At 49.3% G+C, this 50,839-nt stretch overlaps 1 protein-coding gene and 1 pseudogene across 2 annotated transcripts; both read left to right on the top strand.

Annotated features, from left to right (window-relative positions):
• The first annotated feature begins 8,632 nt into the window (after positions 1-8,632).
• On the top strand, positions 8,633-10,681 carry LOC128783196 (olfactory receptor 14J1-like; annotated as a pseudogene).
• A 16,784-nt stretch (positions 10,682-27,465) lies between these two features.
• LOC128783202 (maestro heat-like repeat family member 5) lies at positions 27,466-33,059 on the top strand. Of its 2 annotated transcripts, XM_053933834.1 has the most exons (14): positions 27,466-28,022; positions 28,360-28,424; positions 28,869-29,017; positions 29,340-29,487; positions 29,733-29,920; positions 30,008-30,145; positions 30,421-30,535; positions 30,709-30,849; positions 31,044-31,220; positions 31,354-31,509; positions 31,669-31,770; positions 32,018-32,120; positions 32,393-32,449; positions 32,739-33,059. In XM_053933834.1, exons 1-14 carry the CDS (start codon positions 27,902-27,904, stop codon positions 32,936-32,938), a joined length of 1,860 nt encoding a protein of 619 aa, XP_053789809.1. In that variant the 5' UTR covers positions 27,466-27,901; the 3' UTR covers positions 32,939-33,059. The 2 variants fall into 2 exon arrangements, with proteins under 2 accessions (XP_053789809.1, XP_053789808.1); XM_053933833.1 differs by having other exon boundaries at positions 31,354-31,770.
• The last annotated feature ends 17,780 nt before the right edge of the window (positions 33,060-50,839 follow it).

Genomic DNA, 50,839 nt, shown 5'->3' with positions numbered 1-50,839 from the left:
CCATAGGATGCTTCCACACTCCAGAGACCACAGGGCAGGCGGATTATCAGAAGCAATCGGAACAGCTGTAAGTGAAGCCACATTTGATGCAGTTGAAGGCTCTGTTGCAAAGGACACTCTCCCAAAGTGAGTTATTCCACAATTCAGTCCATCTTTCCCCTGAGGGCTCATCAAAGAAGAGCAGAGGAAGGAAGAAAAGAGACTTGCTGTTAATCAATGTGCACACTGTAAGAAAGAGAGGCGTTTGAAAAGGGACTGTCCGCAGGTACAACACGAAACTCCCCTCTCGTGGCCATCACCGATGGTCACTGCGGGGGACCAGAGGATTCTTTCCCAGCAGAACATCCGGTCACAGCTAAGCTGGGACAATGAGGAGTTAGGATTTTTAGTGGCTACAGGAGCTGGTTGCTCTGTGCTAAATACAGTAAAAGGAAACTTGAGTAATGATTCTATAACAATCATTGGTGCAACAGGGAATCATGAAACTCAGCCATTTTTCCAGCCCATTGATTTTAAATTAGGAAAACAATGGGTGACTCCCCAGTTTTTGTATCTACTCCATTTACTTAAGCCTCTCCTTGGACAATTTATTGGAAAACCTGAATGCTAAAATCAAGATTAAAATGGCAAAATGCAGGTTATTACTCCAAAATCTAATTATGTGGAAGCCTCTGTTTTTGCACTCCAATCTTCAGATGTGATCCATCTGCCATCTGTATCACTTGAGGATGCAGTAAATCTGCTAGTCTGGACTGGAGAGGTGCCCCAGTGACCCAGAAAAGCAGAGCCTGTGAGAAACAAATTGAAACCCTGAGCAGGACCAGTAAGGCAGAAGCAATACCCTTTGAGAAAAGAAAGTTGTAAGGGGTTATTATCCCTTGGATAGATTTATAAAAGAAAAGAAAGATTAGATTTATAAAAGAAAAATTTATAAAATAAGGCCTGTTGAAGGAATATGAATCCAAATTTAATAGCCTTATTTTGCAGTTAAGAAGGCAAATGGAGAGGATTAGTGGCTGGTACAGGATCCTAGAGCCATACATGAGACAGTAGAAGATATACACCCGTCCGTAGCAAATCCTTGTACCTTGCTAACAAGCTAGAGTGAAAAATTAAAATGGTTGAGAGTGTAGAATTTGAAAGTGGCTTTTTCTGTATCTCTTGGAGTAGTGAAAGTCAAGAACTATTTACTTCTGAATGGGACAGTCCAAACACAGTGAGAAGAGCCCGGCTGACTTGGCCAGTTCTACCACAGGAGTTTAAAAATACCCCCATGATATATGGAAACCAAGTGGCAAAAGAACGGGAGGAATGGAAACATCAGAACCCTCTTTGGAGTCTTGTTCCAGTCTGGAGATGGCATTCATCTCTGAAACTGAAATTCAGCAGCAGTTCAGGGATCAGACTGTGGCGTTGTGGAATTTTCTGGGACTAAGTGGATACAGAGTACAAACAGTCCAGAGCACAGAACCCTACCTGGGATTCAAAATCCTCCAGGGACAAATGAGGTTGGGACAGGAAAGAAAAGAAGCAATTTGGCAAGTCCCACAGCCATGAACAATGAGAGAGTCACAGGCATTTCTTGGGGTGTGGGATGATGTCAGCTGTGCATCAGCAATTATGGGCTGCTGCTAAAGCCTCTGTGTGAGCTCAGGCAGCTCAGCAGGGCTTTATAGTCTGGACTGGTGTGGCATGGGCTGCCTTTTCACAGCTCCAGCGAGCCCTCATGCGGGCCCTGTTTTGGGACTCTCAAACCCCATGGACCCATTGGATCTGTTTTTTCCATGTGAGAGACAAAACCCAGCACGGGGAGTGCTGTCACAGTTCCTGGGGACTGGAGCAGGGCTGTGCCTACTTTTCACAGCAACCAGACAATGTCAGCCAGAGCTGCTGGGCTGTCTGAGGGCAGTAGCAGCTATTCTTCTCTTCATCCAGAAAGCTAAAGAACTGACTTTGGGACAGAGTGTTATAGTTTAAAAATTCTTTCAACGCACAGCTCAAGATGAAACCTCCTGGGGATTTAAAGAAATCTGGGCCAAATTTCCTTCATGGTTACCCAGCTGGGTTTGGTTAAAACATCTGTTTATAATGGTCACCACAATAATTGCTGTATGGATTTAGCTTGCATCACGATTCAGTGTTATAGTGCCCTACACTATAAAACAAAATAGAGATATTGAGAGACCGGTGCCCATAAGGAACTGAGTCTCAAGAAAAGGGGGGACTTGATGAGGGCAGTAGAACAGAACAGCACAACCTTGGAGAAACAGATAAAGGATGTAACTCATGCAAAGCACAAGCAGGATGCCAGCTCTGCTCTGCAAGGCTGACAAAGCAGAAGTTATGCAAAGCAATGATATTGCCCTTACTCAAAAGCAGGAGTTGAGGAACAGCCATCTAAAAAGGACACTGGATGTTGGAGACAGACCCCAAAGAACCACATAAAGCCTTCTGATAAGGGGTGCAACTATGTCAAATAATGTCAAAGGAAGTGGGGATAGCTCATGAATATGTAATCAGTGTGTCTGCAAAAAATTCTTCACTCGATGTTCACTGCACTCAAATGGATGTAGGATCAGCCAAATGACTGCCATGCTGTATGTAATGAATAATATCTACTTTCAAATCCTCAGAACTGTGTGAGAAGGTTTCTATCCAGCACATTTCAGTATCAGTGCTGTCCTTGACTCCATTATGCCCCACAGTTTCACAATGGCCCCTTGGTTCCATCAGGCCCTGCTGTATAACAATGGACCCTTGGTTCTGTACCCTTAAAATGGCCTCCTTGGTTCTGCACTGCCACAATGCTCTCCTTGGTTCCACGAGGCCTTGGTGTGTCACAGCAGCCCCTTGGTTCCATGAACTGCCATCGTGTCACCCGCTCTCTTGGATCTGCAGGATCACAATGGACAATTGGTTACAAGCAGCCCTGCTGTGTCACCATGAATATTTGGTTCCATGGGGCCCCACAGTGTCACAACGGCCCCTTGGTTCCACGAGGCCTCGCTGTATAACAAGGGCCCCTCAGTTCCATGAGGTTTTGTTCTGTCAGCAATGGTCTCCTTGGTTCTGTAGGGTGACAATGGCTGCTTGCTTCCATAAGGTTCTCAGTGTCACAGGGGTCTCCTTGGTTCCATGAGGCTCTGCAGTGTCACAATGTCCCATAGTTTCCAGGAGCTTCTGTCCTATCAACCATGTCCTTTGTTCCAATGAGGCCCCACAATGTCACAGTGGCCCCTTGGCTCCATGAGGTTCCATAGCGTAAGCCGGTTGCCTTGATTCCAAGAGATTCTACTGTGTCACAATGGTCCCTTGGTTCCATGAGGTTCCACAGCATCACCATGGTCTCCTTGGATCCGCACTATCTCTGTGGACCATTGATTCCATGCAGCCCTGCTGTGTCACATTGGTTCCTTGGTTCCACGAAGCTTCACTGCATAGAAATGGAATCCTGGTTCCACGAGGTTCCATGATGTCACAATGGTCTCCTTGGTTCTGGACGGCAACAATGGAGCCTTGGTTCCACGAGGTTCCATGATGTCACAATGGCATCCTCGGTTCTGGACGGTAACAATGGAGCCTTGGTTCCACGAGGTTCCATGATGTCACAAGGGTCTCCTTGGTTCGGGAGGGTAACAATGGAGCCTTGGTTCCACGAGGTTCCATGATGTCACAATGGTCTCCTTGGTAATGGACGGTAACAATGGAGCCTTGCTTCCAATAGGTTCCATGATGTCACAAGAATCTCCTTGCTTCTAGACAGTAACAATGGAGCCTTGGTTCCACGAGGTTCCGTGATGTCAGATTGGTCTCCTTGGTTCTGGACATGACAATGGAGCCTTGGTTCCACGAGGTTCCATGATGTCACAATGGTCTCCTTGGTTCTGGAGGGCAACAATGGAGCCTTGGTTCCACAAGGTTCCATGATGTCACAAGGGTCTCCTTGGTTCTGGACTACAACAATGCAGCCTTGGTTTAATGAGGTTCCATGATGTCAGAATGGTCTCCTTGGTTTTCGTCTCCTAACAATGGAGCCTTGGTTCCACCAGGTTCCATGATGTCACAATGCTCTCCTCGGTTCAGGACGGTAACAATGAATCCTTGGCTACACGAGGTTCCAAGATGTCATAAGGATATCCTTGGTTTTGGAGTGTAACATTGGAGCCTTGCTTCCACGAGGTTCCATGATCTCACAGTGGTCTCCTCGGTTCTGTAGCTGACAATGGAGCCTTGCTTATACGAGGTTCCATGATGTCACAAGGGTCTCCTTGGTTCTGGATGATAACAATGGAGCCTTCGTTCCATGAGGTTCCATGACGTCACAATGGCCTCCTTGGTTATGGACGGTAACAGTGAATCCTTAGTTACACAAGTTTCCAAAATGTCACAAGGATCGCCTTGGCATTGGAGTGTAACAGTGGAGCCTTGGTTCCACGAGGTTCCATGATGTCACAATGCTCTCATTGGTTCTGGATGGTAACAATTGAGCCTTGGTTCCACGAGGTTCCAAGATCTCACAGTAGTCTCCTAGGTTCTGGAGGGGAACAATGGAGTCTTGGTTCCACGGGGTTCCATGATGTCACAAGGATCTCCTTTGTTCCGGACTGTAACAATGGAGCCATGGTTCCACAAGGTTACATGATGTCACAAGGGTCTCTGCGGTTCTCAGGGAAAAAATGAAGCATTGGTTCCACGAGGTTCCACGATGTCACAATGGTCTCCTTGGTTCTGGACTGTTGACAATGGAGCCTTGGTTCCACGAGGTTCCAAGATGTCACAAGGACCTCCTTGTTTATGGGTGGTAACAATGGAACCTTGGTTCCATGAGGTTCCATGATATCACAAGGGTCTCCTCGGTTCAGGACGGTTACAATGGAGCCTTGCTTATACGAGGTTCCATGATGTCACAATGGTCTTCATGGTTCTGGACGGAAAGGATGGAGCCGTGGTTCCACCAGGTTCCATGATGTCACAATGGTCTCCTAGATTTTGGAGGGTAGCAATGGAGCCTTGGTTCAATGAGGTTCCATGATGACACAATGGCCTCCTTGGTTCTGGACGGTAACAATGGAGCCTTGGTTTCATGAGGTTCCATGATGTCACAATGTTCTCCTCCGTTCTGGATGGTAACAATGGGGGCTTGGTTCCACGAGGCTCCATGATGTCACAATGGTCTCCTCGGTTCTGGAGGGTAACAATGGAGCCTTGGTTCCACGAGTTTCCATGATGTCACAATTGTCTCCTTGGTTCCGGATGGTAGCAATGGAACCTTGGTTCCACGAGGTTCCATGATGTCACAATGGTCTCCTTTGTTCTGGAGGGTTACAATGGAGCCTTGGTTCCATGAGGTTCCATGATGTCACAATGGTCTCCTAGATTTTGGAGGGTAGCAATGGAGCCTTGGTTCCATGAGGTTCCATGATGTCACAATGGTCTCCTTGGTTCTGGACGGTAACAATGGAGCCTTGGTTCCACGAGGTTCCATGATGTCACAATGGTCTCCTTGGTTCTGAACTGTAAAAATGGAGCCTTGGTTCAATGAGGTTCCATGATGTCACAATGGCTTCCTTGGTTCTGGACGGTAACAATGGAGCCTTGGTTCCATGAGGTTCCATGATGTCACAATTTTCTCCTTGGTTCCAGATGGTAGCAATGGAACCTTGGTTCCACGAGGTTCCATGATGTCACAATGGTCTCCTTTTTTCTGGAGGGTTACAATCGAGCCTTGGTTCCACGAGGTTCTATGATGTCACAATGGTCTCCTTGGTTCTGGACGGTAGCAATGGAACCTGGTTTCACGAGTTTCCTTGACGACAAAATGATCTCCAAGGTTTTGGAAGGTGACAATGGAGCCTTGGTCCCACGAGGTTCCATGATGTCAAAATTGCCTCCTTGATTTTGGAGGGTAACAATGGTGCCTTGGTTCCATGTGGTTCCATGATGCCACAATGATCCCCTTTTTTACGGACGGTAACAATGGAGCCTTGGTTCCATGAAGTTCCATGATTTTACAATGGTCTCCTTGCTTCTGGACTGTAGCAATGGACCCTTGGTTCAATGAGGTTCCATGATGTCACAATGGCCTCCTTGGTTCTGGACGGTAACAATGGAGCCTTGATTCCATGAGCTTCCATGATGTTACAATGGTCTCCTTGGTTCTGGAGGGTAACGATGGAGCCCTGGTTCCACAAGGTTCCATGATGTCACAATGGTTTCCCCAGACCTGAACGGTAACAATGGAGCCTTGGTTCCGCGAGGTTCCATGATCTCACAATAGTCTCCTCGGTTCTGTACAGGAGAATGGAGCCTTGTTTCCATGAAGTTCCATGATTTCACAATGGTCTCCTTGGTTGTGGAGGGTAGCAATGGAGCCCGGGTTCCACGAGGTTCCATGATGTCATGAGTATCTCCTTGCTTCTGGACAGTAACAATGGAGCCTTGATTCCATGAGCTTCCATGATGTCAGAAGGGTCTCCATGGTTCTGGACTGTAAAAATGGAGCCTTAGTTCCGCGAGCTTCCATGATGTCACAATGGTCTCCTTGGTTCTGGACAGTAACAATGGAGCCTTGTTTCCACGAAGTTCCATGATGTCATAAGGATCTCCTTGGTTCCGGACGGTAACAATGGAGCTTCGGTTCCACGAGGTTCCATGATGTCAGAATGGCCCTATCGGTTCTGGACGGTAACAATGGAGCCTTGGTTCCACGAGGTTCCATGATGTCACAGTAGTCCCCTTGGTTCTGGAGCGTAACAATGGAGACTTGGTTCCATGAGGTTCCATGATGTCACAATGTCTCCATGGTTCCGGACGGAAAGAATGGAGCCTTGGTTCCGCGAGGTTCCATGATGTCGCAATACTCTGCTTGGTTTTCGAGGGTAAAAATGGAGCCTTGGTTCCACGAGGTTCCATGATGTCACAATACTCTTATCGGTTCTGGATGGTAACATTGGAGCCTTGCTTGCACGAGGTTCCATGATGTCACAATGGTCTCTTTAATTCTGGACAGTAACAATGGGGCCTTGGTTGCATGAGGTTCCAAGATGTCACAAGTGTCTTCATGGTTCCGGATGGAAAGAATGGAGCCTTGGTTCCAAGAGGCTCAATGATGTCACAATGGTCTCCTAGATTTTGGACGGTAGCAATGGAGCCTTGGTTCCATGAGGTTCCATGATGTCACAATAGTCTCCTTGGTCCTGGACTGTAAAAATGGAGCCTTGGTTTAATGAGGTTCCATGATGTCAGAATGGTCTCCTTGGTTCTGGGCGGTAACAATGGAGCCTTGGTTCCACGAGGTTCCATGATGTCACAATGGTCTCCTCGGTTCTGGATGGTAACAATGGAGCCTTGGTTCCATGAGATTCCATGATATCACAATGTTCTTAGGGTTCTGGATAGTAACAATGGAGGCTTGGTTCCACGAGGTTCCTGGATTTCACAATGGTGTCCTTTGTTTTGGACAGTAACAATGGAGCCTTGGTTCCACGACGTTCCATGATTGCCGAGCCGTGGGGGCTTGTAGCCACTCGGCACGAAGCTCAGATAGCTGGTACATCTGAGGGTCCACCAGAAGAACGGGAGGGACACTCGGGCTGCTGAAATCCTGCTCATTTATTGAAGGGTCGCAGAAGGGGCAGACAGGGAGACAACGAAGCAGAAGGGAGGCAGATTCCGAGAGCCCCGAAGGGCGGGGTGAGGATTCTTTTACTGCGTAGGGGTAGGAGGGTTTAGCATTCGAGGGTACAATCGGGAGAAGGCTAAAGGCAGGGGAAATATAACATTAACCAGTGGGGAAAAGGGAAAGGAGTGTTCTTGGTGGAAGAACCAAAGGGAAAACGTGGAACAGAGAAGATTCTAGGCTAAGGGGCAGACTTGAACTATAACTGACAGGACAGGGGGAGGGTACAATTCTCTTACAAAAGGGGGTGGAGAACTCATACAACTGCTATTTCCCATGGCAACCCTAGACTGCCTTCCCCAACCCCTCCTCCTACATCTCCCCCGTTTTTATTTATTAAATAAGCACTAAATAAAATTAGAGAAAAGGGGTAAGGATTGAGGGAAAGTGGAGGTTAGGGGATAGGAAAGGGCACAGGGGTTGATGGGGTAATTGGGTACGTAGAGTTCAGCAGGGGAAAGTATCTTCGAGTAATCATGAGACGTGTGACGATATTGGGAGGAACGGTCTTTCTTCTCTTCCTCTTCCAGGCAGTGGAAACTCCGTCCAGCGATGAGGTGTTCTCGGTGGTTTGCACCAAGGACACGTTGTCTTGCTGAGCTGGCACCTCTACGAATGGCTTGACATATTTCCCCGGAATCCATCTTGGTCCTTTATCTGTAGAAACACAGGCATACCCTCTCCCCAGGTTATTAGAGGGAAAGGGCCCTGGATAGCTTTGGATTCTGGGTCCTTTATCAAGACTGGTGGCCTCTCGGCGAGTTGCGCTCTGGTGTTATTGTGAAAATGGCGGATAATAGGAGGGTCAGGCTCCCTTTCTGAGCAGTTTAAAAAATTCAGGACATACAGGACCTTACATAACCTTTCGGCTGGGCTCACTGTAATGTCCGGGTTATGTTGTTGTTCAAGGAGCCTTTTTAGATTTCTATGGGCCCTCTCTATTATCGCCTGTCCTGTAGGATTGTGGGGAATTCCGGTGGTATGGGAAATTCCCCACTGTTGCGCAAACTCACCGAAGCGCTTTGACGCATAGCATGGGCCATTATCAGTTTTTACGTGAGATGGGACTCCCAACGTAGAGAATGCCAGGAAAAGATGTTTAATGGCATCCCTGTTTTTTTCGCCTGCATGGACGGAGGCAAACACTGCGCCGGAAAACGTGTCAATAGAGACATGTATGTATTTCATCCGACCAAACGGCTCGAAGTGTGTTACATCTGCCATATCTCTAGCGCTCCCAACCCTCGGGGATTTGTCCCCGTAATGAGGGAAGGCAGAGCGAAAGATTGGCAGCTCCGGTAGGTAGAAACAATGGCTCTTGCCTGTGCTATCGAGATCTTAAATTGTCGCACAAGAGCTGGGGCATTCTGGTGGTAAAATGCACGGCTGAGCCGCGCTTGCCGGAGTATGTCTGGTAATGTGGTTGAAGTGGTTACAGATATTTGTGTTGACATGGCTAGGAGGTCCGCTTTCCGATTACCCTCAGTGATCTCTCCGGGTAAATCGGTGTGTGCCCTTACGTGCATGATACGATAAGGTTGCTCTCTATGGGAAAGTAGCCAAATGAGATCAGAGAGTAAACTGTATAAATTTTTGTTTGAAAATTCTTTGAGGAGGGCACCTTCGGCCCTTTCTGCTACCCCAGCGACATAGGCCGAATCAGTCTTCAAAAAGGCCACTTTATTTAATCCAAGGCACGTTGGAAGTGGAATCACCCTGAAGTAGAGGAAGGTGAAATGAGCAAAGGGCATCTGTGTGGGACCAGCAGGTCTCACTGCACTGGGGCACAGGGAGCCCTGTTTTCCCTCTGGGCTCCCCAGGATTCAGGCTGAGAGCAGTGTCAAAGATGAGGCAGCAGCACAAACCTGAGCTCAGAGAAAAAAGGCTGAGCAAAGTTCAGCCAAAAAAGAGAAGTTTTTTTGAGGGGATTTCCAATAAAAAAAAGCCTAGGAATGAAATCATTCCCAGCTTGTCAATATCTTCTTTCAATAATCCATGACTCCCAGAGTGAAGAAATGTCCAACAGCAGCTCCATCAGCCACTTCCTCCTGCTGGCACTGGCAGACACGCGGCAGCTGCAGCTCCTGCACTTCTGCCTCTTGCTGGGCATCTCCCTGGCTGCCCTCCTGGGCAACGGCCTCATCATCAGCGCCGGAGCCTGCGGCCACCACCTGCACACGCCCATGTTCTTCTTCCTGCTCAACCTGGCCCTCAGTCACCTGGGCTCCATCTGCACCACTGTCCCCAAAGCCATGCACAATTCCCTCTGGGACACCAGCACCATCTCCTACTCAGCATGTGCTGCACAGGTATTTTTCTTTGCCTTTTCCATTGCATGGTGAGAGTTTGCATTTCTCACCATCATGTGCTACGACCGCTACGTGTCCATCTGCAAACCCCTGCACTACGGGACCCTCCTGGGCAGCAGAGCTTGTGCCCACATGGCAGCAGCTGCCTGGGCCAGTGCCTTTCTCAATGCTCTCATGCACACAGCCAATACATTTTCCCTGCCCCTGTGCCAGGGCAATGCCCTGGGCCAGTTCTTCTGTGAAATCCCACACATCCTCAAGCTCTCCTGTTCCAAATCCTACCTCAGGGAACATTGGGTTCTTGTGGTTACTGCCACTTTATCCTTGTGTTGTTTTGTGTTCATTGTTTTCTCCTATGTGCAGATCTTCAGGGCTGTGCTGAGGATCCCCTCTGAGCAGGGGCGGCACAAAGCCTTTTCCACCTGCCTCCCTCACATGGCCGTCGTCTCTCTGTTCCTCAGCACTGCCATGTTTGCTCACCTGAAGCCACCCTCCATCTCTAGCCTATCCCTGGATCTGGCCCTGTCAGTTCTGTACTCGGTGGTGCCTCCAGCCCTGAACCCCCTCATCTACAGCCTGAGGAACCAGGAGCTCAAGGCTGCAGTGTGGAGACTGATGACTGGATGCATTCAGGAACATTAAACTTCTGGGCAATTCGCCAAATCACTTCAAATAAAAGTAATCTTTGATTCTTCTTGTTGGTTTCGTTTTGGAGGTTTGTTTTCTTTGGGTTTTTTTTTTTCAATATTGTCCACAAAGTAATGTCTTTGTTTCTGCCATTTCTCATTTTGTTTCTCTCCACCTTCTCTGGGGCCACAGACTGTGTCAATGAGGGGCTGCGCTCTTGGTGGCTTTAAAGGAACTCAAGGATCTCCCAGCAAAGTTTTCTGCAGAGATGCCCTTTTGTTGCCTTCTCTGGGGCTGCAGCAGCAATGTCTGTGTGCAGAGCTGGGGGCAGATCAGTGCTGGCACAGCAGCTGTGCCCAGCAGCAGCAGCAGCACTTGGTGTTGCCAGTGCTGCTCCCGTGGCCCTGCCCCGCTGCCCTGGTGGCCCTGGTGTTGCTGCAGGGCCTGAGTGCTCTCGGGGCCGGGCACAGTCCTGGGGGTGGCAGTGCCAGGGCTGCAGCAGGGACAGGCCATGGGCACTGCTGGGGCAGCGCTGATGCCTCAGGCCAGGGCCTGGGGGCTCCAGGCTCCTTGCCCAGGCTCTCTCAAGAACACGGCCAGGCCAATGCTCAGCACAGAAAACCCCCGTCAGCAGCCCCAGGCTGGCCGTGGGCAGGCTGGGGGCAAACAGCACGGCTGGTGCTCTGCCAGGGCCCTGGGGGAGACGGGAAGGAGCAGCAGAGCTGGGGCTGATCCATCCCCAGTGCGCTGCACAGCCCAGGGCAGCGTCCCAGAGCGTCCTCATGGAGCTGCCAACAACATCCCCCCTCTGCAGCCCTGGCCTCTCCCCCAGCTCACACAGGTGCCCCATCCTTGCAGGCACAGACACGGCAGCACTGGCTCAGGAGCCCTTGTTTGCATTGCACACAGCAGGCGGGAGCACCCCCGTGCTGCTGCTGTGGGGACATGAACCTGAGGGAGCACAAATGCCATCAGCCCCTGGGGCCAGGAAGGGTTGGGGGACGCCAGGGAAACCACTCAGCTTTGTCCTGGCCTCTGCACTCAGCCAGAAAGTTTGTTCCCATCAGCTGGGAGTTCCCTGTCCCACTGCAGACGCTGTTGCTCAGAGCCAGGGCTGCCTGGCAGCCACCCCCAAACTGCCCTGAGCATTTCCTTGGCTTCACCTGTACTTTCTGTACTCTTCCTTCTACAAATTTCTTTCTCCTGCCCAGCCCTGTTCCCTGCCCTGCAAACAGCCCATCCCTGTTTGCCCTCTCCTCTCTGGCCCCACTCCCCATTTCAGTTCCTGACTTGGCACCATAGGAACGTCCCTTGGGGAGCAGGATCATCCCACAAGTGCTGCAGGAATTGTCTGCAGGCTCCTGCACTGCCTCGTGCTGCTCCCTTGCCAGAGGCACCCCAGGCCAGGGGGGCACATCTGGGCTGCTGTGTCTGCCTGTGGGGCTCCCTGTTCTGGGCAAGGAGGAGGGGCTGCAGAGGCTCTGCAGGACTGACAGGATGGGCTTTGGGGCTGTGAGGAGAAGCTGAGGGACCTGGGCTGCTGCAGCTTCTGAAGAGGAGGCCCAGGGCTCCTCCTGCAACTGCTCCAAGGGTGCTTGCAGAGAATCATAGAACCAGCCAGGCTACAAAAGACCTTGGAGATCATCAAGTCCAACCTGTGCCCTGACACCGCCTTGTCTCCCCTGAGCCTTCTATTCTCCAGGATAAACAACCCCAGCTCCCTCAGCTGCTCCTCACAGGACTCGTGTGGCAGAGCCCGCACCAGCCTTGTTGCCCTTCTCTGGACACGCTCCAGCCCCTCCATGTCCTTCCTAAATTGGGTGCCCAGAACTGGACACAGCACTCCAGGTGCTGCCCAACCAGTGCCCAGTACAGGGGAAGAATCACTGCCCTGCTCCTGCTGGCCACACCATTCCTGATCCAGGCCAGGAGCCATTGGCCTTCTTGGCCACCTGGGCACACTGCTGATTCATGTCCAGCCTGCTGTCCATCAGTGCCCCCAGGTCCCTTTCTGCCTGGCTGCTGTCCAGCCGCTCTGGCTCCAGCCTGTAGCTCTGCAGGGGTTTTTGTGGCCAAAGTGCAGGACCCGGCACTTGGTCTTGTTAAACCTCACCTTGTTGGACCTGGATCCAGCCTGTCCAGGCCCCTCTGCAGAGCCCTCCTACCCTCCAGCACATCCACACTCACACCCAGCTTGGTGTCATCTGCAAATTTCCTGATGGTGGATTCAGTCCCCTCATGCAGATCCTCAATGCAGACATTGAAATCCACGCTGGCTGGCTCTGATCCCTCGGCCATCCTGTGGGTGCCCTGTGATGGCACTCAGGGTGATCTGTTCCAGAACCTTGCCGGGCACCGAGGTCAGGCTGACAGGCCTGCAGTTCCCCAGATCCTCCTTCCAGCCCTTCTTGGGGATGGGCTCACACTGGCACCTCCAGTCCTCTGGGGCCTCCCTGGTGAGCCAGGACTGATGAGAAATGATGGAGAGCAGCTTGGGGAGCTCATCCACCAGCTCCCTCATCCCCCTAGGATGGATCCCATCTGGTGCCAGAGACACCTGTGAGCATCTGAGTGGCTCAGCAGGTCCCCAGCTGCTCCCTCCTGGATTCCAGGGAGCTGTTCTGCTCCCTGTCCCCATCCACCAGCTCAGGAGAACACTTGTCCTGAGCATGACCTGTCCTAATGTTGAAAACTGGGGCAAAGAAGGCGGCTCAAGTTAAGCAGCTCAGCTTTTCCTTATCTTTAGTTACTTTATTCCCCACTGCATCCAATAAAGAGTAGAAGTTCTGCTTATCCCTCCTTTTGCTATTAGTTTATTTTTAAACCACTTGTTATTCTTTTTCACAGAAGTGGCCAGGTTAAGCTCTAATTGACCTTTCACCACTCTACTTTCTGCACGACCTAACAACATCCTGAAAGATTTCCTGACATGCCTGATCTTCTCTCCAAGGTTGATGCACCCTCTTTTTTCCTGAGTTCCCACAAAAGCTCCATGCACAGACAGAACAGTCCTTTTTCCTCGCTGGCTCAACTTCGGCACAGAGGGACAGGCTGCTTCTTCCCCCTTAGGATTTCTTTAGGATTTCTTTCTTGAGATGTGTCCATCCTTCCTGGACCTCTTTGTTTTTAAGGGCTGTTTCCCTGAAAAAATCAGTACTTGATTCGCTACTCTCCAAATCTGCATCCTGAATAAGCCCAGGTCTGCCCTCCGTAATTCCTGTGTAGAAGTTTGGTTGATGCCCCTCCTTCTTTCACAGAACATTGAAAACTTGATTATTTCATGGTCACTGTGCCCCAGGCAGCCTCTGAGCACCACATTTGCCACCAGCCCTTCTCTGTTTGTGAACAGCAGGAGGCAGAGCTTTCCTTGGGAGTGGGAGTTACGAAAAAATTCGGTAAAACAGAAAACTCCTTAACCCCAATGTAGCTTTAGGAAGCAGCATTCTTTATTCAGCCGGACGCATGGGGGAGAGCCCATCCCAAAGCCAAGCATGCTGAGTGCAGGAAAGTTTCTGTTCATATTCTGTATTTTGCACACATATTCATTGATTGTCTGTGACTAAACACACAGATGATAATCATTTCCCCAAAATCATGAACACATTTCCCCTCCCCTTTTGCATGCCTTCTTCTGTCCTGGGGGGTCTCTCTGGTGGTCCCTGGTGGTCGTGGACCCCAATGTTCCCGTCAGCCTGGCTGAGCTGGCAGGACACTGAGGCTGGTGAATTTCAGTTCCCCTTCTCACACAATGGGCATTGTGTGGTTTCCATAGGCCCGGGGTTTTGCAGAAGGAGCATTGTGTGTGCTCAGCAGGTGGAGACAATTTATCATCTGGGAACATGAGGTCACAGAGTGGGATATGACACCACAGAGTGGGTTATGTGAGGTCATCACACAACTATGGTATCATTGGCTGTCTCTGTGACATCACAGAGTCAGCTGTGACATCACAGGGCAGAGGTCTGACATCACAGAGCAGGCTATGACATCACAGAACAGGCTGTGACATTCGAGACCAGCTGTGTGACATTCGAGAAATGTAGAGGAATTTCTCATGGAACAAGGGCATGATATCCTTGATGGCATTTCTTTGCAGGAACTGGACAACCCTGGCCTGCAGATTACAGAGATACTTTAGTTACTTTAGAAGTATTTAGGACATCCTTGGAAAGACAATAAGCTTTGTATGAATACAATAGTCTATGCTGGATGCTGAAAACTGTCACGTACTATAACCTGATCAGACGCTTGTAGTATAACAGCCAAGCAATAAGTGACTTGTAGATGTGATCATATGATCTTAACCAATGAATGTTAATTAGCTATTGTATGATGTAAGGCAGTAGGGTATAAAATATGGATAAATTAGACCATAAAGGAGGAGGACATGTAGCCATAGTGGTTTGAGTGTCATTACTCCGGCCGGCTCTCCGTGGGACCCTCTTCATACTGGCACCATGAACAGGGACTCCTTTGCTTAAATGCGGATCACTTACATGCGGGAGGCTCCCAAGCATCAGGTAAGCACCTGATTTGGGAGCCGGAGGCAGGAGAGGCCTGGTAGGCAAATGCAAGAGCAGAGTCCGGAGCTTGAGCGGCCGATCAAGCCCCTGCCAAGGTAAGACCAGGGTGGAATTAGAGGCGGCAGTTAAATTACTGACAACTATCCTCTCAAAGAGAGGTGAGGACACCAAAGAAGAAGAAGTAATAGCCCTAATAAAATGGGCACGTAAAAAAAGGAAAGCTTTCTGAACCTGCCCTGCTCTTTAGTGAATCTGAATGGCAAGAGGTAGGAAACTACCTCCGGGACATCAGGATAGAAGGTGGAAAAAATGGAAAAGAAGCAAGGGAGTTAGGAGTTACTTGGAAATCTATCACCAGTACATCAGAGACTATGAAAGCTGAGAAAAAGGTAGCTGCCGCAGCCATTGAGGATTTGGGAGGCAATGTGAGTGGAACAAAGCAACAAGTTCCTTCCAAGCCATCACGTCTCGCTAACTTTTTTGGAGTTGGAAAGGTCCCCATGAAAGGAATCTCTGCCCCCATTTGCTCTAATTTGCAAGAGTTGCTAAATAATCCATCACAAAAAGAGGAGGTTGCCCCATCAGAGTCTGCTGCAGCTGGTCAAAAATTAGAAAAAGTAACTGATCCCCCCTTCAAGAGAAGCCAGAGATATGGAAGCAGTGCCTGAAGCAGCAGAAATAGAAGAAATTCCTGAGGCGGTGGGTGATGCAAGGCCGAAAAAGGCAGCTTCAGCTTGCGGGCAGAAAGGAAAAGAAAAGAATGCTGCCCTTCCCTGTGCCCTCCTTTGCCTGACATAGCATCAGACGAATCTATGCTGTCGGCTGAGTCCGAGGGAGAGGAAAAAGATAGAGTTAGAAGGTCAAAGCGCTCTGAATCTAAGTACAAAGCTAAAAAATCGGATTCTAATGACTCAATTCAAGAAGTGTTAAAGAAATTAGCAGAATTATCCATACGGCAGGAACAACTGGAAAAACGAACAGAGACTGTGTCAGTGCTAAAGACTATTCCAACACCCCTTTCCGTCCCAGTCCCTGTGACACCCCCTGAGGAGCCGACTGCTCCACCCATGCCCGGATGCCTTGCAATACCCCCGCAGGCACCAAGGCCGGAAAAAGATCCAATTCAACAGCAATGGTCGGGTGTGATTCGAGATGCTATCATAGAAGGTGAATGGCAGGCTGCCAGGTCTCTTGCTTGCCCTGCAATAGTCAGTAATAATTAAGCAAATTGGGAACCTCATGATTGGAAAATATTGCAACCAGCAAAACAAGCAGTTACTACCCATGGTATTCGATCAGAAGCTACCCGACAAATTATTCCGTTTATTTCTACAGCAGATGTCCTTGCCCCTGCTGACTGTGCAAGAGTTGCTTCCCTTCTCCTCACTCTGTCTCAGTATTTGTTGTTTGAAAGAGAATGGAAAAGATGAGCAGTTGAAGAAGCAAATAAACATTTAATAGTAGGAGACCCTCTGTATGGTATACAGGCAGACATGCTAACTGGGCAAGGACCCTATTCTAACACACAGGTTCAGCTACAATATCCTATTCAAATGCACCAAATTGCCCAGACTTTAGCCCACTGAGCTCTTTTGTCTGTACCTGATAAGAAAATCCTGCACCTTAGACCGCTGTCCGCCAAGGAAGAACAGAGCCCTGTGGACTATTCCTAGACCGTCTGTCAGCAGCAATAAAAGATAATGCAGATTTGCCTCCTGAACTCCAGGAACATATGTTCCGCACTCTCGCTTTTGAAGGAGCAAATGCCAGAATGAGAGCAATCCTGGCAACATTAGCCCAAGGGAGCCCAGTTGACAAAATGCTTATGAGAGCCACTCGGGCAGAACAGAATAATCAGACAGCTGCCTTCACGGCAGCGATGAAAGAAACATTAAAGGAACAAGGTCATGTAATTGCAGCTGCTCTGTCTGGAAATAGAGGCAAGCAAGCTAAAATAAAAGGTCAAAATAACAGAAAGATTAAAACTGCTACCTGCTTCCCATGCGGTGAATTTGGGCATATGCGGCGAAGCTGTTCCAAAACCGTTTGGTGTCATGTGTGTAACTCTGACACTCATGCCACCGCTGCCTGTGCTCACAAACCGTCAAGAAACATGCAGAGCAGCGCGACCTGTCTCCGCACAAAGACACAAGTACAGACCCCTTCAACCCAACACACCCCTTCGACACAGATGAAAAATACGGTTTCCTATACCAGCGCGTCCCAGCCACCCGAGGGAGTCTCGGAGTGGACGTGGCAACCACAGTAGAGGTAACCCTGAGCAACAAAGAGGTAACATTGATTCCAGCTGAAGTAAAAGGACCTGTGCTCAGGGCTGAGTCTCCAGCCCGAGGGCTTTTACTTGTCAGGTCGTCAACAAGCAAACAAGGAGTAATTGCATTACCCGAAGTAATAGATGCAGATTTCACAGGGCAAGTAGAAATCATGGCCTGTGCTTTACAACCACCTGTAACAATTCCTAAAGGCAGCAAGATTGCACAAATACTTCCCTATGAAAACTTTCTTACACATCGAGAATATTATGAAAAACTCAGAAAACAAGGCCAAGTAGCTAAAGTAAGAGGAAATAAAGGTTTTGGATCCTCTGGATATGATGTGTTTTTCACATTGGACCTTAATCAAAGACCATATCCAAAAATTCAACTGAAAAAGGGCAGTCAACAAATTAGTTTAGAACCATTACTAGACTCTGGAGCAGATGTCACCATCATTAATCAACATATGTGGCCTCAGACATGGGAATTACAATCTCCAGTTGCCCAAGCAGTGGGGGTGGGGGGAGCAAAAGCACCAAAACAAAGTAAAGGCTTAATTACTTTGCAGTTTGAAGACGGCCAAACAATTGTAATTAATTGTAATTGTAATGCAACTTCCACACACTTTACCAGGATTGATTGGACGGGATGTTTTGTCACAACTGGGACTGGTGCTGACAACAGAGCAGCATTTTGTGCCACGGCCACTGGGCGGCAGCCGCCCATTCTAAAAATTACATGGTTAACTGAAAAGCCAGAGTGGGTAGACCAGTGGCCGATGACCTCAGAAAGGCTGCGCATTGGAGAAGAGTTAGTGCAGGAACAGCTAAAAGCAGGTCACATTCAACCTTCCACAAGCCCGTGGAACACTCCTATATTTGTCATCCTGAAAAAAATCTGGCAAGTGGCGACTTTTGCATGAGTTACGAAAAGTTAATGATCAAGTGTTAGGTATGGGTGCACTGCAACCTGGCCTTCCTGCTCCTACAATGATCCCACAAAATTGGCAAATAATAATAGACTTAAAGGACTGTTTTTTCACAATTCCTTCACACCCTGATGATACACAGAGGTTTGCATTTACTCTGCCATCTGTCAACTGTGCAGCCCCTGCCAAACACTATGAATGGGTAGTTTTACCCCAGGGGTCCAGAAAGAGTCCAAGTATGTGTCAAATCCTTGTGGACTGGGCACTTCAGCCTGTGCAAAAGCGATGGTCTCACATGCTCATTTATCACTCCATGGATGATATTTTGTTTGCTGCCGAATCTGCTTTAACAGATAGTGAATTCGAGTGGATCATCAACCATTTGCACTCCTGTGGACTGACTGTCACCCCTGAAAAGGTCCAGCGTTCTGTACCATGGAAATACCTGGGTTGCCTCATCTTGGACGCTCAGATCAGGCTACAAAAGGTAACCATCACTGCAGAGATCGGTACCCTGCATGATGCTCAAAGGCTTTTGGGTGACTTACAATGGGTTCGTAATCTAGTTGGCATCACCAATGATGACCTCCTCCCCTTCCAGTCTTGGCTGCATGGCACCGAGGCACAAAGACCCCGCACCTGTTCACCAGAACAACAGGCTGCCCTGCACGCAGTAGCTCGTAAGATTCAAACAGGATGGAGTAATCGCCGATTGCCAGATCAGCCATTATCTCTTCTGATCTGCAACGCCACCACTTCTCCCCTTGCCATTATCCTACAATGGCAAAAGAAAAAGGGGGAGGACACAGCGATCATTCTTGAGTGGGTGTTTTTGCCAATGCAACTATGGCATCGTATTTCGTGTCGGTCAGAAGCATTAGCAGCTTTGGTAGGAAAAGGAAAAGACAGAATCATTGAACTAGATGGAGCTGAGGCTGCAGACATCAGCATCCCGGTCCGTGGAGATGATTTGGAATGGCTCCTGTGGCATTCGATTGAAGTGCAAGAAGCCTTGATAGGCTCTACAGGAACTACACATAATAATTGACCAAAAGGGCCTCTTTGGAAGATGCTTGAACGATACGGGTCAAAAGGCCACTCTGTTCTGAAAGGCCAGTCAAAGGGCCAACGGTGTTTACAGATGCAGGGCGAAAAATGAAGAAGGCTGCATGTGTGCGGCAATCAGAAAATCACTGGCAGAAGCACATCATCCTTGGGCAACAGAGAGACAGCCTCCAAACCTTAGAACCGAAAGCCGTGTGCTGGGCTTTGGAAACTGGAAAGATACGCCTGTAAACATAGCATCAGAGTCATTGTGTGTAGTCGGCGTAGTGCAGCGCATTGAAGATGCTTTGCTACGAGAAACAAAAAATCAGCAGCCTGGTGAACTGTTTGTACAGTTACATACCACGCTTCAGCAAAGAGAGCAAGAATTCTGCATGATGCATATCAGAAGCCATCAGTGGAACATTAGATTAGGCAAAGGCAATGCACAAGCAGATGAAGCAGTCAGTTGTTTTGCAATAACACCTCCAAGAAACAAATTCGAAGAGGCCCGAAAGAGCCATGAAATTGTGAAAATGCATCTTTTATGACTGGCTTTTCACAAATACTAAATTGAATATGATACGTGTAATATTAGAAAGTTATGCTGTATTAATTCTCTTGAGTGGTGTGTTAAATATAGTTTTAGGTTATAACATAATGTTAACATAGAAACTCTGCAATGTAAGATTTTTTACTAGCTCAAGAAAGGGATAAGATATTCAAGAAACTCTTCGCAGAGAGATAACAGTGACAGGACACAAAGAGTTACGGCCTCCTTATCGGAAAAGACAAACATTCTTCTGCCTTCTCTCCATCTTTATGGAAGCACCAGGATAAAGGGGAAGAAGTTGACAAAAACCAGAAAAGTTCTTCATTAGCAAGGAATGTATGCATCATATATGAGATAGATGAATATGCAACAGGCTGTTGCTTTTAAGGGTTATTCCTTTGTTTGCAAGGCATGTTTTTGGCAGCTTAGTGCCCAAGAAGATCCGGATGTCTGTAAGTCTTTGCTTTTAATTGTCTTGTAATTGTCCTAATCCTAAATTTTTATTGCTCTAATTGTATTGCTAATTTTATAACCATTTTATTATTATTATTAAACTTTTAAAAATTCTAAAAACAAGTGATTGGCATTTTTCACAAAATGTTTCATCCAAATGCATAATCATTGCATCGACAGTACAGAATCCCTTTGGCAGATGCAAAAGGAATTGTTCATTCCTGTCCTCAGTGTAGTCATCATGGGCCTGGTATAGGGTTTAAACCCAAAAGGTTTAAAAGCATTCCAAATTTGGGGAATGGATGTAATACACGTTCCTGAATTTAGAAAGTCTAGATGTGTCCATGTAACAATTGATGCATACTCTCACTTCATTTGGGCCACTGCCCAGGCTGGAGAAAAGGCAGTTCATGTTGAAAGACATTTAACAGCCTGTTTTGCAGTTATGGGAGTGCCTGCAGAAATCAAAACAGATAATGGCCCTGCTTGCAGTAGTTTATGGGTTGCTAGATTTATGATAACATGGGGTGTGAAACATGTCAGGGGAATTCCACACTCCCCTACAGGACAGGCCATAGTCGAGAGAGCAAATCGCACATTAAAAGAATACTTGAGGAAACAAAAGACAACTGAGATGGATGCAAGTAAACGGTTAAATAAAGTATTTTTTACATGGAATTACTTGTCTCTAACAGAAGGAAGAGAGGGGCCTCCTGTTGTTATACATCATCAGGCTATTGAAAACAGTCAAAATCAAACCATTCCTGGGATGCAAGTTAATTCTAAAAACATGTGACTACGGGCAACTGGGAGGGACCCAGTCCAGTGCTCTTTATTGGTCAAGGATATTTCTGTATTTCCACAGGTAAAGAACCTTTGTGGGTCCCTAGCAGATTTGTCTGCCCTGCATGTCAACCTCAGAAGAATGAAGGGAATATCAATATCAACTCTACTTCTTCCCAATCTTCAAGAGACTCCACAAAGAACTCGGACCAATCCCACCTTCCATAGAAGACGTCGTGTCAAAAATAATAGCAGGACAATCATTTGGACTGCTAGCTTGTAATGCTGGGTTAAGGAAGTGCTATAAAAATTCTGCTTCTGAGAATTGTGGAAAGCAAGCTGACATAATGTTACATTGCAGTAGTTGTGGAAAGAATTTTGTTATACAGTGGAACCACTTGCAAACTGATCATGCTTTGTGCTTAGACTGCTGAGATGTCATTGTTAGTATTACCTTTGAAGAACCTGGTAGAGCATTTCTGAACCTTGAGCCAGATCAGCCTTTTCCAGAAACATGGATACCAGAAAATATTGGTGGCCTATACGAAGCTTTCTTTTGGCATGTTGTAACCAAGGCTTACACTGTTGTCTTAGCCACAAAAAGAATGCAAGTTCTTGGCCTGTGGTGTTCATTTTGCCAGTTAGGAACGAAAATTACAAAATTCTTGTTTCATTTGATTATAGGGCTGTTAGGACTGACAAAACTGTCCTTGGAGAAGACAGCATGGATTAACATCCAACCATGAACAAATATGTGGGTTCCCTGGGCCAAGCAGACAGGGCAAAAATCATTCTATTTATCACTAGCTACCCCCTCTGATCCCTTTTGTACTTGCTTCATCGGAGTTCCTTTGAACAATCTCACAGAATTCAGGCCTTGGACAAAAAGTAAAGTATATCCCAAGCCTGAACAAGCAGCAGATGAGTTTTGTACTACCGCCTGTTGTTGTTGTTGTGGCAGGACAGGAACAAAGAACTCCAGTTCAGAAGGAGAGAAGGAAAACTGATTTATTTCAAATGCACCACTCTCTTTAGCGAGAACATTGTGCAGACAAATTTCATTGGACTTAAAGTAAAAGCATCTCACACCATTGGTGCGCTCTGAATGACGCACGGTGGCAGAATATATCTATAAACAATATGAACAACAAGAGACATAGTGAATTCTTTACATTCTTTTCCAACTCTCTCCCAGGCCCAGCCTGGTAGAAATCTCTCTTTTTCTCTCTGACTGAACTGAGAATATCCACAACAATGAAATGAAACAAAAGGCGTTCCAATTAATTGCTGCAAACAACTCAACATTTCGACCAAATCCCCTAGGTTCCTGAGCATTCTTAATTGCAAAAAGGACTGAATGTTACAGGTATAAAAAGAACCTCAGGAGCTTGACATGTTAGGGTCTGCTCCAGGAAATTACTGTCTAGTTTTTGGATTTCAGAGAAAGGACATTAGCTCCGAAAACCTTCAGGCATTCAAACCAAGAAGTAATAGTACTTGCATTGCCCCTGGATCCCCTTGGTACAACAACATTCCTGCTGTTTGTGACAATTGGATTTGGCCTGTTCCATGGTTTAGGGCCACGGCACAGATGTAACCTCCAGGAGTATTCCTCATTTGTGGGGATCGTGCCTGGCCTGCCAGACCTGCAAAGCAGCAGGAGGACCGTGTTACTTTGGCAAATTAACATCATTTGCCCCCAGCATCCAACAGGTACTCAACATAAGTCACAAATCTCAACGTGTTAAGCATAGCATACACCAATTAGAATTAGGACCTGACTGTAGAGATGATGTTCAATTGTGGGGACGACCATCTGTCATTTTAGCATCAATTTTTGCACCAGGAGTTGCTTCCGCCCGAGCTTTTGAACTAATGAGACGACTGGCTTGTTGGACAGGGAAACAAATTAATATCACCTCCAAAATATTAAGTGAGCTCACCACTGACGTTGGCAGTAGACGACACGCTGGATTACAGAATCGTGCTGCACCTGAATTCTTGTTACTGGCTCAAGGACATCGCTGTGAGGATTTTGAAGGAATGTGTTGCATGAATCCTTCTGATCACTCTGCTTCCATTCACAAGAGACTTTCCCTACTTCAAGAGAATGTGAAAAAGCTTACTATTGTCGAAAATCCTTCTGAAATATGGCTCAAGGAATGTGGAATTACTGGATGGCTGAAAACCTTCTTGATGGAAGGAAGTAGAATCCTTCTTGTCACTTTTGCTGTGCTTATTATCTTTGGCAGTATTTTTTCGTGCATGAAGAAAACTTTAGAGTCTATTGTAAATAGAGCCTGGGTTGTCCAGAAAGAAAAAGGGGAATGTGTAGAGGAATTTCTCGTGGAACCAGGGCATGATATCCTAGATGATGTTCATGTGCAGGAAGTGCTGGCAGGAGCGTCTTGTGGGAACAGGGCTCTGGGCTCTGGCTGGAACAGCCTGGTTTTGCTGCCGTGACCCCAGGCAGGAGTTGAGGCAGGTGAAGAGGCAGCGGGCAGCTTGTGTTTGTAGAGGGCCTGGGGCTGCACCTCTGAACCTCCACCTGGAAACACACTTGGGGGAATAGGAGCTACAGCTGGAGTGCCTGTCCTGAAAGGACCTGAAGTCATTCAGTCTTGCCAGCTTTTCTTAAGAGTGTGTTTGTGTTCCCCAGGAAAGCTACATGTTTGGGGAAATGCCTTTGGAGGAAAGGGGCTTGCTTCTCAAGGGAAGTGCTTCCCAGGAAGGCAGGTGCAAGTGTCCCCCTTTGTCTCTCTGTGGTCCTTTCAGTCTTTGAGGCTCGTTGCACTTGGCAAAGGGGCAGGGCAAGGGAGAAGGCTGTGAAGAGCAGGTTTGGCATCCGCCTGGACCTATGGAGACCAACCCAAGCACCTGCAGCAGGGTGTGTTCCCCCCTTTGGACAGAGGTGTGAGCAGGAGCATCTCTGTCCAGCCGGGAGCCCCAAAGCTCTCTTTGAGAACTGTGAATTAAAAGGCCTTTATGCACACACTTTTCAGATCTTCCCTTGTAGAGAGCTTGGCAGAAGAATGGTTAAACAGCAAGGGACATGAAACTGTAAAATTGGTCAAAGTATGAGGGGCTACGTGACTGCTGCAACGGTCAGCATGACCCTGGGTGTAGAAATCAGGATATGTAGAAATCAGAGTCTGCAAGAATCAGGATGCTGAAACTGCTTGGTATGTAGAAATAGAGAAGAACCAAAAAGTATCAACCACAAGAACAGCAAGAGCAACCGAACAAGACAGTTGCACAAATCACGCAGCAACCAATCATGAGCTTGGCTTTTGCAATATGCATGAGCTAATTAACGAGTATATATAAACTTTGTAATTTGTTGCAATAAACTGAGACGTGATGATCATGATATCATGAGTCTTGTCTCCCGCGGCACTTCTCCGACATTCCCTGTCTGCTGGGTTTCAACTCTTGGCAATATGCATTTGCCTCTTGCTTGGTGGAAGCTGCTGTGGCCCAGGGCCAGCACAGAGCTGGGCTGTGTGGACCACGCAGCGTGGAGAGTCTTGTTTGATCTTGGTGTGTCCCTGGCCTCAGAAAAGGCAGGGAAGGTTTGCCTCCCAAGGCGTCCTGCTCATTGGCTCTCCCTGTGCATCTTGGAGAGAGCAAGGTAGGCATTTCTGGCAGCTGGGCATCAGCAGGCCTTAAAATGGGGCTGTGTTGTGGAGCGAGCCCAGCTGAGATACCCTGAGAGGAGCCCAGTGCTCCTTGCTCCCCTGTGCTGACACGTGAGCGTTTCTCTGGTTTCGGGATGACCCTGGCTGTGTCAGGGGGTGCTACGTGGACACGAGACAGCCGGTCCCGTCCCGCTGGGTCCCAGCAGTGCCTCGCAGCAGTCCTGCATCCACGTCAGGATGCTGGCCAAGAGAGGTCCTGGCAGCTGAGGCAGCTGATTTTAAGCTGGTGCAGGTGCCTTCAGGTCAAGGCCAACGGTGTTCCCTCAGGATACAGCAGTCCTGAGGGGTCTCCCTTACTCAAAGAAATCGGCAGACAAATGCACTGTCTGCCAAAAGCCCTTTTACTGACCTGGCAGGAGGGCAGGGGTCTGCACCCACCGAAATGTTTCTCCACCACCTATAAATTTCAGGGGGTTGATGTAGGAATTGTATCAAACATACCATCCATCTTTACACTGCTGAGGTGATTCGATAGGCAGGGGGTTAGAAATACATTGTGTCAGATTGCTGTACTTGAAGCTGATGTCCAGGCCCTGGCCAGGAGCCGTCTCCATGCCCCAGAGCAGCACAAAGTCTTCCTCATGGCTTCCCTGCACAGGCCTGACTCCACACTTGCCCTTAGTTCTTCTGCTAGACTATGGCTAAAGCTTTTTGTCAAGTCACTCTTAGGTCAAGTTAGGCCTGACAGGTTTTTCTTATGCTAACTGCTGCTAAGTACTTCGGTGAGTCTGTGCTCATTACTTGTTTACTCATGTGAATTGCTTGTGCTTCCTTCTGTCAAACAAAGGCCTTGTTTCCTTGCCAAAGGTGCCTGAGGCCACCCGCTCCTTGTGGCAGCAGTTGCTTTCCTGTGGAATGTTCTACCTCCCCGAGAGTAAAGAGGGAGCTGGAGAAAGAGCTTGCCAGGCTGCTCTCCATCCTTCCCCAGCACTCGTGGGTCAGTGGAGAAGTCCGAGCTGAGCACAAAGGTGCAAATGGAACAGCCGTGCACAGGAAGGCTCGGTGGGAAGGATGATCCAGGAACCATAGGCCTGGCAGCCTGAGCTTGCTCCAGGGGAAGGCCTTGGAGCAGATCCTCCTGAGTGCCATCCCACGGCACCTGCAGGGAACCAGGGCGTCTGCTGGAGGCTGGGAAAGCTCTGTGGAGGGACGGGGACAGCTGGGGCTCCTGGCAGGGTGTTGAGGGCTTCTGTGCGGGAGTTTGGGGGGGTTGCTGCTGGTGGGGTGTTGGAGAAGGAGTTGTGTGGAAGGGGAGAGGTCTAGGCTGGAATTGGAGTCACTTTGAAGGCAGCATCTGTGCTTTGGCACAGCTTTGGTTAGGGAGAGCAGAAAGAATATCTGTGACTTTTCCTCTTCATGCTCCTGATTCTGCTGCAGGGAAGAAGAGGGGAGAGCTGCACTTTACTGGCCACTTAGATATCTGTACCAGGGGGAGGATTCGCCCTTTTGCCATCTACTCATTTTTCTGGGCTACTTTTGTACCACTGAGTGGACTTTGATTTCTGGAGAGCTTTTATTCCTTAAGAGAATTAGGATATTATCATCCCTTCATAGAAAACCAAAGAATGGCCCTTGGTTTTGCCCTTTTTTTGTGTAGTCTTAGGTTCTGTGAAGTGACCCTCAGTGGATGAGGTTAAGGCAAATGAGTTGCTGCTTTGAGATGGGAAGCAAAATGCCAAATCTTCACCTCCTCAGGCCATCCCAATTAATTTGGGAAGCTTGCAAATTTTTGGAACTACTTGAGTTGAACAATAGGAAGGAAAGCTTTCCTGAACTGAGGATTCTTACTTGCCAGATTATTCCGTGCCTTGGCCACTAAGGTGTTTTTGTGCAGAAGGCAAGAACTTCAATGAGAAAATAATTTCAGCATGGAGTAAGAGCTTCTGACAGAGACCAAGTGTTGCCAGCAGTTGCTCCAGGTGCTCCTGCCAAGAGCCCCTGCAGGCAGGAGCGCAGCCCCCAATGCACGTGGGCTTTGGCTCCCTCTGGCACAGAAGCCCCCCACGGGCACAGGTCTCTGGGGCAGGAGAAGGGCACCAGAGCTGCCAGGGCCCGGGGGGTGGCAGGTCTGCTTGGGCAGGGACTCTGCCACACCTGCTGATGTCAGCGCTCCCCGGGCCCCAGGGCTCTGAGCAGCATTGGTGCCCTGGCCCACACGTTCCTTGTCTGTGTCACACCCGCGGGTTTAGGATGGCCACCAGCCGGGACGTGACCCAAGGAGGCCGTGCCAGCTTCTGTGGAAGGCCCTGTGCCCTTCCCAGCACAGCTGCGTCGGCAGCCCTGGGGGCTCCTTCTGCTGCCCTGAGCCCGCAGAGCAGGGCAGCGTTTGCTGATGGTTTCAGCCATTCCTAAAGACCCTGTCGGGCTGTCTTAGACACTTGGGGTGAGGAATTCCTTCCAACCTGGGCCACTTTGGGTGGGTTGGGGGCGGCCCCAGGGCAGGGGGCAGTGTGTGCAGGGGCCCTTTGTGACACGGTGCTGGGTGGTCACCGTGTCATGGAACAGGACAGCGTGTCCAAGGGCCCTTTGTGACACGGGGTGACATAGGAGCTGGCGGTGACAAGATCACGCCAGAGTGCTTGGAGCACGCAACGGGACAGGACGGGACAGAGCGGTGCCGTGAGGAGCCCCCGCACAGCGCACTCGTTCGTGTCTGACCCGGAGCTTTTCCCAGGCGTTATTCCTGCAGCTGACCTCGAGGCCAGACCACAGGACTTGCTGACCTGTGGCCTTCCTGAGGCTTCTCTTCTGCAGGTGCCCTTGAGGGCAGACCGTGGGACTTGGTGCCCCGGAGGCATCTCCCATCCCTGCCACCGGTGCCCTCGAGGCCTGACCACAATCAATCCTTGACAGGAGTCTCCTGTCCTTGTGGCAGGAGCCCTCAAGACCAGAGTGCAGGACTTGCTGTCCTGTAGCCTTCCTGAGGCTTCTCTCTTGAAGGTGCCTTCCAGGCACGACTGCAGGACTCGCCTACTCGGAGCTTTTCCGAGGCATCTCTCCTGCAACTCGCCACAAATCCAGTCACTGCCATGGAGCAGAGATCCCTGAGAGGGCCCAAGCTGGCCTGGGTGCAGGAGGAGGAAGAAGGCCCTGGAGCTGCCCCAATAGAGGAGATCAAAGAGGTGGTGCGGTTCAAGACTCTACAGGAGGGTGAGTGGCAGAGCTGGGCTTAGGGTTGGTGCCTGCAGCCAGCTTGGCACCATTCCATCCCATCCCACTGCATCCCATCCCATCCCACTGCATCCCATGCCATGCCATGCCATGCCATGCCATGCCATGCCATCCCATGCCATGCCATCCCATCCCATCCCCTGGGGACATGCCCACGGACAGGACAGAAGAGGGGCCGGGCAGACACCCCGCAGCGGCCGTGCTCCATCCCCTGGGGCATCCCGGGGCTGTCCCTGCCTGGGGAGCTCAGGGCTGGGCTGTGTTCTCCGGCCTCTCCCGCAGCCCCTCAGCTCTGGCTGCGCTCGCTCTTTGCCAGATGCAGCCGTGGACCGCACACAAGAGCAGGACCCCGCCCGTGGCCTCTTCCGCAGAACAGTGGAGGTACCTGCAGCCATCCCCACCTGGGCTGGGCCTGCTGTCACCGCTCAGCCGAGCACCGCGCTTGGAGCATTCCGTGGAACATCCCTGGCTTCCTGCCCTTCTCCTACACCTGGTTTGCAAATTCATCAAGAGGATTCAGGAGGAAGAGACCAGCACCATGGGCAAAGGGCTCAGAGCATATTCACACACCTTCAAAACCAAGACCTGTGCTGCCCTGCTGGATATGCTCGTAGAGGGCGGATTTTGCAATCCAAAGCAAATAAGCAGCCTATGGTTTGAGGGTTTGATCCTCCCAGGAATTGCTTGGCCTCCCAAGCCACACCTGCAGGTCACTGGAAGCCTTTGAGGCCATGGCAGTGTGGTGGGAAGGGAAGCACTTCTCTGGGGAAGCTGGGGACATTCCTCCCTCTGGCAGCTTTCCAAGTCTCCCCGTGCCTTCTCCAGGTGCCCGCCATGGTGAGGTACATCCACCAGTGGCTCATGGACAATCAGTTTGCTGAGCAGAGGCTGAACAGGGCCCTGCTGGATCTCACCGAAGAACAGCCTGGTGATGTAGTAATGACACTCCTGTGTGTGGCCCCATCCTGTGACAGGTATGGGGCCACCTGCCCAGAGGGCTCAGGGCTCCCCAGCCCATCAGCCTGTACAGCCTGTGCCAGGTGTCTGACCAACAGAGAGTCCCCAGGGCCCTCTGGCTGCTCCCTTTGCCAGCCCTGGCACCTCAGCCCCCGAGCCTGCTGCCATGCTCCCTCGCTGCCCCTCAGGGGCCTGTCCCCACAGGCCTGGGCTGCCTGGGTGCTGCTGGCGAGGGGCAGTGGGCAGAGGCAGAGCCGGCAGCCAGCTCAGGTCCCCGCTGCTGCCCAGGCCACGCTGCTGTGTCCCAGACCCCCCTGAGACAGAGCTCTAACCCCGCAGAGCTGCTTTCACCATGTGGAAGAGCATCATGTGCTCGCCCAGGACTGCCGAGCCAGTGCAGCTGATGCTCCTCGATGTGCTGGGGAGTTGGCCAGAGCACAGCACGTTCACCTCTGATGGGGACAAAACGGGTGTCTTTGTCCTGGCTGTGAGTTTCTGCAACTGGCCTTTGCTGGTCCCAAGGCCACCTGCCCAGCAGCTCTCCATCCTCCTTGCCCCACTGCATCTCCCTGCCTCAGGCGCTGGGCTGAAACCTGGCCTCGGGGCAGCTTCAGGGGCACCAGGCCCGCTGCTCCCCCTGCGTCTCTCCGGGCCTCTCCCTCCCGTGCTCGGGCCCTGCCACACCGACACCTCGGCACTGAGCGCTGTCTCGGGGGGCTTTGTCCTTTGCAGGCAACTCTGGTGATGTGGAAGATCCTCCAGGTGCCCTGTGTCCCACAGATGGTGACGGTGTATTTCCCCCACCTACTTGTGCATCTGCTCTTCCAAGTGTTCTTCAGCACTCTGGATATGCCAGAGGAGGTCAATACCTTCTGGAAGGGATGCCAGCAGCAATACGGCCTTGCCACCAGCCCCAGCAGGTACTCCATCCCACTCCTCTGTCCCTGCCACATCCCTGGGCAGGAGCCAGTGCTCCCAGTGTTACCTGGGCTTTGCTCTGCACGCAGGTTTGCAGTGCGGACCCTGAAGTCCCTGCTCTGCCAAATGGAGCACGAGGATGTGGTGCTGGCAATGGAACGCAAGCGTGGCTGGGACACGCTGCTGTGTGCTGACACCCACCACTATGCCGTGGGTCTGCTGGCCAGGTGAGACCCCCTTCTCCCCGCTGCCTCTGACATTTGTGCTCTGTGCCCAGGGTGCCCCACACAGTCCCAGTGGTCGTGGGCCAGAGGGCCTTGTCACCGAGGCACAGCCAAGCAGACTGGAAAAGGCTGGCAGAGGAGGGTACCCACAAGGAGCTGCCTCCCAAATAGCCCAGGGCCCCTTGCAGGATGCTGGGGAAAGACCAGACCTCTGTGAGTCTGTCCTGGGAGAGGTTTGTCCCCCGGCCCAAAGTCTTGGTTACTTTTTCTCCTGCCAGGGAGATATCCCGTGTCTCCATCCCCTTGTGCTCCCGGATCGCTCGCTACCTGCTCCAGCTGCTCAGCACACTGGAGCCACGCTGGGAGCTGCCCGCCCTGGCCTTCCTTGTGGAGGTGAGCCTGATGGCCAGCGCTGCCTCGCTCAGCTGCCTCCCAGCTCTCTGCCCTCTCGTAGCCGCAGCTGCCTGGGACGGGTGCCCGCGCCCTGTGCTGCTGCCTGGGCCCAGCCCTGTGCGGTTCCGGGCTCCTGCCGGCCGGGTCCCCTGTCACTGCCCTGTGCCTTTCAGGTCCTCGAGTGCCTGAACTTGAGTGGAGGCAGTGCTAACAGAGTCCTGCAAATCTTGTCAAGGCACCTGCACAGCAAGTGCAGGGACAGGCGTCGCCTGGCGCTCAGGGCCCTTCTCAAGCTCATTGACAATCCCTCGATGGTGAGAAGGGGGCAGCGGCTGAGGCTGCGCTCGGGAATGCAGTCGCTTGGGCTTTGCTGGGCTTTAGGCACTGGGGCAGCTGCTCCCAGCTCTCCTGCCTCCTGCTTCAGCTGCCCAAGTGCTCCGCAACAGCCCTTTGGCCTCTAGGCCCTGCAGCAGCAGGATGGCGTTTCACAAACTTGTGTTCCGCACAGAGTGAAAAAATGGGGAGCCTGACTGAAAGTCTTGTGGAGCTCCTGTGCGACGCAGATGGAGAGATAGTTAGCATGACAGTCACGCTCCTCAGCTTTATCTCCCGGGACAAGGACATGCTGATAGGCAGCTCCATTGCACTGCGGCTGGTTGAGGCGCTCCTGCCACTCTTTGACCACGTAAGGCTCGCTGCCTCCAGCCACAGCCACTGGCTGCTGCCCGGACACTTTGTGCCCTGTGGATTTCCAGGCCTGAGCCAAGCTGAGCCCCGTGCAGCCAATGCTCAGGTCTTTTTTTCTTCCTTTCATACAGGACAATAGCCAGGTGCAGCTGCTCTCCATCCTGCTCTTCCAAACATTGCTGTCTCTTCCACTGGAAAAGGACAAAAAGGCCCTGAAGACACACGTGCACGAGAGCCTGCTGCCACTCTTCTTCCACTGCCATGATGAGAATGGGCGTGTGGCACAGGTGAGGACTCGTGGGCTGCTGCTGTCCCCCTGGGAGGCGGCTCAGCTGCCTCCTGCCCTGGCGCCTGCTGGGCTGCAGCCTCCTCCAGGCCTTGGCACAGGGACACAGGTCCTGCGCCCTGGGCTGTGGGGCCATCTCCGCGTCTCTGCTGCTCTCCAGGCTTCTCAGGAAACGCTGCTTTGTGTGGCCCACTTCCTCAAGAGGAGGGATCTGGAAAAAGTGGTGAAGAAGAAGAAGCTGTGGAAGTTCACCGAGTGCCTGGTAAGGATGGTCTGGAAGTGCCAGCCTCAGGCTGGAGAATCCCCCCTGAGCGCAGTGCTCAGTGTGCCGGGCTGGCAGCTGTGCCCCTGCCCGCTGCTGCAGCCAGAGGCGGCGCGGGCTCTTCTCCAGGCTCCTGTGGGCCCGAGCTCACGGCGGTGCGGGCAGGGGAGGCTGGGGCTGGGCGCAGGGAGTGCCCGGTCCAGGGGCTGAGCCCGCGCCAAGCCTTCCCTCCTGCCGCTCTCTCCAGCTGGCAGACGACAGCAGCAGAGCGGCCGAGCACCTGCGCCAGGCCATGCCCTACCTGGAGAGCCCAGAGGAGCCCCTGCGAGAGGCGGCCATCAGGTTCCTGGGTGAGCCGCGAGCCCGGGCTCCCTCCCCGCCCCGCCGCAGCTCGGCCCCAGCCCCGCCTGCTGCCCCGGCAGCGCCATCCGGGCCCGGCGGGGTGGAGCCCCGGCTGGCCTGGGCGCTGCTGCCGCCCTCTCGCAGCCGTGCCCTTGGGCGGCAGCGTGCGGCAAGGGCCCGGCTGAGCCCTGCCGGGCCAGGAGGCCGTGTGGCCACAGGGCCGGCAGCGCCGCTGGCAGGGAGCTGTGCCGCTGGGCCGTGACAGGCTCTGTGTTGGCAGGGATGGCCGGGCGGCAGCTGAGGGGGAAGAAGGAAGAGCTCCAGCTCATCTGTGAGGGTGAGTGAGGGCAGCGGGCTGTCAGCGGGGGCTGGCGGGGGAGCTGCAAGCCGTGCCCCGGCTGCGCAGGGCTCTGCTCCCTGTGCGGACGAGGGGCGGCGTGGGCAGAGCACACGGAGATTTCAGGGCCACCTGGGGGATTCGTGGCCAGCAGCTTCGGGCTGATCCCATTTGTCCCTTATCCCTGCTGGCCATGGCCGGAGCCGGCTGGGATGGCCCTGGCAGGGAGGTCTCCTCGGGTCCCCTCAGATCCGGGATCTGACCATGGCTCTGTTGCTCTCTCTTTCAGCCCTTGAAGGCACGGCAAATGACATCAGCGTCGCCGTTGGAAGCCTGGCAATTCAAACGTTGTACATCCTCCAGGCAGTAGAGAGAGCTGGATATTCCCTCTTGGACAGCCTGCATGATCAGCTCCGCAGGGCATGGAGGACACGGCCTCGTCTCTTGGGGCTCGGCTGGCTGCGCTGCCGGAGCTGTGCAGAGTGCTGATCCCAGAGGCTCTGTCTGCTGGGGCCACCTGAGCCAGCAGGAATGTTTCATTTCTTCAAGATTGTTCTTTCGTTCTTTTTGCTTTTCTGTAGGATATAAATATAGGATGTGTTCTAATAGACAGACTCCCAGGATCTTTCTTTTGCTGCCCAGGCTCTGCAGGGCATAGGGGAAGAGGGAGCAAAGGGTGCCTGGGCTCAGCAAGCTGCCCAGGCACGTGCAGGCTTGCAGGGAAAATGGCCAGAAGCCCCTTGGCCTTCGGTGGTTCTGCTGAAGCCTTTGTGCTGCCAACAGAGCCGGTGGGCAGGGGCCGGAGTTCCAGGGATCCCTGTGTGACCGGTGCCTGGAGATGGCCACAAGCCCTGTCCCAGGCAGGAACCGCCATCTGTGTCCTCCTGCCCGTGTGTTGCTGGCTGCATTGCTGAGGGCTCCGAGGTGCCTCTGGATGGGGCTCCTCGGGAGCTCCTATGGGGCTGCGGCGCTGCTGCCGGGCAGGTTGGCCGGGCTGAGGGAGACCCTGAGGGGATGGGGCCACCAAGGGATGAGGGGCTGCGAAAGCCCTGACAGGACAAGGCAGTGGGAAGGCACGGGGGGGATGTGGGAGGCAGTGGGTAACGTTGGCTTGAGAAGTAAAGTGGGTTGGAGCCAAAGAGGCCACTCAGCCCGATGTTCATGGGGCAAAGAGAAAGCGTTTGTGCTCAAGCCCTTCCTTCTAAGGGCCCTTTGAAAAAGCCAGTCTGGATAATTTCACTGGTCGGATCTCTGCGCCCCTTCAGATTCTGGCCTGTGAAATGCCTGCAGCCTTGGGAGAGATGTGATGGGCGAGGCCCCTGTCAGTCAAAGCAGGGGCTGGTCCATTCAGCCAGTACAAGGCAGCCTGCACTGTGACACACGGCAACAGAGTGCCAGGCACAGCTGCGGGTGCTCCCCATGAACCTCAGCTCTGGGACCACTGTCTGCCCCAAGCTTCAGGGCTGCAGTGGGAGCTGGGCTCTGCCCTGGGGCCATCCTGCAGGGACAGCTGCAAACAGGGAGCATTCCCTTGCCACCAAGAGCCAAGCCAGGGCTGCAGGGCAGCTGCTCCAGCCCGGACGGCACTGTTGGGTGCTGCGCTCTGGGGCTGGGGCTCCCCGCACAGGGGACTGGACTGGTGTGCCAGAGGAGACAGAGAAGCTGCAGCTTCAGCCTAACTGAGGTGGGTGCATGGGCTGGGAAGAGTGGGGAGGCCCAAGGGGATTCACAGAGCTCACCCTGCTGAAAGGACAAGGAAAAGGGAGTGGGAGCTCAGCAGTGAGGAGAGCGGAGGGCTGGAGAGCAGCTCTGAATGCCACTAAAATCCAACCAGACCTCTGAGACATTGCTGCTCCTCAGCCAGTGACAGGATGAGTCCCTAAGCCAGGGGCTCAGCCTTCCTCGTGGTGAGGCGCATCAAGGAAGGCAACAGTGCTGGGAACTCACTGGGGGAAAAGAGGGAGCAGTTGGGAAGTAAAAGGCAGGTGGGGGAGAGAATTGTTCAGCAAAGGCCTGAGCTACAGCTTGAGCAAGCTGAAAAATGGCATTTGGGGTCATCCCAGATTGATTTCATTTCAGAAGCTATTGAACAAGTTTAATTTTTGGGTGGTGGCATGTTTTCCCTTGGAGGTGTACACTCTGCAAACTTGAGCTGTGTTGCTGAAATGCTCAAGCAAGTCTGTGCTGCATGTCACACCATTTCTTCTTTGGCTGACTGGGGCCCGGTGCTGAGCTCCAGCAGAGCCCTGGCAGAGCCCAGAGCAGCCACGCCTTGGGCACAGCTGGGCTGGCTCTGCCCTCACATTGCTCTGACATCTTTGCATCAGACAAGCCCATTCCGAGCACAGCCCTGAGCTTTCTGCTTTGGCAGGTGAGCGAGACTCTCCTGCAGGCCAGGAGATTGCGCTTGGGGACACACATCCCATTGGCAAGAACCAAACTCTCCACAGTCCCAGCTGAATGCCTGGACCTCCCCAGAATGGTTTGTCTGTCCCACTCTTCATTCCTTTTTGGCTGTGTGAAAAATGCATATTTTATCATTGGCTTTACGCAATAGTTACAATGAATATTATATGTGTAATGTTGGAAAGTTATGCTGTATTAATTATCTCAAGTAGTGGGTTGAATGTATTTTTAGGTTATAACACAATGTTAAAATAGAAACTATGCTATGTAAGATCCTTTTTAACTAGCTCAAGAAAGAGATGAGATAATCAAGGAATTCTTCGCACAAAGATAACAATTTCAGAAACCCCTAAATTTTCCAGAGGAGAGGGATTTATGGCTTTCCTTATCAACAGAAACGAACTTCTTCAAGCCTGACTTAGACTCGAAGGCGCCTGGGGATTAATAGAAACTTTTTAGCAAGTACCAGACAAATTTCTTGTTTTAAATAAAATATATGCATAATCATGAAGTGTTTTGTATATGCAACAGGCTATTGTTTTTAAGGTGATTTCTTTGTTCACAAGGCATGCTTGTCGTGGCTTAAGTGCCCGAGAGCATCCGGACGTCCATAATTCTTTGCTTTTTATTTATTTTTTATTTTTATTACCTGTCAGTTGACTTGTAACGAAAAAACAGTCGTCATTACAGGGATGCTTGACACAGGGGCAGATGTCACAGTCATTTCATACATCTTTTGGCCCCAGGAATGGGACTTGGTTGCACCTTTGGGTTCTCTCACAGGCATAAGAGGAAGTTCCCTATGCATGCAGAGTGAGAACGCATTCATTATCAAAGGTCCAGGAAGAAAAACAGCAATCATTCGTCCTTTCATTGTGCAAAAACTCATCACAGTGTGGGGAAGAGACCTCTTAGCACAGTGGGGACCGAGATTGGAATTGGATTTTTAATGGGGGTCACTGTGGCACTCACCACTCTGAAATTGACTTGGAAAACCAATGATCCTGTTTGGGTGGATCAGTGGCCCCTTGAACGAAAGAAATTGAGTGCACTGAAAAAGTTAGTCCAGGAACAGCTGCAGAAGGGACACATCAAACCAACAAATAGCCCATGGAATTCCCCAGTGTTTGTCATTCACAAGAAAACTTCAGGATCTTGGAGACTGCTTCACGATCTCAGGAAGATCAATGAGGTCATCTAAGATATGGGGCCACTCCAGCTGGGACTTCCATCTCTCTCAATGATCCCGAGAGATTGGTTGCTTGTCATCATCGATCTCAAGGACTGCTTTTTCAGCATTCCACTCCATCCAGATGATGCTCCACGTTTTGCATTTTCCGTCCCAAGTTTCAACAGGGAGGAACCCCTGCAAAGGTACCATTGGACCGTTCTTCCACAGGGTCTCAAAAATTCTCCGACCATCTGTCAATGGTATGTGGCTCAAGTTTTGCGTCCAGCACGGGAGAAACATCCGAAAACAAAAATCGTTCATTACATGGATGATTTGCTCATCGCGGCACCAACAAAACAGGAGGTGCAGAGAGTCCGCAACTGTGTGATCGCAGAGGTTCAAAAAGCAGGAATGGAAATTAGTGCCTCAAAAATACAAGAAATTGCACCTTGGAAATATCTGGGACGGAGGATCACAAAGCAAACAATAAGGCCACAAAAACTGGAGATCAACACAAAAGTCACCAATCTGCAGGACTTGCAACAGCTTTTGGGGGAGATCAACTGGATGAGACCGATCTTGGGAATCACAAATGATGACTTTTTGTCACTGCTCGATCTCCTGAGAGGGGACAACAACATCAGATCTCCCAGAACTCTCACGCCTGAAGCACGGAAAGATCTTGAAAAGATCACAGATATGATTCAACAGAGACAGGCACATCGCTTTGCGGAATCGCTGCCTTTCCATTTGGCGGTGTTGGGGGAAACAGCACAACTGCATGGGTTGATTTTTCAATGGGATTCATCTCAAGGAGACCCTCTTCTGATGATAGAGTGGGTTTTTTTAGCTTACAGGCCCTCAAAAACAATTCTCACAGACTTGGAGATGATGGCTCAGATCATCATCAAAGCAAGGACAAGGTTGCTGACAATGTCAGGCAGAGATTTCTCAATCATTCATTTACCTTTGAAGAAAGATTATTTTGAATGGGCAATGCAAAACTCACAAGATATTTCCATTGCGTTGTTAGGGTATCCAGGGGTTTGCACAGATCATTTCCCACCTCACAGAATGCTAAATGCAAAAATAAGTTTTAGAGAAAAACCAAAAATAAGTCAGGGACCAGTGGAAGGGGTGACAGTGTTCACTGATAGTTCAGGAAAAACTCACAAATCAGTGATCACATGGCAAAACCCAAAAACAGAGGAATGGGAATCAGACATCAAGACAGTGCAGGGTTCACCACAAATTGTAGAATTGGCAGCAGTGGTCAGGGCTTTTCAGTTGTTTCCGGAACCTCTCAATCTGATCACAGATTCAGCATATGTTGCGAATGTGGTCAAACGATTGGAGGGATCACTTTTGAAGCACACAGATAACGAAATTTTATATTCATATTTATCATGCATGAGAACAATCCTAGAAAATAGGGAACACAAATACTTTGTTACACACATCAGGGCGCATTCCTCACTTCCAGGGTTTTTAGCAGAAGGGAATGCTCGCGCAGACAAGCTCACAATGTCCATCTCGCAGACACTGCCAGACATTTTCGAGCAAGCAAAATTGAGCCATGCATTCTTCCATCAAAATGCTCAAGCATTGATGGAATCCTTTCGCCTTTCAAAAAGCCAAGCGAAGGAAATCATCAGTGCTTGCCCAGATTGCCAACTTGTGCAGCCACCTGCATCCACAGGAGCAGTCAATCCAAGAGGATTGCAAAGTCTCCAGCTGTGGCAAACTGATGTCACAAAATACCCATCTTTTGGGTGGCTCAAAAACATCCATGTTTCAGTTGACACATTCTCAGGGGCAATTTTTGCATCATTACATACAGGGGAAACCTCAGAACATGCCTGCAGACACTTTTTACAAGCATTTGCATCATTAGGGGTGCCACAAGAAATAAAAACAGATAATGGACCAACCTACACAGGCAAAGTGCTTGACAGATTCTTAAAAAAATGGGGAGTCAAACACATTTTCAGAATTCCTCATTCTCCCACAGGTCAAGCAATCATCGAAAGAACACATCATACCCTGAAATCCCTTTTGGATAAACAGAAAAGGGGGAGGCAGGTGCAACACCTTATATGCGGTTGAACAAAGCTCTGTATGTGTTGAATTTTTTAAATGGCTCTTTCTCAGAGCCCACTCCACCAATTATCAGACACCTCACGAACAACACACAAGCAAAACTAAGGGAAAATCCTTTAGTTTTGATCCGAAACCCAGAGACAGGACAAATCGAAGGCCCATTCACATTAATCACTTGGGGCAAGGGTTTCGCTTGTGTCTCCACAGGGTGAGGGCTGAAGTGGGTGTCAGCAAGGCACGTGAAACCTTACCGGGTGCAGACGCAAGCGGACACAGATCCAAGAAGCAAAGAGACAGGCACGCAAACGAAGGCAGACAACGGCGCTGCAAACATCTCATCAGACAACGATTGACAACTCAGAGACTTGGGGTTCTTCTTGGGACTCGAGTGTCATTCGGGTGTTGCTGCACTGCAAGGTTTCTCACAGAGAGTGAGGACATGAGCATGGGGTTCAGACAGATAGTGTTCATGTGCTTCATTCTTTTGCCTGTTGCCATGGGCAATAGGGCACATTTTCCCATGAGACAGCCAAAGGGAAATGTGTGGGAAACTTTGGCAAAGGCAGCAGGTCTGGACAGCATTTGTCTGACTCATTCAAGGCCAGGGAAACCATTCTCGACATGTTTGGTAGGTGTGCCGGTGAAGGAATGGCCGATCCCAAAGAACATCCCTCCAAAGGTTCTGAAATCTTTTTCGGATCCTGTGGAAGGATGGCATGTTTGGACACAGTTCCTTCCTGTGGCTCATTTCGAACCCCAGGAATTGGACATCTTTGGGTCAACAAGAATGAAATTTTGCATCATATTCAACCCATCGGGAGTGACAGAGACAGATAACCACACGATAGATGTCACTCCAAACCAGCTCTTTTACAGAAATGCATCATCCTGGTGCAATTACACCAAGATGATGAGCAAACTATCCCTCCAGAATCCAGCCGTTTTACCAAAAGGAATTTTCTTGATTTGTGGGGACAGAATTTGGCCTGTTATCCCTGCAAAAATCAGGGGCGGTCCATGCAGCATTGGAGAACTCTCATTGATAACACCCAATTTGAAAACTTTGAGGAAACAGTCACGCAGGGAAATAAGATCCATTGAACAATATAGCCCAAATTGTGATGATGAGGTTTATACCTGAAACAAGGCTCGGAGAATTGCAGTAGCAATTTTCTCACCCCAAGCAGCATTGGGGGTGGCCTTGACACAATTGGACCACATGGCGTGTTGGCTGAGCAAACACACTCCTGCCATTTCTTCTGCACTGAGCGACATGTTAACAGATATCGACAGCGCGAGACAAGCAACGCTTCAGAACAGGGCGGCAATTGATTATTTGCTGCTATCACATGGACATGGGTGTGAAGAATTTGAGGGGATGTGCTGCATGAACTTGTCTGCTCACTCGAAATCTATCCATGAAAATATAAAACAAATGCAAAACAGCATCAGCAAATTGCAAAAGGTTGCAGGATCCTGGTGGGATGACTTCATCAACCTTTTTAGTCTCTCACCATTGTGGAGGGAGCTTTTGAAGATAGCATTTTATATCCTTACAGGATTTCTAGTTCTTCTGCTTGTTCTGCCGTGCATTTTTCTATGCATTCGGCGGGTCATGGACAAAGTGGCAAGGCAGGTCTTCTTAGTGCAAACAGGAGGGGGAGATGTCGGAACCCAAGGTGTCCCTCAGACACTCTTGGATGTTCCGGGTCCAGGGCAGAAGCCTCTGAGACCCTAGCAGGCAGCCAGAAACCCCTGTGGTTTTGAGTTTGACCCATGGAACAATTTACCAACTTTGCAGGGAGAACAAGAAATCACAAAAGTTTAGATATTATAATAGAAGTAATCACAAAGCAAAAGGTAGGATTTTTGAGTGCTGTACAGGGGGATTTTAGGCCTTGTACAGAGAGGTCTGAGTTCTGTACATGGGGGACGGAAGTTCAAAGATGGAGGGATTTGGGCATGCCCTGTCCTCCTTCTTTCTCCTTCCTATTCCCCATGTTCTTGGTGATGTTGGCACTTACAGATTGGTTTAGAGTAGAAAGCCACTGTTCAATATAGGTAATAGGCATTGGGGAAAAACTATAAACATTTAATACGTAATGTGTAATATAAAAGATGGCATCAGCCCCTTGGGCCGGAGAGACGAAGACGAAGGGAGACAGAGAGACGAAGATGAAGGGAGACGGAGAGAGACGCAGAGGGAGAAGGAGTCAGGGAGAATGGCAGGAAGTCTGAGTGCCTTGAGATAACATGCAATAAACTGCCTTGAGACCAGACGACTGAAGACTACTGAGTCTTTCTTTGAAGGCACGGGTGGGAGGAGAGACTTTACCACCACCCGGAGTCACCACAATCTGGGGGAGATTCCGACACACATTTCCCCTCCCATTTTTTGCATGCCTTCTTCTGTCCTGGGGGGTCTCTCTGGTGGTCCCTGGTGGTCGTGGACACCAATGTTCCCATCAGCCTGGCTGAGCTGGCAGGACACTGAGGCTGGTGAATTTCAGTTCCCCTTCTCACACAATGGGCATTGTGTGCTTTCCATAGGCCCAGGGTTTTGCAGAACGAGCATTGTGTGTGCTCAGCAGGTGGAGACAATTTATCATCTGGGAACATGAGGTCACAGAGTGGGATATGACATCACAGAGTGGGTTATGTGAGGTCATCACACAACTATGATATCATAGGCTGTCTCTGTGACATCACAGAGTCAGCTGTGACATCACAGGGCAGAGGTCTGACATCACAGAGCAGGCTATGACATCACAGAACAGGCTGTGACATTAGAGACCAGCTGTGTGACATTCGAGAAATGTAGAGGAATTTCTCATGGAACAAGGGCATGATATCCTTGATGGCATTTCTCTGCAGGAACTGGACAACCCTGGCCTGCAGATTACGGAGATACTTTAGTTACTTGAGAAGAATTTAGGACATCCTTGGAAAGACAATAAGCTTTGTATGAATACAATAGTCTATGCTGGATGCTGAAAACTGTCACGTACTATAACCTGATCAGACGCTTGTAGTATAACAGCCAATCAATAAGTGACTTGTAGATGTGATCATATGACCTTAACCAATGAATGTTAATTAGCTATTGTATGATGTAAGGCAATAAGGTATAAAATATGGATAAATTAGACCATAAAGGAGGAGGACATGTAGCCATAGTGGTTTGAGTGTCATTACTCCGGCCGGCTCTCCGTGGGACCCTCTTCATACTGGCACCATGAACAGGGACTCCTTTGCTTAAATGCAGATCACTTAAATGCGGAAGGCTCCCAAACATCAGGTAAGCACCTGATTTGGGAGCCGGAGAGCTGGAGGCAGGAGAGGCCTGGTAGGCAAACGCAAGAGCAGAGTCCGGAGCTTGAGCGGCCGATCAAGCCCCTGCCAAGGTAAGACCAGGATGGAATTAGACGCGGCAGTTAAATTACTGACAACTATCCTCTCAAAGAGAGGTGAGGACACCAAAGAAGAAGAAGTAATAGCCCTAATAAAATGGGCATGTAAAAAAAAGGAAAGCTTTCTGAACCTGCCCTGCTCTTTAGTGAACCTGAGTGGCAAGAGGTAGGAAACTACCTCCGGGACATCAGGATAGAAGGTGGAAAAAATGGAAAAGAAGCAAGGGAGTTAGGAGCTACTTGGAAATCTATCACCAGTACATCAGAGACTATGAAAGCTGAGAAAAAGGTAGCTGCCGCAGCCATTGAGGATTTGGGAGGCGATGTGAGTGGAACAAAGCAACAAGTTCCTTCCAAGCCATCACGTCTTGCTGACATTTTTGGAGTTGGAAAGGTCCCCATGAAAGGAATCTCTGCCCCTGTTTGCTCTAATTTGCAAGAGTTGCTAAATAATCCATCACAAAAAGAGGAGGTTGCCCCATCAGAGTCTGCTGCAGCTGGTCAAAAATTAGAAAAAGTAACTGATCCCCCTTCAAGAGAAGCCAGAGATATGGAAGCAGTGCCTGAAGCAGCAGAAATAGAAGAAATTCCTGAGGCGGTGGGTGATGCAAGTCCGAAAAAGGCAGCTTCAGCTTGCGGGCAGAAAGGAAAAGAATGCTGCCCTTCCCTGTGCCCTCCTTTGACTGACATAGCATCAGACGAATCTATGCTGTCGGCTGAGTCCGAGGGAGAGGAAAAAGATAGAGTTAGAAGGTCAAAGCGCTCTGAATCTAAGTACAAAGCTAAAAAATCGGATTCTAATGACTCAATTCAAGAAATGTTAAAGAAATTAGCAGAATTATCCATATGACAGGAACAACTGGAAAAACGAACAGACCCTGTGTCAGTGCTAAAGACTATTCGACACCCCTTTCCGTCCCAGTCCCTGTGACACCCCCTGTGGAGCCGACTACTCCACCCATGCCCGGATGCCTTGCAATACCCCCGCAGGCACCAAGGCCGGAAAAAGATCCAATTCAACAGCGATGGTCGGGTGTGATTCGAGATGCTATCATAGAAGGTCAATGGCAGGCTGCCAGTTCTCTTGCTTGCCCTGCAATAGTCAGTAATAATTAAGCCAATGGGGAATCTCATGATTGGAAAATATTGCAACCAGCAAAACAAGCAGTTACTACCCATGGTATTCGATCAGAAGCTACCCGACAAATTATACCGTTTATTTCTACAGCAGATGTCCTTGCCCCTGCTGACTGTGCCAGAGTTGCGACCCTTCTCCTCACTCTGTCTCAGTATTTGTTGTTTGAAAGAGAATGGAAAAGATGAGCAGTTGAAGAAGCAAATAAACATTTAATAGTAGGAGACCCTCTGTATGGTACACAGGCAGACATGCTAACTGGGCAAGAACCCTATTCTAACACACAGGTTCAGCTACCATATCCTACTCAAATGCACCAAATTGCCCAGACTTGAGCCCACTGAGCTCTTTTGTCTGTACCTGATAAGAAAATCCTGCACCTTAGACCGCTGTCCGCCAAGGAAGAACAGAGCCCTGTGGACTATTCCTAGACCGTCTGTCAGCAGCAATAAAAGATAATGCAGATTTGCCTCCTGAACTCCAGGAACATATGTTCCGCACACTCTCGCTTTTGAAGGAGCAAATGCCAGAATGAGAGCAATCCTGGCAACATTGCCCCAAGGGAGCCCAGTTGACAAAATGCTTATGAGAGCCACTCGGGCAGAACAGAATAATCAGACAGCCGCCTTCACGGCAGCGATGAAAGAAACATTAAAGGAACGAGGTCATGTAATTGCAGCTGCTCTGTCTGGAAACAGAGGCAAGCAAGCTAAAATAAAAGGTCAAAATAACAGAAAGATTAAAACTGCTACCTGCTTCCCATGCGGTGAATTTGGGCATATGTGGCGAACCTGTTCCAAAACCGTTTGGTGTCATGTGTGTAACTCTGACACTCGTGCCACCGCTGCCTGTGCTCACAAACCGTCAAGAAACATGCAGAGCAGCGCGACCTGTCTCCGCACAAAGACACAAGTACAGACCCCTTCAACCCAACACACCCCTTCGACACAGATGAAAAATACGGTTTCCTATACCAGCGCGTCCCAGCCACCCGAGGGAGTCTCGGAGTGGACGTGGCAACCACAGTAGAGGTAACCCTGAGCAACAAAGAGGTAACATTGATTCCAGCTGAAGTAAAAGGCCCTGTGCTCAGGGCTGAGTCTCCAGCCCGAGGGCTTTTACTTGGCAGGTCGTCAACAAGCAAACAAGGAGTAATTGCATTACCCAAAGTAATAGATGCAGATTTCATAGGGCAAGTAGAAATCATGGCCTGTGCTTTACAACCACCTGTAACAATTCCTAAAGGCAGCAAGATTGCACAAATACTTCCTTATGAAAACTTTCTTACACATTGAGAGTATTATGAAAAACTCAGAAAACAAGGCCAAGTAGCTAAAGTAAGAGGAAATAAAGGTTTTGGATCCTCTGGATATGGTGTGTTTTTCACATTGGACCTTAATCAAAGACCATATCCGGAAATTCAACTGAAAAAGGGCTTTCAACAAATTAGTTTAGAACCATTACTAGACACTGGAGCAGATGTCACCATCATTAATCAACATATGTGGCCTCTGACATGGGAATTACAATCTCCAGTTGCCCAAGCAGTGGGGGTGGGAGGAGCAAAAGCACCAAAACAAAGTAAAGACTTAATTACTTTGCAGTTTGAAGACGGCCAAACAATTGTAATTAAACCTTATGTAATGCAACTTCCACACACTTTACCAGGATTGATTGGACGGGATGTTTTGTCACAACCGGGACTGGTCCTGACAACAGATCAGCATTTTGTGCCACGGCCACTGGGCGGCAGCTGCCCATTCTAAAAATTACATGGTTAACTGAAAAGCCAGAGTGCGTAGACCAGTGGCCGATGACCTCAGAAAGGCTGCGCATTGCAGAAGAGTTAGTGCAGGAACAGCTAAAAGCAGGTCACATTCAACCTTCCACAAGCCCGTGGAACACTCCTATATTTGTCATCCTGAAAAAATCTGGCAAGTGGCGACTTTTGCATGATTTACGAAAAGTTAATGATCAAATGTTAGGTATGGGTGCTCTGCAAAGTGGCCTTCCTGCTCCTACAATGATCCCACAAACTTGGCAAATACTAATAGACTGAAAGGACTGTTTTTTCACAATTCCTTTACACCCTGATGATACACAGAGGTTTGCATTTACTCTGCCATCTGTCAACCGTGCAGCCCCTGCCAAACACTATCAATGGGTAGTTTTACCCCAGGGGTCCAGAAAGAGTCCAAGTATGTGTCAAATCTTTGTGGATTGGGCATTTCAGCCTGTGCGAAAGCAATGGTCTCACATGCTCATTTATCACCACATGGATGATATTTTGTTTGCTGCCAAATCTGATTTAACAGATAGTGAATTTGAGTGGATCATCAACCATTTGCACTCCTGTGGACTGACTGTCACCCCTGAAAAGGTCCAGCGTTCTGTACCATGGAAATACCTGGGTTGGCTCACCTCGGACGCTCAGATCAGGCCACAAAAGGTAACCATCACTGCACAGATCGGTACCCTGCATGATGCTCAAAGGCTTTTGGGAGACTTACAATGGGTTCGTAATCTAGTTGGCATCACCAGAGATGACCTCCTCCCCTTCCAGTCTTGGCTGCATGGCACCGAGGCACAAAGACCCCGCACCTGTTCACCAGAACAACAGGCTGCCCTGCATGCAGTAGCTCGTAAGATTCAAACAGGATGGAGTAATCGCCGATTGCCAGATCAGCCATTATCTCTTCTGATCTGCAACGCCACCACTTCTCCCCTTGCCATTATCCTACAATGGCAAAAGAAAAAGGGGGAGGACACAGCGATCATTCTTGAGTGGGACTTTTTGCCAATGCAACTATGGCATCGTATTTCGTGTTGGTCAGAAGCATTAGCAGCTTTGGTAAGGAAAGGGAGGGACAGAATCATTGAACTAGATGGAGCTGAGGCTGCAGACATCAGCATCCCGGTCCGTGAAGATGATTTGGAATGGCTCCTGTGGCATTTGATTGAAGTGCAGGAAGCCTTGATAGGCTCTACAGGAACTGTACATAATAATTGACCAAAAGGGCCTCTTTGGAAGATGCTTGAACGATACGGGTCAAAAGGCCACTCTGTTCTGAAAGGCCAGTTAAAGGGCCAACGGTGTTTACAGATGCAGGGTGAAAAATGAAGAAGGCTGCATGTGTGTGGCAATCAGAAAATCACTGGCAGAAGCACATCATCCTTGGGCAACAGAGAGGCAGCCTCCAAACCTTAGAACCGAAAGCCGTGTGCTGGGCTTTGGAAACTGGAAAGATACGCCTGTAAACATAGCATCAGAGACAATGTGTGTAGTCGGCGTAGTGCAGCGCATTGAAGATGCTTTGCTATGAGAAAGAAAAAAGCAGCAGCTTGGTGAACTGTTTGTACAGTTCCATACCACGCTTCAGCAAAGAGAGCAAGAATTCTGCATGATGCATATCAGAAGCCATCAGTGGAACATTAGATTAGGCAAAGGCAATGCACAAGCAGATGAAGCAGTCAGTTGTTTTGCAATAACACCTCCAAGAAACAAATTCGAAGAAGCCCGAAACAGCCATGAAATTGTGAAAAATGCATCTTTTATGACTGGCTTTTCACAAATACTAAAACGAATATGATATGTGTAATATTAGAAAGTTATGCTGCATTAATTCTCTTGAGTGGTGTGTTAAATATAGTTTTAGGTTATAACATAATGTTAACATAGAAACTCTGATGTAAGATTTTTTACTAGCTCAAGATAGGGATAAGATATTCAAGAAACTCTCCGCAGAGAGATAACAGTGACAGGACACAAAGAGTTATGGCCTCCTTATCGGAAAAGACAAATATTCTTCTACCTTCTCTCCATCTTTATGGAAGCACCAGGATTAAGGGGAAGAAGTTGACAAAAACCAGAAAAGTTCTTAATTTGCAAGGAATTTATGCATCATATATGAGATAGATGAATATGCAACAGGCTGTTGCTTTTAAGGGTTATTCCTTTGTTTGCAAGGCATGTTTTTGGCAGCTTAGTGCCCAAGAACATCCGGATGTCTGTAAGTCTTTGCTTTTAATTGTCTTGTCATTGTCCCAACCCTAAATTTTTATTGCTCTAATTGCATTGCTATTTTTATAACCATTTTATTATTATTAAAGTTTTAAAAATTCTAAAAACAAGTGTCTGGCATTTTTCACAAAATGTTTCATCAAAATGCAAAATCATTGCATCGACAGAACAGAATCCCTTTGGCAGATGCAAAAGGAATTGTTCGTTCCTGTCCTCAGTCATGAGGACATGGACATGTCCCCCTGCTAGTCATCATGGGCCTGGTATAGGGTTTAAACCCAAAAGGTTTAAAAGCATTCCAAATTTGGGAAATGGATGTAACACACGTTCCTGAATTTAGGAAGTCTAGATGTGTCCATGTAACAATTGATACATACTCTCACTTCATTTGGGCCACTGCCCAGGCTGGAGAAAAGGCAGTTCATGTTGAAAGACATTTAACAGCCTGTTTTGCAGTTATGGGAGTGCCTGCAGAAATCAAAACAGATAATGGCCCTGCTTGCAGTAGTTTATGGGTTGCTAGATTTATGATAACCTGGGGGGTGAAACATGTCAGGGGAATTCCACACTCCCCTACAGGACAGGCCGTAGTCGAGAGAGCAAATCGCACAATAAAAGAATACTTGAGGAAACAAAAGACAACTGAGATTGATGCAAGTAAACGGTTAAATAAAGTAATTTTTACATGGAATTACTTGTCTCTAACAGAAGGAAGAGAGGGGCCTCCTGTTGTTATACATCATCACGCTATTCAAAACAGTCAAAATCAAACCATTCCTGGGATGCAAGTTCATTCTAAAAACATGACTCCGGGGAACTGGGAGGGACCCAGTCCAGTGGTCTTTATCGGTCAAGGATATTTCTGTATTTCCACAGGTAAAGAACCTTTGTGGGTCCCTAGCAGATTTGTCAGCCCTGCATGTCAACCCCAGCAGAATGAAGGGAATATCAATATCAACTCTACTTCTTCCCAATCTTCAAGAGACTCCACAAAGAACTCGGACCAATCCCACCTTCCATAGAAGACGTCGTGTCAAAAGTCATAGCAGGATAATCATTTGGACTGCTAGCTTGTAATGCTGTGTTAAGAAAATGCTATAAAAATTCTGCTTGTGAAAATTGTGGAAAGCAAGCTGACATAGTGTTACATTGCAGTAGTTATAGAAAGAATTTTGTTATACAGTGGAACCACTTGCAAACTGATCATGCTTTGTGCTTAGACTGCTGAGATGTCATTGTTAGTATTACCTTTGAAGAACCTGGTAGAGCATTTCTGAACCTTGAGCCAGATCAGCCTTTTCCAGAAACATGGATACCAGAAAATATTGAAGGCCTATACAAAGCTTTCTTTTGGCATGTTGTAACCAAGGCTTACACCGTTGTCTTAGCCACAAAAAGAATGCAAGTTCTTGGCCTGTGGTGTTCATTTTACCAGTTAGGAACAAAAATTACAAAATTCTTGTTTCATTTGATTATAGGGCTGTTAGGACTGACAAAACTGTCCTTGGAGAAGACAGCATGGATTAACATCCAACCATGAACAAATATGTGGGTTACCTGGGCCAATCAGACAGGGCAAAAATCATTCTGTTTATCACTAGCTACCCCCTCTGATCCCTTTTGTACTTGCTTAATCAGAGTTCCTTTGAACAATCTCACAGAATTCAGGCCTTGGACAAAAAGTAAAGTATATCCCAAGCCTGAACAAGCAGCAGATGAGTTTTGTACTACCGCCTGTTGTTGTTGTTGTGGCAGGACAGGAACAAAGAACTCCAGTTCAGAAGGTGACAAGCAAAACTGATTTATTTCAAATGCATCACTCTCTTTAGCGAGAACATTGTGCAGACAAATTTCATTGGACTTAAAGTAAAATCATCTCACACCATTGGTGCGCTCTGAATGATGCACGGTGGCAGAATATATCTATAAACAATATGAACAAGAGACATAGTGAATTCTTTACATTCTTTTCCAACTCTCTCCCAGGCCCAGCCTGGTAGAAATCTCTCTTTTTCTCTCTGACTGAACTGAGAATATCCACAACAATGAAATGAAACAAAAGGCATTCCAATTAATTGCTGCAAACAACTCAACATTTCGACCAAATCCCCTAGGGTCCTGAGCATTCTTAATTGCAAAAAGGACTGAATGTTACAGGTATAAAAAGAACCTCAGGAGCTTGACATGTTAGGGTCTGCTCCAGGAAATTACTGTCTAGTTTTTGGATTTCAGAGAAAGGACATTAGCTCCGAAAACCTTCAGGCATTCAAACCAAGAAGTAATAGTACTTGCATTGCCCCTGGATCCCCTTGGTACAACAACATTCCTGCTGTTTGTGACAATTGGATTTGGCCTGTTCCATGGTTTAGGGCCACGGCACAGATGTAACCTCCAGGAGTATTCCTCATTTGTGGGGATCGTGCCTGGCCTGCCATACCTGCTAAAGCAGCAGGAGGACCGTGTTACTTTGGCAAATTAACATCATTTGCCCCCAGCATCCAACAGGTACTCAACATAAGTCACAAGTCTCAACGTGTTAAGCGTAGCGTACACCAATTAGAATTAGGACCTGACTGTAGAGATGATGTTCAATTGTGGGGACGACCATCTGTCATTTCAGCATCAATTTTTGCACCAGGAGTTGCTTCCGCCTGAGCTTTTGAACTAATGAGACGACTGGCTTGTTGGACAGGGAAACAAAGTAATATCACCTCCAAAATATTAAGTGAGCTCACCACTGACGTTGGCAGTAGACAACACGCTGGATTACAGAATCGTGCCGCAACTGATTTCTTGTTACTGGCTCAAGGACATCGCTGTGAGGATTTTGAAGGAATGTGTTGCATGAATCTTTCTGATCACTCTGCTTCCATTCACAAGAGACTTTCCCTACTTCAAGAGAATATGAAAAAGCTTACTATTGTTGAAAATCCTTCTGACAAATGGCTCAAGGAATGTGGAATTACTGGATGGCTGAAAACCTTCTTGATGGAAGGAAGTAGAATCCTTCTTGTCACTTTTGCTGTGCTTATTATCTTTGGCAGTATTTTTTTGTGTAAAGAAAACTTTAGAATCTATTACAAATAGAGCCTGGGTTGTCCAGAAAGAAAAAGGGGAATGGGTAGAGGAATTTCTCGTGGAACCAGGGCATGATATCCTAGATGATGTTCATGTGCAGGAAGTGTTGGCAGGAGCATCTTGTGGGAACAGGGCTCTGGGCTCTGGCTGGAACAGCCTGGTTTTGCTGCCGTGACCCCAGGCAGGAGTTGAGGCAGGTGAAGAGGCAGCGGGCAGCTTGTGTTTGTAGAGGGCCTGGGGCTGCACCTCTGAACCTCCACCTGGAAACACACTTGGGGAATAGGAGCTACAGCTGGAGTGCCTGTCCTGAAAGGACCTGAAGTCACTCAGCCTTGCCAGCTTTTCTTAAGAGTGTGTTGGTGTTCCCCAGGAAAGCTACACATTTGGGGAAATGCCTTTGGAGGAAAGGGGCTTGCTTCTCAAGGGAAGTGCTTCCCAGGGAGGCAGGTGCAAGTGTCCCCCTTTGTCTCTCTGTGGTCCTTTCAGTCTTTGAGGCTCGTTGCACTTGGCAGAGGGGCAGGGCAAGGGAGAAGGCTGTGAAGAGCAGGTTTGGCATCCGCCTGGACCTATGCAGACCAACCCAAGCACCTGCAGCAGGGTGTGTTCCCCCCTTTGGACAGAGGTGTGAGCAGGAGCGCCTCTGTCCAGCCACGAGTCCCAAAGCTCTCTTTGAGAGCTGTGAATTAAAAGGCCTTTATGCACACACTTTTCACATCTTCCCTGTCTGCTGGGTTTCAACTCTTGGCAATATGCATTTGCCTCTTGCTTGGGGGATGCTGCTGTGGCCCAGGGCCAGCACAGAGCTGGCTGTGTGGACCATGCAGCGTGGAGAGTCTTGTTGGATCTTGGTGTGTCCCTGGCCTCAGAAAAGGCAGGGAAGGTTTGCCTCCCAAGGCATCCTGCTCATTGGCTCTCCCTGTGCATCTTGGAGAGAGCAAGGTAGGCATTTCTGGCAGCTGGGCATCAGCAGGCCTTAAAATGGGGCTGTGTTGTGGAGCAAGCCCAGCTGAGATACCCTGAGAGGAGCCCAGTGCTCCTTGCTCCCCTGTGCTGACACGTGAGCGTTTCT

Source organism: Vidua chalybeata, unplaced genomic scaffold (assembly GCF_026979565.1).
Source record: "Vidua chalybeata isolate OUT-0048 unplaced genomic scaffold, bVidCha1 merged haplotype W_reject_25, whole genome shotgun sequence".
Classification (NCBI taxonomy): domain Eukaryota; kingdom Metazoa; phylum Chordata; class Aves; order Passeriformes; family Viduidae; genus Vidua; species Vidua chalybeata.
The sequence above is the reverse complement of the archived record's forward strand: the minus strand, read 5'-3'. Positions and strand labels throughout refer to the sequence as shown.

What these genes read in the sequence shown, in the direction of transcription:
- LOC128783202 (XM_053933833.1), top strand. Translation starts at nt 27,902, where the DNA reads ATGGAGCAGAGATCCCTGAGAGGGCCCAAGCTGGCCTGGGTGCAGGAG. An exon ending in CGGGTGTCTTTGTCCTGGCT is followed by an intron (nt 29,488 to 29,732) that starts GTGAGTTTCTGC and finishes TGTCCTTTGCAG; the next exon opens with GCAACTCTGGTGATGTGGAA. An exon ending in GCCGTGGGTCTGCTGGCCAG is followed by an intron (nt 30,146 to 30,420) that starts GTGAGACCCCCT and finishes TTCTCCTGCCAG; the next exon opens with GGAGATATCCCGTGTCTCCA.